Source organism: Rutidosis leptorrhynchoides, chromosome 1 (assembly GCF_046630445.1).
Source record: "Rutidosis leptorrhynchoides isolate AG116_Rl617_1_P2 chromosome 1, CSIRO_AGI_Rlap_v1, whole genome shotgun sequence".
Taxonomy (NCBI): Eukaryota; Viridiplantae; Streptophyta; class Magnoliopsida; order Asterales; family Asteraceae; genus Rutidosis; species Rutidosis leptorrhynchoides.
Genome location: NC_092333.1, coordinates 134023373 through 134095461, shown reverse-complemented (window position 1 = coordinate 134095461; position 72089 = coordinate 134023373). Strand labels below are relative to the sequence as shown.

At 34.8% G+C, this 72089-nt stretch overlaps 2 protein-coding genes and 2 long non-coding RNA genes across 9 annotated transcripts in view; 3 read left to right on the top strand and 1 right to left on the bottom strand.

Annotated features, from left to right (window-relative positions):
* Positions 1 to 17965: 17965 nt before the first annotated feature.
* On the top strand, positions 17966 to 22416 carry LOC139865351 (serine/threonine-protein kinase PCRK1-like). Its single transcript, XM_071853624.1, has 5 exons — positions 17966 to 18059; positions 18530 to 18964; positions 19819 to 20085; positions 20183 to 20305; positions 21850 to 22416. The coding sequence occupies exons 2-5, from the start codon at positions 18626 to 18628 to the stop codon at positions 22225 to 22227; spliced, it is 1107 nt and encodes a 368-aa protein (XP_071709725.1). The 5' UTR covers positions 17966 to 18059; positions 18530 to 18625; the 3' UTR covers positions 22228 to 22416.
* A 4865-nt stretch (positions 22417 to 27281) lies between these two features.
* On the top strand, positions 27282 to 30721 carry LOC139865324 (serine/threonine-protein kinase PCRK1-like). 2 transcript variants are annotated; one of them, XM_071853622.1, is made up of 6 exons: positions 27282 to 27304; positions 27451 to 27523; positions 27962 to 28359; positions 28818 to 29078; positions 29417 to 29539; positions 29789 to 30721. In XM_071853622.1, exons 3-6 carry the CDS (start codon positions 27982 to 27984, stop codon positions 30326 to 30328), a joined length of 1302 nt encoding a protein of 433 aa, XP_071709723.1. In that variant the 5' UTR covers positions 27282 to 27304; positions 27451 to 27523; positions 27962 to 27981; the 3' UTR covers positions 30329 to 30721. The 2 variants fall into 2 exon arrangements, with proteins under 2 accessions (XP_071709723.1, XP_071709724.1); XM_071853623.1 differs by lacking the exons at positions 27282 to 27304; positions 27451 to 27523 and having other exon boundaries at positions 27955 to 28359.
* A 7455-nt stretch (positions 30722 to 38176) lies between these two features.
* Positions 38177 to 40833, bottom strand: LOC139865313 (uncharacterized). The gene is made up of 5 exons (XR_011764845.1): positions 40068 to 40833; positions 39399 to 39467; positions 38853 to 38955; positions 38690 to 38757; positions 38177 to 38454 (listed from the first exon to the last, which is right to left on the bottom strand). It is a non-coding gene; the product is annotated as an uncharacterized lncRNA (long non-coding RNA).
* Positions 40834 to 67353: 26520 nt separating this feature from the next.
* The window catches only part of LOC139865282 (uncharacterized), a 5009-nt gene continuing 273 nt past the window's right edge, over positions 67354 to 72089 (top strand). The window contains exons 1-9 of one of the 5 annotated variants that reach the window (XR_011764822.1): positions 67354 to 67721; positions 67947 to 68022; positions 69401 to 69463; positions 69835 to 70210; positions 70761 to 70880; positions 70951 to 71004; positions 71084 to 71119; positions 71421 to 71496; positions 71583 to 72089. The exon at positions 71583 to 72089 is cut by the window's right edge and continues 273 nt beyond it. This is a non-coding gene — a long non-coding RNA (uncharacterized lncRNA). Of the gene's footprint in view, positions 67722 to 67946; positions 68023 to 68263; positions 69285 to 69400; positions 69464 to 69834; positions 70211 to 70760; positions 71005 to 71083; positions 71120 to 71420; positions 71497 to 71582 lie in introns of those variants that run through there. The other 4 variants (XR_011764828.1, XR_011764834.1, XR_011764810.1 and 1 more) reach the window with 4 other exon arrangements.

Genomic DNA, 72089 nt, shown 5'->3' with positions numbered 1-72089 from the left:
GAATTACTGAAATAACAGTTATATTAATAATAATACATAAATTATTCGACTTCAATTATATGTGTTAATATATACATAAATGATATAAGTTCGTGAATCCGAGGCCAACCTTGCATTGTTCAGTTCCGTCGTATGCATATTTTTACTACAAAATATCGTATTGTGAGTTTCATTTGCTCCCTTTTTAAATGCTTTTGCAATATATATTTTTGGGACTGAGAATACATGCGCTTTTATAAATATTTTACGAAATAGACACAAGTAATCGAAACTACATTATATGGTTGAATGGATCGAAGCAGAATATGCCCCTTTTAGCCTGGTAATCTAAGAATTAGGGAACTGGCCCCTAATTGACGCGAATCCTAAAGGTAGATCTACGGGAACTAACAACCCCCATTATGGAATTTGAAATGCTTTAGTACTTCGAAATTTATCATGTCCGATGGGTGTCCCGGAATGATGGGGATATTCTATATGCATCTTGTTAATGTCGATTATCAGGTGTTCAATCCATATGAATGATATTTTTGTCTCTATGCATGGGATGTATAATTATGAGAAATGGAAATGAAAATCTTGTGGTCTATTAAAATGATGAAAATGATCGATTATGATAAACTAATGAACTCACCAACCTTTTGGTTGACACTTTAAAGCATGTTTATTCTCAGAATTGAAAGAAATCTTCCGATGTGCATTTGCTCAATTTAAAGATATTACTTGGAGTCATTTATGGCATATTTCAAAAGACGTTGCATTCAAGTCGTTGAGTTCAGTAAAGATTATGATTAAGTAAATGATAGATTAGATCATTTATAGTTGGATATTATGAAATGGTATGCATGCCTGTTAACTTTCGATGAAATGGAAGTTTATCTTTTAAAACGAATGCAATGCTTGTAAAATGTATCATATAGAGGTCAAATACCTCGCGATGTAATCATATGTTATTGTATTCATTCTTATGGATTTGGACGGGTCTTTACAAATTGAATGGTAGGTTTTCATCATAATCGTGATAATTACATTGAGTGATCTTTGTAGTTAGGATTTTGAGTGATTTTAATTCGGATCAAATCTTATTAGCTGAATTAAATTAATTAATGATTTTGTGTTCAACCAAAAGATCCTTTATTGTGCAAATCGATTACTTTACTTTAATTACATAATTTGTTACCTAGTTTATGTGAATTTATTAGTGATAAAAGGATTATTCTTCAACTCTTGGGAGATTTAGACATTTACATGTGAGTGTGAATGGTGATTAATTGGTAACTTGATAGCACAGTCGTGTAGTTGCTCTGAGTGATCGGTGTAATTAAGGTTTTATGTGAATTTAACCTAGATTGAATCACAATAGTTTTATCATGTATGATTTGATTGTTTGAATGAGATTAATGTGAGTTAGTCAAGTTTGAATAATTGAATTATAACTTATCAGACATTTAATCGATTTTAACTGAAAGAACAATCCACGTTACTAGTGAATCATCTGAGTGAACACTTCTTCGTCCATCTGGTTATTCGTTTTATTTATTTTCGCGTTATTAGTTTATTCAAACCCCCGTTTTACAACATAAATCTTCAAATAATTATCAGTCTTAAAATCTTAAACGCTGCTCCATGTGAACGAATTCGTAACTATATTACAATAAGATTAGGTGCGGTTTTACCATATCACACTTCAAACATATCTTCGAGAAGACTGATATAGATAGACCTAGCTTGGAAGATTTATCCTATCCCTCACTATCATCCCACGAAGCAACTGAACTAGAAGCAGCATTTAGTGAAAAGGAAATCCATGATGCCATCTTAGATTGTGGAAGCACAAAAGCCCCGGGTCTCGACGGTTTTAACATGGAATTTCTTAAAAAGTATTGGAGTATTATTAAAGGCGAGCTCGTTAGTGTAATCACTTGGTTTTGAGATAAATCAGAATTTTCAAAGGGTTGTAACTCATCGTTTGTTACTTTAGTTCCTAAGAAAAGTGATCCATTAAGTCTTAAGGATATTCGACCCATTCGTCTAATTGGTAATTATTACAAAATAATTGCTAAAATACTATCCAACCGACTTAGAAATGTCATCCCAAATCTTTTTGGCCCTGAACAAAGTGCATGTTTAAAGGATCGATTAATTCTTGATGGTGCTTTAATTGTTAATTAATGTATTGACTTCTTAAAAAATAACAAACAAAAGGGCTTGCTTTTCAAAGTTGACTCGAAAAGGCATCGGATTGTCTAAATTGGGAATTTCTTATGGAAGAAATGAAGTGCACGAGGTTTGGCTCTAAATGGAGAAAGTGGATCTTCTCATGTCTTAGCTCGGCTTCCATTTCCATCCTTGTTAACGGGTCACCAACAAGTGAATTCACAGTGGGTCGCCTTAACCCCCCTTTCGCCATTCTTGTATATAATTGCGGCCGAAGGGTTAAACATACTTGCTAAAGCGGCCATTGATCTTGGAGTATTCAAAGGTGTAGAAATTGGTTGTGATATAATTCTTATATCTCATCTACAATATGCGGATGACACCATTTTCATTGGTGAATGGAGCCGGTTGAATATTTACTGTAGTGACCCGAACTTTTCCATGTTTATATATATTAATTGAGATTGATATTTACATGATTAAATGTTTCCAACATGTTAAGCAATCAAACTTGTTAAGACTTGATTAATTGAAATATGTTTCATATAGACAATTGACCACCCAAGTTGACCGGTGATTCACGAACGTTAAAACTTGTAAAAACTATATGATGACATATATATGGATATATATATAGTTAACATGATACTATGATAAGTAAACATATCATTAAGTATATTAACAATGAACTACATATGTAAAAACAAGACTACTAACTTAATGATTTTTAAACGAGACATATATGTAACGATTATCGTTGTAAAGACATTTAATGTATATATATCATATTAAGAGATATTCATACATGATAATATCATGATAATATAATAATTTAAAATCTCATTTGATATTATAAACATTGGGTTAACAACATTTAACAAGATCGTTAACCTAAAAGTTTCAAAACAACACTTACATGTAACGACTAACGATGACTTAACGACTCAGTTAAAATGTATATACATGTAGTGTTTTAATATGTATTTATACACTTTTGAAAGACTTCAATACACTTATCAAAATACTTCTACTTAACAAAAATGCTTACAATTACATCCTCGTTCAGTTTCATCAACAATTCTACTCGTATGCACCCGTATTCGTACTCGTACAATACACAGCTTTTAGATGTATGTACTATTGGTATATACACTCCAATGATCAGCTCTTAGCAGCCCATGTGAGTCACCTAACACATGTGGGAACCATCATTTGGCAACTAGCATGAAATATCTCATAAAATTACAAAAATATGAGTAATCATTCATGACTTATTTACATGAAAACAAAATTACATATCCTTTATATCTAATCCATACACCAACGACCAAAAACACCTACAAACACTTTCATTCTTCAATTTTCTTCATCTAATTGATCTCTCTCAAGTTCTATCTTCAAGTTCTAAGTGTTCTTCATAAATTCTACAAGTTCTAGTTACATAAAATCAAGAATACTTTCAAGTTTGCTAGCTCACTTCCAATCTTGTAAGGTGATCATCCAACCTCAAGAAATCTTTGTTTCTTACAGTAGGTTATCATTCTAATACAAGGTAATAATCATATTCAAACTTTGGTTCAATTTCTATAACTATAACAATCTTATTTCAAGTGATGATCTTACTTGAACTTGTTTTCGTGTCATGATTCTGCTTCAAGAACTTCGAGCCATCCAAGGATCCATTGAAGCTAGATCCATTTTCCTCTTTTCCAGTAGGTTTATCCAAGGAACTTAAGGTAGTAATGATGTTCATAACATCATTCGATTCATACATATAAAGCTATCTTATTCGAAGGTTTAAACTTGTAATCACTAGAACATAGTTTAGTTAATTCTAAACTTGTTCGCAAACAAAAGTTAATCCTTCTAACTTGACTTTTAAAATCAACTAAACACATGTTCTATATCTATATGATATGCTAACTTAATGATTTAAAACCTGGAAACACGAAAAACATCGTAAAACCGGATTTACGCCGTCGTAGTAACACCGCGGGCTGTTTTGGGTTAGTTAATTAAAAACTATGATAAACTTTGATTTAAAAGTTGTTATTCTGAGAAAATGATTTTTATTATGAACATGAAACTATATCCAAAAATTATGGTTAAACTCAAAGTGGAAGTATGTTTTCTAAAATGGTCATCTAGACGTCGTTCTTTCGACTGAAATGACTACCTTTACAAAAACGACTTGTAACTTATTTTTCCGACTATAAACCTATACTTTTTCTGTTTAGATTCATAAAATAGAGTTCAATATGAAACCATAGCAATTTGATTCACTCAAAACGGATTTAAAATGAAGAAGTTATGGGTAAAACAAGATTGGATAATTTTTCTCATTTTAGCTACGTGAAAATTGGTAACAAATCTATTCCAACCATAACTTAATCAACTTGTATTGTATATTATGTAATCTTGAGATACCATAGACACGTATACAATGTTTCGACCTATCATGTCGACACATCTATATATATTTCGGAACAACCATAGACACTCTATATGTGAATGTTGGAGTTAGCTATACAGGGTTGAGGTTGATTCCAAAATATATATAGTTTGAGTTGTGATCAATACTGAGATACGTATACACTGGGTCGTGGATTGATTCAAGATAATATTTATCGATTTATTTCTGTACATCTAACTGTGGACAACTAGTTGTAGGTTACTAACGAGGACAGCTGACTTAATAAACTTAAAACATCAAAATATAATAAAAGTGTTGTAAATATATTTTGAACATACTTTGATATATATGTATATATTGTTATAGGTTCGTGAATCAACCAGTGGCCAAGTCTTACTTCCCGATGAAGTAAAAATCTGTGAAAGTGAGTTATAGTCCCACTTTTAAAATCTAATATTTTTGGGATGAGAATACATGCAGGTTTTATAAATGATTTACAAAATAGACACAAGTACGTGAAACTACATTCTATGGTTGAATTATCGAAATCGAATATGCCCCTTTTTATTAAGTCTGGTAATCTAAGAATTAGGGAACAGACACCCTAATTGACGCGAATCCTAAAGATAGATCTATTGGGCCTAACAAACCCCATCCAAAGTACCGGATGCTTTAGTACTTCGAAATTTATATCATATCCGAAGGGTGTCCCGGAATGATGGGGATATTCTTATATATGCATCTTGTTAATGTCGGTTACCAGGTGTTCACCATATGAATGATTTTTATCTCTATGTATGGGATGTGTATTGAAATATGAAATCTTGTGGTCTATTATTATGATTTGATATATATAGGTTAAACCTATAACTCACCAACATTTTTGTTGACGTTTTAAGCATGTTTATTCTCAGGTGATTATTAAGAGCTTCCGCTGTCGCATACTTAAATAAGGACAAGATTTGGAGTCCATGCTTGTATGATATTGTGTAAAAACTGCATTCAAGAAACTTATTTTGTTGTAACATATTTGTATTGTAAACCATTATGTAATGGTCGTGTGTAAACAGGATATTTTAGATTATCATTATTTGATAATCTACGTAAAGCTTTTTAAACCTTTATTGATGAAATAAAGGTTATGGTTTGTTTAAAAATGAATGCAGTCTTTGAAAAACGTCTCATATAGAGGTCAAAACCTCGCAACGAAATCAATTAATATGGAACGTTTTTAATCAATAAGAACGGGACATTTCAGTTGGTATCCGAGCGTTGGTCTTAGAGAACCAGAAAATTTGCATTAGTGTGTCTTATCGAATTGTTAGGATGCATTAGTGATTCTGGACTTCGACCGTGTTTTCTTTAAAAATGATTGCTTAACATTTTTGTTGGAAACTATATATTTTTAACATATGAATATTATGTGATATATTAATCTCTTAACGTGTTTGATATTATGTGATAGATGTCTACCTCTAGAACAAGTCCCATTGACTCACCTAATAATAATGAAGAGTCAAATGTAAATTGGAATGATTCATGGACTGATTCACAAGTTCCCGAAGAGGAACCGGAAGAAGAGTCGGAACCGGAAGAAGAATCGGAACCGGAAGAAGAATCGGAACCGGTGGGGGAAATAATAAAACGGTTAAGTAAAAGAGAATCCTCAACCAACCGACCAAGGTTAATTATGGTCAATGGTGTTTCCGCCAAGGAAGCAAAATATTGGGAGGATTACCAATTCTCCGATGAATCGGATTCCGACGAGAATTCCAATGATGTTATAGAAATTACCCCAACTGAATTTAAAAAGGCAAAAGAAAATAATAAGGGAAAGGGCATAAAAATAGAGAAATCTAATTCCAACCCCGATGAACTTTATATGTATCGTCAACCCCCGAAGTTCTTAAGTTGTAACAATGACCCGGGAACCTCTAAACCACCAGGTTTTTCTAAACCAATGTGGACAACGACGGCTCGTATTAGGGGAACATCATATATCCCTAGAAACTTGGCAAAACGAACCAAAACCGAAGAAGAAGAAACGAGCGAGTCGGAATAAGATAGTTGTATTCGTGTGGTGTAATATATGTAATATAGCGTTCTTATGCTTTATGATATATGTAAAAATTGCTTGTATTAATAAGTATTTTTTTATGAATCTAACTCTTGTCTATTTTACAGTTTAAAAACACAAAATGGATAGACAACCCAATATTTTAAGAGACCTACCCGGAGACATGATTGATGAAATCTTGTCTAGAGTCGGCCAGAATTCCTCGGCACAACTATTTAAGGCGAGATCAGTTTGTAAGACATTCGAAGAACGTTCCAAGAATGTCTTGGTTTATAAGCGACTTTCGTTTGAAAGATGGGGGATATCACATTGGGAAACCCATAAGTTACGATGTGTTTACTTTGACGCATATATTGCGGGGAACCCAAATGCTATTTTACGCAACGGGTTAAGAAATTATTTTGACTCAATATATCCAAATATTGGACTTCGTGATTTAGAAAAAGCGGCTAACATGCAACATAAAGAAGCATGTTATGCTTACGGATTAGTAATGTTCGCTTCTCACCAAAGTGAGAACAAGAACATCGGGCTACAACTATTAAACAAAACATTTCCACAAGTGACGGAGTCGGTAATTGGGGTAAGAAATGAGGTTTTTAGATTGTTACGGGACTGTTGGACATTACGTAACCCTCGTCCCTTTGATGACGTTACAACACGCTGTCTTATCAACGGCCATAACGGTTATGTTGCACAAGACCAAGGATGGGAAGTAGTCCTAGTAAAACCAGAATGCATGACTTGTTTCTGGACGTATGAATTACGTGTCTTTATTGCCTTTGCTGAACGACTTGTGTATTAGCTAGAATTATCTTCACAACTATCTTGTATCAAAGTTATTGTGTGCTATATTTCATGCTTTATGTAAAATAAGCGGTATTGTAAGTTTGTAAAATATTGTATAAAAGTTTGAACGCGAAATATTATTATAATCAGTTTTTCATATAGAATTGTAGTAGTTGAATTGTATATTAGCTACTAAGTATGAACTTAACGGGTAGGTACTACCCGAATTTAAACTTATAAAACGCTAATATGAAGAAAAAGCTTTTATAAATGAGTTCATATTATGCTACGAAATACTATTAACTACTCTTAATATTCTGTATGATTAACTTGTTCCATTTAACTATTTTGAAGGAAATGGCACCGACTACTCGACACACCGTGAATATGAATGAAGAGGAATTCCGTACTTTTCTAGCTTCAAACATAGCCGCAGTACAGGCTGCGCTACATACCAACAATAACCTTGGATCTAGCAGTACAGGAAATCGTGTAGGATGCACCTACAAAGAATTCACTGCCTGCAAACCTTTGGAATTTGATGGAACCGAAGGACCGATCGAATTGAAACGGTGGACCGAGAAGGTCGAATCGGTGTTTGCCATAAGTAAGTGTACTGAAGAGGACAAAGTAAAGTACGCTACGCATACCTTCACAGGTTCTGCGTTAACATGGTGGAATACCTATCTAGAGCAAGTGGGACAAGACGATGCGTACGCACTACCGTGGTCAGCATTCAAGCACTTGATGAACGAGAAGTACCGTCCCAGAACCGAGGTCAATAAGCTCAAGACAGAACTTAGAGGGTTACAAACCCAAGGATTTGATATTACCACGTACGAAAGACGATTCACAGAATTGTGCCTATTGTGTCCGGGAGCATTCGAAGATGAGGAAGAGAAGATCTACGCGTTTGTGAAAGGATTACCGGAAAGAATCCAAGAAGATATAAGTTCACATGAGCCCGCCTCCATACAACAGGCATGTAGAATGGCTCACAAACTCGTGAACCAGATTGAAGAAAGAATTAAAGAACAGACTGCTGAAGAGGCCAATGTGAAGCAAGTCAAAAGAAAGTGGGAGGAAAACGGTGATAAGAATCACCAATACAACAATAACAGCAATTACAACAATAATCGCAACAATTATCCCAACAATCGCAACATCAATCGCAACTACAACAAACGGCCCAACAACAACAACAACAACAACAACAACAACAACAGCAACTACAACAATCATCCCAACAACAATAATAACCGCAACAACAACAACAATCAGAAGCAGCTATGCCAAAGGTGTGAAAAGAATCACTCGGGGTTCTGCACCAAATTTTGTAACAAGTGTAAAAGAAATGGTCATAGCGCGGCGAAGTGTGAGGTCTACGGACCAGGGGTTAATAGAACGAAAGGAACAAATGGTGTCGGAACGAGTAATGGCGGAGCAAGTAGTGTCGGAGCAAGTTATGCCAATGTAGTTTGTTATAAATGTGGAAAACCGGGCCACATTATTAGAAATTGCCCGAACCAGGAGAACACGAATGGACAAGGCCGTGGAAGAGTTTTCAATATTAATGCGGCAGAGGCACAGGAAGACCCGGAGCTTGTTACGGGTACGTTTCTTATTGACAATAAATCTGCTTACGTTTTATTTGATTCGGGTGCGGATAGAAGCTATATGAGTAGAGATTTTTGTGCTAAATTAAATTGTCCATTGACGCCTTTGGATAGTAAATTTTTACTCGAATTAGCAAATGGTAAATTAATTTCAGCAGATAATATATGTCGGAATCGAGAAATTAAACTGGTTAGCGAAACATTTAAGATTGATTTGATACCAGTAGAGTTAGGGAGTTTTGATGTGATAATCGGTATGGACTGGTTGAAAGAAGTGAAAGCGGAGATCGTTTGTTACAAAAATGCAATTCGCATTATACGAGAAAAAGGAAAACCCTTAATGGTGTACGGAGAAAAGGGCAACACGAAGCTACATCTTATTAGTAATTTGAAGGCACAAAAACTAATAAGAAAAGGTTGCTATGCTGTTCAAGCACACGTCGAGAAAGTACAAACTGAAGAAAAGAGCATCAATGATGTTCCCGTCGCAAAAGAATTTCCTGATGTATTTCCGAAAGAATTACCAGGATTACCCCCACATCGATCCGTTGAATTTCAAATAGATCTTGTACCAGGAGCTGCACCAATAGCTCGTGCTCCTTACAGACTCGCACCCAGCGAGATGAAAGAACTACAAAGCCAATTACAAGAACTTTTAGAGCGTGGTTTCATTCGACCAAGCACATCACCGTGGGGAGCTCCTGTTTTGTTTGTCAAGAAGAAAGATGGAACATTCAGGTTGTGTATCGACTACCGAGAGTTGAACAAACTTACCATCAAGAACCGCTACCCACTACCGAGAATCGATGACTTATTTGATCAACTACAAGGCTCGTCTGTTTATTCAAAGATTGACTTACGTTCCGGGTATCATCAAATGCGGGTGAAAGAAGATGATATTCCAAAGACTGCTTTCAGAACACGTTACGGTCATTACGAGTTTATGGTCATGCCGTTTGGTTTAACTAATGCACCAGCTGTGTTCATGGACCTTATGAACCGAGTGTGTGGACCATACCTTGACAAGTTTGTCATTGTTTTCATTGATGACATACTTATTTACTCAAAGAATGACCAAGAACACGGTGAACATTTGAGAAAGGTGTTAGAAGTATTGAGGAAAGAAGAATTGTACGCTAAGTTTTCAAAGTGTGCATTTTGGTTGGAAGAAGTTCAATTCCTCGGTCACATAGTGAACAAAGAAGGTATTAAGGTGGATCCGGCAAAGATAGAAACTGTTGAAAAGTGGGAAACCCCGAAAACTCCGAAACACATACGCCAGTTTTTAGGACTAGCTGGTTACTACAGAAGGTTCATCCAAGACTTTTCCAGAATAGCAAAACCCTTGACTGCATTAACGCATAAAGGGAAGAAATTTGAATGGAATGATGAACAAGAGAAAGCGTTTCAGTTATTGAAGAAAAAGCTAACTACGGCACCTATATTGTCATTGCCTGAAGGGAATGATGATTTTGTGATTTATTGTGATGCATCAAAGCAAAGTCTCGGTTGTGTATTAATGCAACGAACGAAGGTGATTGCTTATGCGTCTAGACAATTGAAGATTCACGAACAAAATTATACGACGCATGATTTGGAATTAGGCGCGGTTGTTTTTGCATTAAAGACTTGGAGGCACTACTTATATGGGGTCAAAAGTATTATATATACCGACCACAAAAGTCTTCAACACATATTTAATCAGAAACAACTGAATATGAGGCAGCGTAGGTGGATTGAATTATTGAATGATTACGACTTTGAGATTCGTTACCACCCGGGGAAGGCAAATGTGGTAGCCGATGCCTTGAGCAGGAAGGACAGAGAACCCATTCGAGTAAAATCTATGAATATAATGATTCATAATAACATTACTACTCAAATAAAGGAGGCGCAACAAGGAGTTTTAAAAGAGGGAAATTTAAAGGATGAAATACCCAAAGGATCGGAGAAGCATCTTAATATTCAGGAAGACGGAACCCGGTATAGGGCTGAAAGGATTTGGGTACCGAAATTTGGAGATATGAGAGAAATGGTACTTAGAGAAGCTCATAAAACCAGATACTCAATACATCCTGGAACGGGGAAGATGTACAAGGATCTCAAGAAACATTTTTGGTGGCCGGGTATGAAAGCCGATGTTGCTAAATACGTAGGAGAATGTTTGACGTGTTCTAAGGTCAAAGCTGAGCATCAGAAACCATCAGGTCTACTTCAACAACCCGAAATCCCGGAATGAAAATGGGAAAACATTACCATGGATTTCATCACTAAATTGCCAAGGACTGCAAGTGGTTTTGATACTATTTGGGTAATAGTTGATCGTCTCACCAAATCAGCACACTTCCTACCAATAAGAGAAGATGACAAGATGGAGAAGTTAGCACGACTGTATTTGAAGGAAGTCGTCTCCAGGCATGGAATACCAATCTCTATTATCTCTGATAGGGATGGCAGATTTATTTCAAGATTCTGGCAGACATTACAGCAAGCATTAGGAACTCGTCTAGACATGAGTACTGCCTATCATCCACAAACTGATGGGCAGAGCGAAAGGACGATACAAACGCTTGAAGACATGCTACGAGCATGTGTTATTGATTTCGGAAACAGTTGGGATCGACATCTACCGTTAGCAGAATTTTCCTGCAACAACAGCTACCATTCAAGCATTGAGATGGCGCCGTTTGAAGCACTTTATGGTAGAAAGTGCAGGTCTCCGATTTGTTGGAGTGAGGTGGGGGATAGACAGATTACGGGTCCGGAGATTATACAAGAAACTACCGAGAAGATCATCCAAATTCAACAACGGTTGAAAACTGCCCAAAGTCGACAAAAGAGCTACGCTGACATTAAAAGAAAAGATATAGAATTTGAAATTGGAGAGATGGTCATGCTTAAAGTTGCACCTTGGAAAGGCGTTGTTCGATTTGGTAAACGAGGGAAATTAAATCCAAGGTATAGTGGACCATTCAAGATTATTGATCGTGTCGGACCAGTAGCTTACCGACTTGAGTTACCTCAACAACTCGCGGCTGTACATAACACTTTCCACGTCTCGAATTTGAAGAAATGTTTTGCTAAAGAAGATCTCACTATTCCGTTAGATGAAATCCAAATCAACGAAAAACTTCAATTCATCGAAGAACCCGTCGAAATAATGGATCGTGAGGTTAAAAGACTTAAGCAAAACAAGATACCAATTGTTAAGGTTCGATGGAATGCTCGTAGAGGACCCGAGTTCACCTGGGAGCGTGAAGATCAGATGAAGAAGAAATACCCGCATCTATTTCCAGAAGATTCATCAACACCTTCAACAGCTTAAAATTTCGGGAAGAAATTTATTTAACGGGTAGGTACTGTAGTGACCCGAACTTTTCCATGTTTATATATATTAATTGAGATTGATATTTACATGATTAAATGTTTCCAACATGTTAAGCAATCAAACTTGTTAAGACTTGATTAATTGAAATATGTTTCATATAGACAATTGACCACCCAAGTTGACCGGTGATTCACGAACGTTAAAACTTGTAAAAACTATATGATGACATATATATGGATATATATATAGTTAACATGATACTCTGATAAGTAAACATATCATTAAGTATATTAACAATGAACTACATATGTAAAAACAAGACTACTAACTTAATGATTTTTAAACGAGACATATATGTAACGATTATCGTTGTAAAGACATTTAATGTATATATATCATATTAAGAGATATTCATACATGATAATATCATGATAATATAATAATTTAAAATCTCATTTGATATTATAAACATTGGGTTAACAACATTTAACAAGATCGTTAACCTAAAAGTTTCAAAACAACACTTACATGTAACGACTAACGATGACTTAACGACTCAGTTAAAATGTATATACATGTAGTGTTTTAATATGTATTTATACACTTTTGAAAGACTTCAATACACTTATCAAAATACTTCTAATTAACAAAAATGCTTACAATTACATCCTCGTTCAGTTTCATCAACAATTCTACTCGTATGCACCCGTATTCGTACTCGTACAATACACAGCTTTTAGATATATGTACTATTGGTATATACACTCCAATGATCAGCTCTTAGCAGCCCATGTGAGTCACCTAACACATGTGGGAACCATCATTTGGCAACTAGCATGAAATATCTCATAAAATTACAAAAATATGAGTAATCATTCATGACTTATTTACATGAAAACAAAATTACATATCCTTTATATCTAATCCATACACCAACGACCAAAAACACCTACAAACACTTTCATTCTTCAATTTTCTTCATCTAATTGATCTCTCTCAAGTTCTATCTTCAAGTTCTAAGTGTTCTTCATAAATTCTACAAGTTCTAGTTACATAAAATCAAGAATACTTTCAAGTTTGCTAGCTCACTTCCAATCTTGTAAGGTGATCATCCAACCTCAAGAAATCTTTGTTTCTTACAGTAGGTTATCATTCTAATACAAGGTAATAATCATATTCAAACTTTGGTTCAATTTCTATAACTATAACAATCTTATTTCAAGTGATGATCTTACTTGAACTTGTTTTCGTGTCATGATTCTGCTTCAAGAACTTCGAGCCATCCAAGGATCCATTGAAGCTAGATCCATTTTCCTCTTTTCCAGTAGGTTTATCCAAGGAACTTAAGGTAGTAATGATGTTCATAACATCATTCGATTCATACATATAAAGCTATCTTATTCGAAGGTTTAAACTTGTAATCACTAGAACATAGTTTAGTTAATTCTAAACTTGTTCGCAAACAAAAGTTAATCCTTCTAACTTGACTTTTAAAATCAACTAAACACATGTTCTATATCTATATGATATGCTAACTTAATGATTTAAAACCTGGAAACACGAAAAACATCGTAAAACCGGATTTACGCCGTCGTAGTAACACCGCGGGCTGTTTTGGGTTAGTTAATTAAAAACTATGATAAACTTTGATTTAAAAGTTGTTATTCTGAGAAAATGATTTTTATTATGAACATGAAACTATATCCAAAAATTATGGTTAAACTCAAAGTGGAAGTATGTTTTCTAAAATGGTCATCTAGACGTCGTTCTTTCGACTGAAATGACTACCTTTACAAAAATGACTTGTAACTTATTTTTCCGACTATAAACCTATACTTTTTCTGTTTAGATTCATAAAATAGAGTTCAATATGAAACCATAGCAATTTGATTCACTCAAAACGGATTTAAAATGAAGAAGTTATGGGTAAAACAAGATTGGATAATTTTTCTCATTTTAGCTACGTGAAAATTGGTAACAAATCTATTCCAACCATAACTTAATCAACTTGTATTGTATATTATGTAATCTTGAGATACCATAGACACGTATACAATGTTTCGACCTATCATGTCGACACATCTATATATATTTCGGAACAACCATAGACACTCTATATGTGAATGTTGGAGTTAGCTATACAGGGTTGAGGTTGATTCCAAAATATATATAGTTTGAGTTGTGATCAATACTGAGATACGTATACACTGGGTCGTGGATTGATTCAAGATAATATTTATCGATTTATTTCTGTACATCTAACTGTGGACAACTAGTTGTAGGTTACTAACGAGGACAGCTGACTTAATAAACTTAAAACATCAAAATATAATAAAAGTGTTGTAAATATATTTTGAACATACTTTGATTTATATGTATATATTGTTATAGGTTCGTGAATCAACCAGTGGCCAAGTCTTACTTCCCGACGAAGTAAAAATATGTGAAAGTGAGTTATAGTCCCACTTTTAAAATCTAATATTTTTGGGATGAGAATACATGCAGGTTTTATAAATGATTTACAAAATAGACACAAGTACGTGAAACTACATTCTATGGTTGAATTATCGAAATCGAATATGCCCCTTTTTATTAAGTCTGGTAATCTAAGAATTAGGGAACAGACACCCTAATTGACGCGAATCCTAAAGATAGATCTATTGGGCCTAACAAACCCCATCCAAAGTACCGGATGCTTTAGTACTTCGAAATTTATATCATATCCGAAGGGTGTCCCGGAATGATGGGGATATTCTTATATATGCATCTTGTTAATGTCGGTTACCAGGTGTTCACCATATGAATGATTTTTATCTCTATGTATGGGATGTGTATTGAAATATGAAATCTTGTGGTCTATTATTATGATTTGATATATATAGGTTAAACCTATAACTCACCAACATTTTTGTTGACGTTTTAAGCATGTTTATTCTCAGGTGATTATTAAGAGCTTCCGCTGTCGCATACTTAAATAAGGACAAGATTTGGAGTCCATGCTTGTATGATATTGTGTAAAAACTGCATTCAAGAAACTTATTTTGTTGTAACATATTTGTATTGTAAACCATTATGTAATGGTCGTGTGTAAACAGGATATTTTAGATTATCATTATTTGATAATCTACGTAAAGCTTTTTAAACCTTTATTGATGAAATAAAGGTTATGGTTTGTTTAAAAATGAATGCAGTCTTTGAAAAACGTCTCATATAGAGGTCAAAACCTCGCAACGAAATCAATTAATATGGAACGTTTTTAATCAATAAGAACGGGACATTTCATTTACAATCTTCAAATGCTCCTTAAATATTTTGAGTTGGTATCCGGGTTGAAGGTAAACTTTCAAAAAACTTGATTAAATGGAGGTGTCAATTTTGATGAAGTTAATTCGGTTGCATCACACATTGGGTGCCAACGTGGGAAATTCCCATTCACATATATTGGGTTGCCAATTGGTTCGAAGATGAGAAAACTTAAAGATTGGGATCCAGTAATTGAAAAGATAAAATATCGTCTTGCGAATTGGAAAATGAAAACGATGTCATTTGGAGGAATATTGGTGCTTATTAAGTCGGTCCTCACGAGTCTCCCATTGTACTACTTCTCGCTCTTTCGTGCCCCGTCATGTGTGCTAAAAATACTTGAGAGTGTGAGGCGTTCCTTTTTCTAGGGCGGGTCGGGTTCGGGTTCAAAAATTATTGGGTTAAATGGGATAATGTTATCACAAACTATGGGAATGAGGGGTTAAACATTGGGTCTTTTAAAAGTAAAAAATCTTGCACTTTTGAGGAAATGGTGGAGGTTTAAAACCGAAACCAACTCTCTTTGGGTCAAAATTATCCGTAGTATTTATGGGTCCGGTGGTGGCTTGGAGATGGAGGGTGAATTACTTCACTCTACATCGAAAAGCACTTGGTCTAACATTGCTTTGGCAGGAAATTATTTAGAGCAGCTTGGCATTTCTTTCAAGACATCCTTTGTTCGATCAGTCGGAGAGGAGTCAACGACATCATTCTGGAATGAACAATGGGTTGGAAATAGCACACTGGCTGCTACTTTCCCTCGTTTGTACAGGCTGAAATATGATAAAGATGCGATAATTAAAGACAGAATCAACAATGGAATCTCGGGCATAACGTTATCATGGAGCTGGTCGCGTGATCCATTCGGAAGAACAGAATCAGAACTCGATGCTTTAACTATGCTGCTCTCGGTTTCATCTTCAACAACAGCGGAGATGATTCTTAGAAGTGGTCCCTTGCGCATGATGGTCGATTTAATGTAAAGAAGCTTTCTCATTTAATCTACAATCAGGTTCTACAAATTGGTCACTCTGCAGAAGAAACAATGCGTAATAATCTTGTCCCTAAGATATTGGAAATCTTCGTATGGCGTGTTTTCAATAAAAGGTTGCCGGTAAGAATTGAGCTCGACAAAAGAGGAATCGATCTTCATACTACTCGTTGCCCGCTTTGTGATGACAACGTGGAAACTTTGGAACATGCTTTAATTTTTTGTAATCACTCAATGGAAGTATGGAATCGAGTATTTGCTTGGTGGGGTTTAGGTAATTTTTCTAATCTAAGTTTGAATGAAATCCTTCGTGGTAATGCTACAACTCAAACATCAAGTTTCGGTAAAAAGATTTGGCAATCAATTGAATGAGTTAGTGCGTATATGATTTGGAAAAACCGGAACAATATGGTGTTTTGTGGCAAAAAGTGGAATTCCCCAGTTGCCTTAAATGAGATACAACTCAAGTAATTTGAATGGATATCACAAAGACCGCGTGGAAAAAATATCGATTGGTTAACATGGTTGAATAATCCTAGCATATATCTCAAACTTTAGTTATGGAGTTAATATGTTTGCTCACTTTGCAAACTCTGTAAATTCATGTGTACTAGTTCATCTTTGGTACTTGATTACCAACTTATGTATCATGTATCATTTTTGAACTTTTGTGATTTATAAAACTATTCTTGCCTTTTAAAAAATAAAAATAAAAAAAATGTTCGCTTTAAATACATTAAAAAATGACAATTTTAAATCATATAAACTTCAATCTCTTTGAATTTCTTTGTACATGCCCATACTTCAGAAAACTCAATAAATTTTCATTGGCTTATTACGATTATGGAAGATGATAATTCTACAATCAATTTTATTTGTTCTAACATGATTTTATAGTTTTTTCTCAAAATGCCCTTTGAAAATGTTAACAAAAAACTTTAAGAATTTTTTGAAAACTTATCATTAAGGACATCTTAGTAAATTTTGGTTAAACAAGTAAAAGTGAAGTTGAAAATATCAATCTCCGTTATAAATTATTACTCGATAATAAATAGATATCCCACTATCAATGTCCGTAATAAATTATTACTCGGTATTAAATAGTAAATATAATAAAATATATTTAATTATACGGAGTAATAAAATTAAATAATACATTATAGATAATTTATTTATACAAATAAATTAAATAATAGATATAAATAAATAAATAAATAAATTAAATTTATTAAAACAGCGTTAAAATACATTATTGTCTTTTGTTTACTCGTTTTTGATATTTCAGGTTGACTTTCATTCCAACATTTGCAACGAGTATTTTGTTTTTTGCTCATCTTTTTCTCTGGCAGTGGGAGACTGCAGATCATTGTCTTTCTTGATTAAAGGTAAAAAAATTTATCACCTTTTTTGAGCTTCCTTCTTAAAATTAATATGGGTTTTTGTGGGTTTCTTGAATTTTATTATATATTCATTTCAGTTTGTGTTCATATTGAGTATCTTTTGACTTTATTCTGCTTCAACATGATACAGTATGATTGGGTTAGATCCTGTTTTAATGATTTGATCTAAGTAACAGTCTTAGGGCATGCTTGATTGCAAATTGTCGTTTTATATACCATTACTAGTTGAATTGCTTAGTTGACTTGTGAAATTTGTGAAGCCTAATTAGAAGGGATTTGAAAAGATTGTTGCTTTAGGAACTTTACAATTAAGTGCAAGCTGAGAAAATGTATAAATGAATGAAACTTAAGATAATTTGTATATGAAAACTAGCAATTTGGAATGTTTTCAATATTGTCATTAATGATAACATTATTGGTTATGAAATTGACAATTTGTAGTTCCTTTCTTACAGCCAAAATGTGTGATGCTGTTATGGATATGGATAGATAGTCAACAAGAGTCAAGGGAGGTTATTCATTTATCTCTAATGCTAGTGAAGAATTAAACAATGGTTTTCCATTTTCGATGTTTTTCAATTAACGAAAGGCAAGATGAAGTGCCTCGATCATTAGAAAACTATTATACCGCACAATCAGATTTTGACCTAAGATCAACAGGGTCCGGACCCACTTCTCGTGAAGGGCATATCCCAAATCTAAATGTAAAACCAGGCACTCTTAGAGTTTTCTCTCTTGATGACCTTAGCAAAGCCACTAAGAACTTTGGAGAGTCTTCGAAGATCGGCGAGGGTGGATTTGGGAGTGTTTATATGGGCACTATTAAAAGATTAGAACCCCCGTTTGATGATATCCGTGTGGCGGTGAAGCGGGGTAAACGGGGACAAAAGGTACAAGTCTTTCTCAAGCTGCACTTGGGTCGTTCAAACTTTTTTTAAGTCCCACGGTTAAATTTTGTTACCGTTGCCAACTTTTTATGAAAAATCGGCATTCAAAATGTATGGAGTGACCCTGGGAGGTTTTACCTTGTGTGTTGGATGAGGGTGGGAGGTCTCAAGTTCGAGTCCATCCCTTAAAACATTCCTGGGTATTTACCTGATTTATGGAGTGACCCCTTTACCGACCCGTATTCCAGGATTTCGGCGCGCTCCGCCTGCCCCTTGGGATGGTTTAAGGATCGGGTCCTTGTAATGCGGTTCGGGTTTCCGCCCAAAAGCGCGTGTGTGCGTGGGAAATGATCGGGTGGGTGGGTTATTCCCGCGTCGGTGATTCCAAATACTTGTCTTTAGAAAAAATATGTAATTATCGATATGTTTGGCATGTAGCTTAAGCTTATGTTTTTAGCATTTTTTGGTTGGCAATGACTTTACGAGCTTATAAAAAAATAACCTCTACATAAAACAAGCCACTTACATCATCTTTTATGAGCTTGAGCTTATGGAAGGTAAATTTACATGACTACCCATTTGTTTGTGCTATTTTATGTTTTATTTGTGTGTCCTTTTATGTCAGTTTACATTTTTCATATCTAGGTACTTTTCCAAGCACTTAAATAAAATTAAAGCTCCAGCTTCCAGCTATTTTGCCAAATATAAGATGCTGGACGTATAGTTGACCATTTAGACCACAGTATCATATTTTTGAGAATTGGTCTCACATAAGTGCCTGTAACCGGTAATACACGACACATTACAAGTCAAAATGAATTTGCAAAAATGAGGATCGATCGTTTTCTGGTTGACAGGGACACAGGCAGTGGGTGACGGAAGTGAATATGCTCGGGGAGATTAAGCATGAAAAACTTGTTAAACTAATTGGGTATTGTAGTGAAGATAATGGAAACGAAAGTAGCTGGCTCCTGGTGTATGAATATATGCCTAATAAAAGCTTAGATGATCATTTATCACCCAATTCAAACAATATTCTCTCATGGGACACGAGACTAAACATAGCACGAGATGCTGCAATTGGTTTAACATACCTGCACGAGGGGCTGGGAGGTACTCGACAGGTATTTTGATACAACTGTTACCAACTTTTTTCATGTGTTTTCTCTGTTTGATAGAAATATTTGTTAGTGAATAATGTAATATGAATTATTGTTGCAGATCATATTTAGGGATTTTAAACCTTCAAATATTCTTTTGGATGAAAATTGGAATGCCAAGCTTTCGGATTTTGGATTTGCTAGAGAAGGGCCGCAGGATGGAAGGACTCATGTCTCAACATCGGTATGATCATTTCAAGAAAGCTAATTTTGTTTTTTGTCTATCTGCTAATACATTTGTCTAACTTATATATAAATGATTTACAAAAAGTTTGTTAGAAAGTGTGTAAAAATCACGAAAAAGAGCAATAGGAGAAAAATAAAAGTGGTTAGTTTTATATAATATTTGTAGGTGTAACATTTCTGTTTGTATTAAAGTCACATGTACAAGAATAGATTTATTACCTTCATATCGTTAGCACTTTCCCCTTTTTAACGAGAGAAGCTATAAGTTTATAACTACAAGAATCTAGTTATGGTGGTATGTAGAGTTATGATTAAGATTAGTTAGGTTAACATAGTAACTTTAGTATTTTGCATATTTATTGTCCCGAAGTAATGGCCTAGTCGCCAATGCTTTGTGCTTTGTATCATTCGAGTGATATGTTTGGCATAACACTTAGAATATTTATTGTTCATGTAAGGAACCAATAGAGAATATATGTACCCGATTATAACCAACGTAGGTCTCGCAGATTGGTGAATGGATTCCACGGTTAGCTATATCATGTTATCTTGGTTGCTTGCGTTTTATGGATCTTTAGGTTGTATTTCCTATGGTTTGGGTAGTGATGTTGTGATGTGTAGACGTGTAGTTGTAGGGGAAGAAATTACTGATGTGACGTGATAGTGTTGTGGGACTGGAGATTGTTATAGTAATGTTGTGGGGGAGTGTTGCTTGCTGATGTGACATTTCTTTTTTAATTTTATATTCTTTAAAAATATAAAATAAGAGTAATATTTAACATAATAATTGTTTGTGTATTTCTTTTATAATAATCACATTCACATAATAAATTAAACAACACTCCATTTTCTTCTTTTCTTTTAATTTAAAAACCTCAATATTAAACTATAAATAAATTGAGTGACAACTCCACACGCCCAATCACAAACATCATGCTCCACCTACCACGTTTGTCGTATACCCCGTCACTGAGTGCCCTACACCTGCAAAAAGTTGAGCCCACAACGCCCGATAAGGGCGGGCGTTGTGGCTTGACACATTGTTTTTTTTCACCCTGTAGGAAGTAGTCTAATGGACCAAGTATATCACTTGTGCTTATATCTTAGGCTAACTGCATAAAAAGGTAAACATCTTTATAAAAGTTTCTATTTATTTTAGAGTTATGCAGTAGATTCCCATTCCTAAAAATAGTATAAAACTTTCAGAAGTTTTCTACTCATCATAGTCATTATAAGTAGCATGTTTTAATTGGATTTTTAGTCCGAAAATGAGCATTTTTGGCAACGCCCACCTACTCAATATAGAAACAATCGAAGGTTGGATACCTAACAGCAGTTAAAATTTGCTACCTTAAATTTGAACTTTTTTATAATTTGTTTCATGCAGGAGGGAAAAAATAATATTAACTTTTATGCAAAGTTGTTTCTCTTTTGATGCAATCATCCCATTTCTTTTTCCATAATTATTGTAATTTATTAACTCTATCTTGACATTTTTTGTGCATTTACGTTTCCCTGATATTATGAGCATAATATATTCAGGTGGTAGGAACGAAGGGATACACAGCTCCAGAATACGTCCACACTGGGCGTCTAACGTCCAAAATCGACGTATGGAGCTACGGTATCTTTCTTACGGAGCTGATCACAGGTCGACGTCCAGCTGCCCAAAAAAACTCCGAAAACAATTCTGAATGCATGAGGTGGGTATGCTGCTACGCAGGTGCGGGAAATTTAAAGCTGATAGCTGACCCAAGGCTCCAAGGCAAGTATTCGGAGAAATCAATGCTAAAACTATCTTCTATAGCCGATAAGTGCTTGCTTATGGACCCAAAATCGAGACCAACGATGAAGGAGGTTCTTGCAATGGTCAACGTGGCTCTAGTTTTGGAAAATCAACATGTGAACGGTGGCAATTAAATGCTTGTTTTATATAAGGAAATTGTAAGATTTTTGATATTTTTATTTCCATTGGAGTAGCTATACTTTATTGCATACCTGCATAATTGTGCTAAGGTTGTGTCGATTATTTTTTGACTTGTCGAAAACTACTGGGACTTGTACGGGTGTATATGATATCTATATATAGAAATTGAGCTTTTCAAACAAGCATGCTATGCTATTACTTAGACCTATTGTAGTGAAGCATGTTGGAGCCGATGCGCCTAGAACACGCTGGTAATTATGCGGCGTGTTGGTAGCACAAATTTTGGTTGTGGCATGGGAGAGTTCCAAGCGTGTGGTTGATGTGGCAATATCTCATTGGTTCATTTTTTGTTTTTATTTTTTTTTATTTTTTATGTTTTTTATACCCCTTTAATACCCAATTCCAATCATATTTTGACATATTATTCAAAATGGTAGTCAGCACGCCACCCACTACTCTCCATTTTTCCAACACATTTGTTATGTCACCGTTAACTACTCCACCCACCAACACACTAAAAAATTCCATTACCACTACAATTGGTCTTAAGTGAGATAAAGTTAACTTCAGTAATTTGTTGTGTTCTCATGCTATAAGGCATGCAGTACTAAAATGGCTGTCATGGGTTCATATAGTGACCTCGTGTCTTTTTAACTATGACTTTGTCGATGGGCTAAAGACCTTTTATTTGTGTGAAACTTTTTGTTCAAGATTTTGTTGTTAGCACGTTCTCACAATGTGAAGGAACCGGTTCGAACCTTTGCCTGTTCTGTGTTCTCGATGCAAGCCAAACACAAGGTGGGCCCAGCTCAGGGATCACAAGTACCGGGTAACACTGAGCTACAAGCTCATTGGTTAGATGCTCAATGTTGTAAATTGCAATATTGGATAACAAAGGGGGCTTAAACATTAAAATTATGCAACTTCCAGGAAAAGACCTTTTCATCTTTATAAAAAATTTATAATCTTAAGTTTAACTGATATTTGGTCTTAATAAGCGTTCACATTAAACTAATCGATACTTAAAAGATTCTTTCTCCGTTACTAAGTTGTGTGGGCTCATCACATAAATATTCGTTTACACTTACAATACACGCTTCAATTCTTTTTTATGAGACTAAATGTTTTGTTTTTCTCTTCATATTTTAAATTTAAAACAACGTCTTAAAAAATAAAGTCATATGATCACGGTTTCTGTACAATTCTTTCATTGAGTCAAAACCAGCGTTATATAGCACAACTATTGTTTTTGAGACATACATAGTACGAAGTAATAGATTAGATGTTAGTGATTTTAATGTCATCTAATAATCATTTTAGGTAATTGCGATTTACTATAAAACATGGGTAATCAAGTTATACTTAACAACGTGTTAGAAGAGTATAGAATACACACCCGTAAGAGTTGATCTGGTACTGTTACACAAATTGCATGGAGTAAAAGGGGCAGTACCCCCTTTGCGGGGTCAAAGGGGGGCCCCTTGCGGGGGTCCGCTCCCTGCTGAGCGGTTACATGGGGCAACACCTTGATCCAAACAAAATATTAGTGTACACGTTTAATGAAAAGTTGCTTCCAAACGATTTTTCCCGCTAAAAAGTGTGACTTTTTGTCAATTTAATTTTTTCGCCAAAACGAAGGGTTGTACCCCTTTCGTTTTCAACCAAATTATATTGTTTTCTTTCCCAGGAAAACACAACATGCTTTCACAACAACACATATAAAAAAATATCACATTCTCAATAATATTATAATTTAATTTGTTCTTGCCTACAGTCAAATTGATTTCTTGTCTTATCCCAACTAAGATTTTGTGCAACCCAAGACTTGTAAATGTCGAAATACTTAATTAGAAAACTGTTTCACGATTTAAGAAATAATTCGGAATTATCAAATTTATACCCATTTAGACCAACCCAACTTATCGGTTATAAACATTTTGTGATTTAGTCTTAGGTTGCACAAAATCTTAGTCGGTTATAAACATTTTCTAACAACGTATAAACTTTTTGGTTCAAAAGGTCGATAACTTGTAACCCATACCAACCGATATCGACTGCTTATCCATAATCTAAAGGCATACACGACTCACTTAGCAATTGTGACTATGCGTTATTAGGTCTTGAAGCTAATATGAGACACCTACAACTTACAAAACGCAATGACTAGCTAACACATGATTAGACATATAATTATGTCCATTTTGTCTATTAATTATTCTTGTGACAAAGCATTTATTAAAAACAAAATACTATACTACTGTATAGTATAATAATACAAAACAATCAAAATCAAGTTGAGTAATTTCTTACAAAAAGTCAAGAAGGAGAGGAGGGACAAGGTGCCCCATCAATGTCAATATGTTCATGCCGAATAACGGTCAGAATAAGCAAGACCCAACGTAAAAACAACAAGCAAGACCTAACACAAAAAACACAAGGGTCGTAATCATATACATAGCTAGGCTCCGCATCTCTAATCTTATGCGCATATATCACTTATGCCCAGTGGTGATTCTAGGATTAAAACTCAATGAGGTCCCAAAAATTCTTTCCATTGAATTATGTTTTAAGGGTATTTTAGTGGTCATTTACCTTTAAAAATCTATAAATTCTGAATATATATGGGGTCCTATACTTAAATTTAGTGGTGTACTATACATTTTGAACACTAGATTATTAAAAAAAATTTCCCACATGTGGGGTCATAGGACCCCATTGCTCTTCATGTAGGATCACCACTGCTTATGCCGCACATAATATCGATCATATTACGTTGTGTTTGCATGATCCATGCGCCATGTACTAGCACACTACGCGTTAGGGCACGACTATATCTTTGAATAAGATCCTTGACTAGGTATTATCTATATTTAAAATCGGCTAAAATTTATCCCGATGTCACTGCCATAATGCCATATATAAAGGAAGTTAGTTATCGAAAGGCAACTGTGAATAGGGATGGCAGTGGATGTTCCATCCATGGACATTCACCCGATCCGATCCATTTACAATGGATATAGATGATGTAATGGACGATTAACGGATATGGATATGGATAATCTAAATATTTCGTGGATCGGATATGGATGACAATTTATCATCCACGGATATATCCATTATCACCCAAAATACGTCTTCTTCGTACTAAAATATATGCATATACATCTACATATCGATATACATATACATATAACATATAAATATTTGATTTATTAAAGAAAATAAGGGTTTTAATAGTCACAATTATTAAATCGTTACTAACAATATTCGAAGTTACATATTTAGATTAGTTTAAAGGTATATTTACTTATATTAAAACATATTTTGCTACAACTAAAGTCACAATCGGCGATAAATTATAATCAAAACATGTGTTATGAATAAAAAACATAAAGATTAAATATTTGCATTTGTTATAATCTATATTAAATTGATAAAATCGTCATTAGATTAACATTTCCTTAATATTCAGCGGATATCCATTAACCCGCCTAATTCATCGGATATGGATATGGACGGATGAACTGAAATAAAATGGATATGTATATGGATATGGATGAGGAAAAATTAAATGGATATAGATGTGGATATGGCATCACCCGATCCATATCCGATCCATTGTCATCCGTAACTGTGAATCTAGTATCCATGTATTTTTTGGACATCAGTTAGTTGGGGATCACCCAGGGGACTTAACCACCTACGCGATCATCTCTCGCAGTTGCTATACCCGCCCCCAACTGCGTGCCCAGGAGGAAACCCGCATCAATCTCATACGGGGCATGGACGGTAAAACCCCCTTCCCCTTTACCCCTCCAACGCGATGTGAGAAAGGTGTCATGGGTGGTACCTCATGACAGGGATGAAATTATGGGTTAATATGTAACCAACGTGGGTCGAACTCCTGACCTCCCCTAAAGGAGGCATGCAATTAACCGCTGGACCACATCACAACATCCAATCTAGTATCCATGTTGATTTACAACTTCAGGGTTTGCCTCTACGACCTCATTATTATTGTTAATGTTTTACGTATTACAACATACAGGGGTGTTTTTTAGAAGGGACAAGCGGGGGCAGTCGCCCCCAGTGGATTTTCAATTTTCAGTGTAAAAATTTTGGATTTTTCGACTTTGCCTTCAGTGGATTTTTTTTTGCTCCAAAACCTACATATTTTGTCCCAAAACCTTCAAATTTTGCCCAAAAATCTCCAAATTTTGCCCATAAACCTTCAAATTTTGCCCCAAAACCTCTATAATTTGCCTCAAAACCTTCATTTTTAGCCCCAAAACCTCCATATTTTGCCCAAAAAATTGCTACGGTTTTATTTTTTTTTTATCCCGGTGAAAAAAAATCCTGGTACCGCCACTGACAACATACATAACACTCGAGCGAGTTCTATCTCACAGTCTTATCATTCATAGGTTTTTCATGTATGTTCCTTAAACTCTAAACCATACAAACATATGGCCACTAGTATGCTTGATTGATGGTGGACACAACATTTAACCACCCTCTTGAAATTTTCAAAATTCCGGCTAGGATTATCTACGGTGTACATACCACCGAAGAGTTAAATTTTGCCGTCCTTAAATCTTGATTATTGTTCTCAAGTATGTCTTTCCCTTGACCTCTAAAAATATGTTTCATCAGATCGTTTTTGCTTGTTGCGTGTGAAGTCTCATTACTCGAGTCACAATTAAAAGTTAACGAGACCGAACTAACGCTTAGTGTAACACGCAACATGCAAACGACCTTTACGTATTGCGAACAATGTGAGTAAATTTGGTAACTTAAAAAAAAAAAAAAAAAAAAAAAAAAAAAGACAAGACTTCTTGTATTTTTCATTTGTATTTTTGCTTCCCTCTAAAATTAGTGGTTGAGCTTTTATTAAATTCTAGCTGCTGTAAAAGAAAAGAAGTGTTCAAATTTTCATTCATATTGGTGAGCAAGTACTTCTTGTCCCAGCTGTCCTTTGCTTAATACTCTCTCTTTCCACTTTTATCTCTCATTTTCATCATCTCCTTTTTGTCTTTTGACAAACCATATCAAATTTTGTGTCTGATTTAGGTGTGTTTTTAAATTCATTTTTTCAACTTCAATAACATAATTTATGGCTTTTTCAATCTGGGTGTTCCATTATGCATGTAAATTCTGAATCTTTTGTTAGTTTCCCATGCTAATTTCTTGCTTAATTATGCCATTTTATTTTGCAGAATTTAGATAAAGATCAAGGTTTGAAAGAGCTGATCTTTTTTGAAACCAGATTTAATTTATAGCTGATTCAAGGTGATGCATTGCTTCTTCTTTTTTTCCCCTTCTTGTAACATGGTATTTTTTCTTCATATTTGTACAAAGTTTGAGCTTTGGTGATAATAATGTTATTGTTCACCATATTCATTTATTACTATGTTCATATTTGTACAAAAGGTTTGAGCTTTTTGGCAATTAGATTCAATTATCATGTTATTGTTCACAATTAATTAGCATATGTACCTTTCAAGTCAATAAATTAGGTAACTTTTGTGTAATTAAGCTATTGTCATTATTATCACATACATGTTACAAGGTCAAATAAGTCATTTTGTAGCTAAAATTTTTCATATGCATATGTGGAATGTTTCTTGTATATATGTATAATAATGTATGTATATATGGATATGATATCATATCTTGTGAATGTGAACATAATATTTGACTAAAATTCTATAAACCAATTTTCTACAGACAATTAGTTTTGTGAAGCAATGAAGTGCTTCAATTTTTCTATCTGTGAAGAAAAGGATGAAGCACCAAAAACACCGACAAAATCGATATCAGTTCGGCCTTTCACTTCTTCATATACAGGAAGATCATCATGGACTGGATTAAATTCTGGATGTGTGTCTGATATTAGCACAGAGTCTATAAGAAGGCATAATGTTCCTAGTTTTTCACAGAGGCCAAGTAATCTTAAAGTGTTCTCTTTTGGCGAGCTTAAGTCGGCTACAAATGGCTTTAGCCGGTCTGCAAAGATTGGCGAGGGTGGGTTCGGGTGTGTCTACATCGGCTCTATCAAGTCCCCCCAAGACCCGACTAGAAAGGTTCAAGTGGCTGTCAAGCAGCTAAATAGACAAGGTTTACAGGCAAGCTTTTTTATCTACTTCTGATTGACCAATTATTATTTGTCTCAAAAACTTGTTTCAATAATATACAAAAGATCGCTAGCCTAGTTAAATTTATTCCCACCTTCTTGGTGGTTAGGTTAGTTTTGTTTGTTGTTTTACTGTATGTTGCGGTTGTTGATTAGGGCTAGATTTTGTCTCCTGATGTATCGGTTTGTACTATGTTGATCTTCGGAACCGTTTTAATACTTCATTATATTAGTTTCGCCAAATCTTTTTTTAGCAAAAGATAGATATATTTTTTTTAGGTTCCGTGCACCAAAATGATTTTCATTGTGTGTATTGAACTAATTGGGTTTCCAATGTGTGTAGTGAACTTGTTATTTAGTTCTATTATATGTATTTTGTCGATGTTACAACTTTCTTCTAGTCAAACCACCTTTGACCCTTTTTCGAAATGTGAATGTTTGGTACGATAGGGGCACAAGGAGTGGGTGACAGAGGTGAATGTTCTTGGGGTAGTTGAACACCCAAATCTGGTTAAGCTAGTCGGGTATTGTGCAGAAGATGACGAAAGGGGTATTCAACGGCTTCTTGTTTACGAATATATGCCTAATAGAAGTGTTGAAGATCGTTTATATGCTAGGAATGAAAAACCTCTTTCATGGGCCATGAGACTAAAAGTAGCTCAAGACGCTGCTCGTGGTTTGGCATACCTACACGAGGAAATGGACTTTCAGGTTATAATACTGTTCCCATTTGTTTCAACTTTTCTTGTGCAAGTTAAAAGAGTTCGTGTACAATAACGGGGCAGTTTATTTTGTGCTACAAAACTAAAATTCTAACTAATCACTTTTCTATAGCCAGTGGCTAATTTACGATCAATAGTTGATTTTAGTGGCGTCCTGTACAGAGTTTGAAGAGTATTTTGTAAACTTTAATTCCAAACTAGTGGTGTCACGGACCCGCAGCTCATTCCTTAGATGCGCCCATATTACTATAATTTGATTATGATGAGGCCAATTATACGCTCACTTCAAAACGCTCATTGTCACTAACACAATTGCCATATTTGTAGATTATCTTCCGAGATTTCAAATCGTCAAACATTCTACTTGATGATGAATGGAATGCCAAGCTTTCAGATTTCGGTTTGGCTCGACTAGGTCCCGAAGAAGGACTTACTCATGTCTCCACAGCTGTACGTTCTTACAATTATTCTTTCGTACTTTTTTTTTTTTTTTTCTTTCTAATTATCCATCACCCTAATGACAGATGTGTTTAATCTAAGGCCAATGATATTTTCACTCACTATTTTGATAGATGGCACTTATCATGTACAAATATTTATGCACACAGTACAAGTAGTTATTTCATGATATGAGTGAATCTTTCAAAATAATGTGTGAAATCATTAGCCTAAATCTAACCATCATTTTCATGTGATCAGATTGTAGGAACCATGGGATATGCGGCTCCAGAATACATTCAAACAGGACGCCTCAGATCCCAAAGCGATGTGTGGAGTTACGGGGTTTTTCTCTATGAACTAATCACGGGTAGGCGTCCATTGGACCGAAACCGGCCCAAAAATGAGCAGAAGCTACTAGAATGGGTGAAACCATATCTTGACTCTAGAAAGTTTCGACAAATTGTCGACACCAGGCTACAAGGCGAATACTCGTTGACAACAACACAATTGTTGTCTGGTATAGCCAACAAATGTTTGGCTAGGAACCCGAAAGCAAGACCAAAGATGAGTGAGGTCTTGGAAATGGTTAACCAGCTCGTTGCGGCTACATCAGAAGAAACCAGCCCAAGAACACCTCTAAAGAGTCTGGTCCATGTGGCTCCTTCTGTTGAACCCACTGAGGCTGATAAGACAAATAAAGACATACCAAGTAAAGGTAAGAAAAAGTTCACTGATATTATATTTGGAGACTCTATTTGGATTTCAAGAATATGGCCCTCAAAACACTTGAAAAGTTGAATAGATAATACAAGTATATATATAAATCTTAAAAGTTTTGAAGAAAAAGGGGTTACAAAACATGTTAGTAGATGTCATTAATTCTTACCCCTTATGTTGTATCTATAGAAGACTATAGTTTGGTGGTCGCTTTGTCAAGGCGGTTAGAGGTGAGGGGCAATTTAGTATCTTTCCTGACAAAGAAGCAAGTAAGATGTATGAAATGTTTTGTATCTTTTAGCGTAACGCCTGGAAACTTTGTAGCAATTGTTGAAAGATTTATGTTTCGTATGTTTTACCATAACCACTAAATTTGATCCTTTTTTTTAGAAAATCTCTTGTATTTAGATGTTTGTCCGAGTAGATATAACTATGATGCACACCAAGTAATTAAAAGTAAATGGTTTAGAAAAATGAAGCTTCTTCGTATATTTATGTTTGATTCATCTATTTTACGTTTTTTATGGTTAATATAATGTCATTTGAAATTTGCCGCCGAGGTTGAGTATTATTCTAGGCCGATCAATAGTATGAGCAACCTTCTTCTTTTAGTAAGACAAAATTATGCAGATAGTCCTGTGGTTTATTCAAAAACTTGCCGATTATAGTCCTTAAACTTTTTTTGCACAAGTAGTTCTCGTGGTTTGCAACTTTTGCATGAATAGTCCCTCGAGCTAACAATTGTTAAATAATCCCTTGAGCTAACATGGTGTTTAGGGATGGCAATGGATACCCGATCCAGTGGATATCCATCCGATCCACCCGATTATTCGTGGATATGGACGATCTAAATGGATATGGATATGGATGTGGATGAAAAAATTTCATCCATGGATGAAACCGCTTTCACCCGAAATAATTAAATATATAAATTTATCACTCAAATTAGTATCATTTATGTAGTGATATTTCATTAATTATATTCATATTCATCTTTCTTTATAATTTTTCTAAAAATATAACTTTTTTCTTATATTTTGTTATGTTTAAATAATCAAATGTATTTATCGTACTTTGATGGTTCAAATGTGATTCCATGTAACTAAAAGTAAGCAACTTACATGTCGATATCTTTACACGTTTAATAGGTTATCTATTGAATATTTGTTATATAGATTAGTAAAATGTGACTTTTGGTCGCATAAACTATTAAAAATATTACTTTTGATCGTATATAGTGAACCACCGCTTATAATTGTTAAAAATAAAATAAATTTAAACGGATATGGATAATTATCCATTAACCCGCTTCACCCGATGGATATGGATATGGATGGATGAAAAGTAAAAAAAAATAAATGGATATGGATATGGATACGACCTCACCCGATCCATATCCGATCCATTGTCATCCCTAATGGTGTTTATACTAGTATAAATACACACCTTTTCGATTCATTCTAAGAGTTGGTCATTCTTAGCAACACACACCTCACCAATTCGCTCTCCCTTATAACTAACCTGTGAATTTGAGCAATGAGATGATATATAGATCTACCGCTATTGTTTCAATAACATTCATATTATCATCTTAGTTGTTTATCATCATCATCATCATAATCATCATCTTAATGTCTTCATTACAACCTACTGTACCTAATTGTATTAAGCAATTGATTACGAATTCAATATGATTTAATTGATATCAGAGCTAAAGTAGCTCTTCTATATCGACCTAAGCCTCGACTACATATCAAAAATCTGTTCCAAATCGAATTCAGTTCATAGTTTTGTCTTAGTCAAGCGTAGTCAAAATTTTGATCAAATTGATAGTTTTGAAGCTTAAAGGGTGAAATTGAACGTATAAATGTGTTCTAGATCACTCACTTGAGCTTCGTCGATCATTTAGTCCCATTTACATTAACAATCAAACGTGAATTTTACAATCAAAGCTTAGAAATGTCAAAAAGATTTTGAGAAGGAATCAGTTTTTGAGATTGTTTATCACATTTGTGTTGACATATAACACTCTCATAATCTCGTGATCGTTTCTGTAAAGTTTCATGAATTGAAACACTCGTTTAATACGTCTTTGAATCAGTCATGTACAACGAAGTTTTCCAGAAAAAAAGATGAATCAAATCAATCAATCAATCATAATAATAATAATAATAATAATAATAATAATAATAATAATAATAATAATAATAATAACAACAACAACAACCACCACAATGACGACGACGCCGTCGCTGACGTCGACAACCGACACCGACAACGACAAGATGAATAATAATAATAATAATAATAATAATAATAATAATAATAATAATAATAATAATAATCTCTTTATATTATAATAACAAAACTAAAAATAGGTCATCTAATATTCTAATCACTAATCGTAACCATCCATTTTAAAGTAATTCCTTAATCTAGACCCTATAAATCTCCATATCATAATTATGACCTCATAATCAAGAGGTTTAACATTAATATGACTAAATTAACATTCTAATTGCAAAAATTGAGCGGCATCATAATAAAAAATAGAGGTCCAGTACGTTCTAAACCATTCACTAAACAACTGGAAAGAAAAAACCCTAATTTTCTCTGAAAAACACACACAATCATCAACATCAAAAAACCCTTTTTAATAGCAATACTCTTAATCGATATGACCCTAATTCCATTTGCATCGCCATTTTCTGCTTCAACGATTTAGCTTTTGCATCCTTCCCAAACCATCGCTGACAAACAAGAAACCCTAATGCACTAATTGTTGGTTTTATTTTTTGGCTAGTAGAAGAAATGTTTTTTTGCTTAGTCCCACATCGGTGGATGGAAAGAGTGAGAAGTAATCTCTTTGATTATAAAAGGAGCTTATGGGATTACTTCCAAATTGCACCAATCAATACACTTTAAGTATTTGATTATTTCTTTCTTTCTTACCCTTGTTTGAGACTTGTATTAGTTAAATATTTTGGAGAGTGTAGTTGGCTTAAGAGAGTCGTCTATATCATTGTAACAATTTGTGATATAGTGTATTTCTCTCTTTGGGGGCCGGTGGTTTTTCTCCTGTTTTGGAGTTTTCACGTTAAATCTTGTGTTGTGTATTGTTCTTATTTCTTTACTATTATTGTTGGGCTGGATGGTGGAAATTAGTGAGACCGTAATTTCCCAACAACTGGTATCAGAGCGTCAGGTTTGACGGGGGTCTCGGTTATAGGAGTCGGAGTATGCTCTGTGGTTGCCACGGGAGTGGATCGTCCACATCAGAAACGAGTTCTATTGATCGTATTGGTTATCTGGTTAGACAATATTTTTTCTGATTCGTAGTAATAGTTGGATTTGTTAGTGGCGAGTTGTGGATTTCCGATTTAAAGGGTCCTGGCTACCTGCTACATCTTTTGGCTATTCGAAACGTGAGAAAAATCAGAGAAAGTATTGTTCATAGGATACGGATACGATGTCGAAGTTCAGTCCAATGAGGTTTGATGTAGAGAAATTTGATGGGAAGATCAATTTTGGCTTATGGCAGGTTCAAGTTAAGGATGTGTTGATTCAGTCCGGGTTACACAAGGCATTAAAAGGTAAACCCACCTTTGTTCCCGGCAGTGATTCTAGCAGTAAGTTCGATGAAGAAGAATGGGATGATATGGATTTGAGGGCAGCAAGTGCGATTCGTTTGTGTCTTGCAAAGAACGTGCTTGCAAATGTGCACGGGTTATCAACGGCAAAGGAGCTTTGGGTTAAACTAGAGCAGTTGTACCAGGGCAAGGGCATCTCAAATCGGTTGTGTCTTAAAGAACAATTTCATACTCTGCGTATGGATGGGGGTTCAAAGATTTCAGATCATCTAAGTATTCTTAACGGTATTGTTTCAGAACTGGAGGCTATTGGAGTTAAAACGGATGATGAAGATAAAGCTTTGAGGTTGATATTATCTTTATCATCGTCTTATGAACACATGAAACCTATTTTGATGTATGGGAAGAAAACTCTGAAGTTTGAAGACGTTACTAGCAAGCTCCTATCCGAGGAGAAAAGACTAGAAGGTAACGGGGTCTCGTCATCAGGTGATACGATAGTGTTGTGTTTGGATAGGCGAAAGAGAAACTCTGGGAAGAATCTGGTATGCTGGAGGTGCGGGAAGACTGGGCATGTAAGGGTTAATTGTCCAGGTGGAGCTAATCCGGCAAATGGCTCCAAAGACGCTAACATTGTCTCCGTTGTTACGGAGAGTGATGAATTCCTCTGAAGTCACACCATCCTCATGGTGTGTCCGCGCCACCATGGAAAGGGATGTTCGTTAGCGGTTCCACAATTGCACATGGGCATTGGTTTGGCATTGATGCAGGTTGTATGGTGGAAACTGGTATTGTAGCTGATGAAACTTCCAGGGAAAGCGAAACAGGAAGTTGCACCATAAAGTTTCAGCTGGTTGTTCAACAACATGTGCTGAGGTGAAATGCTTGGAATGTGATATTCTAAGTGCTATACTCTTAATGGTGGAGTATGATAATTCTTGTTAAGAGTTATGATTGTCTGTGATGACAATGATTGTCGGTTTAGACAATGTTCGATGAAGATGCAAGTTTTGTCTCTTGGGAGATAATGTCAACGACATGAAGATAAGGATCTTGAAGTTGTCGTCGAGGAAGCGTCTACATCGGTTATCCTTGCAATGTGGAAGCATGGTTATCTTCTTCTATCCAAAAGGTGGAGATTTGTTGGTTTGATTTTTTGGCTAATAGAAGAAGAAATGTTTTTTGCTTAGTCCCACATCGGTGGATGGAAAGAGTGGGAAGTAATCTCTTTGGTTATAAAAGGAGCTTATGGGATTACTTCCAAATTGCACCATCAATACACTTTAAGTATTTGATTATTTCTTTCCTTCTTACCCTTGTTTGAGAGTTGTATTAGTTAAATATTTTGGAGAGTGTAGTTGGCTTAAGAGAGTCGTCTATATCATTGTAACAATTTGTGATATAGTGTATTTCTCTCCTTGGGGGCCGTTGGTTTTTCTCCTGTTTTGGAGTTTCCACGTTAAATCTTGTGTTGTGTATTGTTCTTATTTCTTTACTATTATTGTTGGGCTGGGTGGTGGGAATGAGTGAGACCGTAATTTCCCAACACTAATCGGATATGTAATAACGGATTCTATTTCTTGATTGTTTGCCTGCTTTGACTGATTTACAGCTTTGCTACTTGGCTGATTTGTATCTGCATTTAGGTATTCTTCTGGATTTCCTATGTTTCATATTTTTTGTTCGTTTTACTTTTGGTTTGTTTCATAGGTTGAATGTCGCTTGCTATTTTTTTATTCCTGATTGTTAGCTGTATAATGGTATGCGCATTGATGGTTATTGTTACGATTTGGTTGTTCAGGTTTATACTTTGTTTTTTTAAAAGCACCCAATATGGGTTTCCAGCAATTATGTGTAATCACCTCGGCTTTTGTTATATGTTTTCCATCATTACTCATAAGTGCATTACATGTGTCATTACTCATAATCACCCCGGCTTTTGGTCATTGTGTATTTGTGTTTCTATTTTATTGATTCGTTTCATATTTAGTTAAATTATATTTGACTAAAATCACTTTAAGACATGCCTAATGTTAATTAATCTTTAGGGTTGAATCATATTGGGTTATGGTAATAGGTTAAAATGGGTGGGTTTGTGACAGGTTATGGTTATACATTAAATGGGTGGGTTTCTGAAAGGAGTTTAGAAGTTTCAGGTGATGTACTTTTGTCGAAGAGATAATTGAACACAACCATCAAAATACGCAAATAACATCAGGTAAAGGTGCCCTATTCTCTACAGATGCTTATTCTTATCCAAGTGTGTTGTTTGCTGATTTCGAACGAAGTTCAGGTTGCGTAGGGTTCAAGGAGCATGAGATTTTATTTGGGTTTCACTAAGAACCATGGTTGTGACTAAAAATTGTGTCATCGTTGATGAACACATCAAATATGAATTGGGTAACCTTATGTGTTTTTCCCTTTACAAGATCGCCAATGTAAACTTCTTGGGTAAGCATCAAGTCAAGGTTATGGTAAGTCGCTATAGGTTGTATTACCAGATAGGAAGGTATCACTTTTCTTTGATGTTTGTACCTTGACCGATGTGTATTGCAGGAACTTATTGAGAAGGGAGAAAAGCAACCAAACCTTATTATTGGTGTCAAAATGGGTGATTGTTATCGTCAACATGTTCATTCTATCGAGTAATGTAAGTTTGCAAGTTTTGGTGTTATATAAATGAGTGTTTATTGTTTTGGTTAAGAATGAGACTTTTTGACCCATTTGGGTTATGAAGGGCAATGTTTAGTGAATGGGTGTTCTTGACCCATATAGAAATTTACAGTGCGCGGTTAATATCCAACGAATGGCAGGCACTTTTCTTTGTAGCAAACACTTGTCTTTGTACGGATGTTATTTGAATGGGAATTAATTTAATCAATTGACTATTATTTTGTAGATCAATTATTTGTATGTAAACGTACAAATGTTATTTTAAGTATACTGATAACTATTTTTCGTTTTGTATTATTATAGGTGTGACTAACTTTTATCGGGATTTGGGAGATAGCGATCGTGTTTGTAAGTATTGTTCAACAACGTTTTGGTTTGATGAGCGGGTCAAAGCTTATTCTTCTAGTATGAAGGTAAATCACTACAGTTTCGTTTCACATAATTCATAAATAGCATGTCTAATGAATCAAACTTTGTATACTAACTTTGATTAAATAGACATGTTCAATATAAAAAATTGGGCCAGAATAAGCTGACATCAGAACCTGGCCCGTTTGACAGAGATCATTTTGAGTAGGTTATGTAAGGAGTAATATCTATGACTATAGAGTAGGTTATGTAGTTTTGCGCAGTAATATACCAGACTTTAGAATGAATATATGTATTTTTATACTCGATTTACTCGATGAATATCGAGTCTAGCATACTGATTCTTAGTTACTCAAGCTGGTGGTGTTGATTGCATTTCTGGTAGTTTTATCAGTATTGTCACGGACTCGCTTGCCTTGCTTTTTTAACTTGATGATTACTCTCTACTCACAGGTATGAAGTTATTCAATGTTTTGCAAGTTATAAGTAATCTATTGCCAAAAATGTGATTTCACTATATTAAATTGTATTCATCTTTTCTTAATCATTCGTGTAGACCAATGAACTGTATCAGTTGGCATATGTTGCATTTGTCTGTTAGTGGCTTGGGTTTGTGTTTCCACAAAATGCTTGATGTTTTTTTATTCAACTTTTCAATTGGGTTGCGAGTATTTTGTATCTTACCGTATTATCTTTATATTTTCCGTCAAGTGATAAGCTCGGTCTAAGTTTAGAATTGGGTTCGTTTGCTGCCGGAGTTATGATATCAACAACTAATCTTGCCCAGCATACACCTAAACAAGTAAGGTTTGCATTAAAAAAAATTAAATCAAAATTTGCATATGTTGTTTGCCTTTTTGTTTGTTTAGTCTTTTACTACTGCTTATTTTACTTTAACAAAGAAGAGTATTATCATATATTTTGCTTATAAGTCTGCTATCTCAGAGTGTTTCAAAGTCTGCTCTATAAGTCTGCTCTATAAGTCTGCTATTGAGTAAATAGGGCAAATTGCCCGAAAAGGTAACATAAAAGCCAAATTTTCCCAATAAAGGGTATATCCGTTTTTTTCTTGCCGTATGATTTCAATTTAGTGCGTAAAAGGGTGTCTGATTGAAAAATGGTTGCAATTGAGGTAATGTGTGACATGTGGCATTATATTATATTACTAGATTTAAGAGCCCGTGCGTTGCACGGGTACCCTTCAGCAAACAAATTTGAATCGTAAAATATTATATCAATTAACGATATGATAAAGACATAATTTTTTCACAACCAAATATACATTTAAGAGCCCGTACGTTGTGCGGTAGCTTGAAAAATAGTATTTGAATGCGTTACTATTGGCACCGATAACATGTATTACATAATTACAATGACGAAACTAATCACTAATGAAATTGAACTGATCTGATCAAATCATTATATTTATTGAACTGTTTTGTGACAACCGGAACCTTGTAATTTGGACGGAAGGTTGGTGTGGCGAAAACAAAGTGGCATTTGACAAACATGACCTCTTCCAATAGTCCTCCAAGTGAACCACATAACTTGAATATCATGTTTAAGTTGTTCAACCTAACATAAATTCATCATACAAACCTATTAGATTATGCATTAATCAATTTGTTGTTCAAGATATATGCAAGTATACTAATACATTAATGTTGTTAAATATTGTATGCTTTATACATTAAGTACCCAACTGAACGTCTTTTGTTACTTGTGTAATATATGGATATACCATAAAGTGTGTTAGTGTGTAGACATAACTGAGAAAATAGTGAAAAGGTGAAGTATTGGTAACAATCACCTGTTGATGATCTGAAACTTACACCTTGCCAATTTCCCCCTCAATTAAATCTTGCCAACATTTTTCTCCTGAATATATGACAATTAAAAACCGTAACCATTCAACGCCAACATTAGGGAATCTTAATACATAGAAAATTGTTGCAATCTTGAAACTAACAAACCTTCTTCTTGATTAACTCGGGAGCAAATTTCATAGCTTCCTTCTGTAGACTTCCACCGGGAAGACGATGTCTTCTGACTACCAAATCATAGAAGGGCCCGTCTCTACAAATACACAATATGGAAAACAGTAAATGGATCCGAAATTACTTCTCATTGCTATGTTACTTGTAAAAAATTACATAAACACAATATGCACAAAAAGTAAGTGGGCCAAGGTTGTATCCCATTTAGATACTTCATGTCAAAGTAGTACAAATGCAAAATGATGTAAGTATGTAACTATATACTGCAAAAATCAACAAAAGATAAAAAAGAACTTATGAACACTAAGAAACAAAGAATAATATATACCATATTTTCATCATCAACACTTCCAGTAAATTATTGAATTAGCCATACATTTTTTCCAAATAATACAACAAAACTGTAAAATTATACTCATCATACAGTAGATGCCTATTAAGAAACACAATACAATATGCTTACTAATTACTATACAAAATAATACCTTCTGTATAGATATACTAATTAGCACATTCACATACCTTTACTGTTGTTGTACAGCAGCAACTCAGCAGCAGCTGTAATCCTCTGTTTTGACGTCCATTTAAAATCTATTTACACTCGACAATACCAAACATATCATACACCATTTTAAAGCTTGTCGCGAATACTTATGTTTCAATCATTATTTTTCGTCCAAAATTATCCATTTTCAACTTACGGGTCCACAAAGTAGGCTCGAGAGTGATTTTAACACTTTTACCCGTAATGACACCAAAATTAGTTAACGACCAAAAATCTTATCCATGCTACCCGAGTGACCCAAAATCATTTCACAACTCTAAAATGACATTATAAACTTTTTAGAAACTTCAGATTTCCATGATATTATACTCGAGTAAAACGAACTTACACATGTTTTAAACCTCTATCTTGAGTAAATATATAATACAGTAATTTAACAGGGTACAATATTAAAAGTATCATAATCATTTATGTCGCGTCAAAGGTCAATTGCTTAAAACTCCTTTTTGAACTCATAAGTGTACTTCTCCCTCTTGAAACCTTTGCAAGTCTGATGTGAAGGTAAAAAACATACAAAAGTATTATTTACTTCTAAATATAAGTAGCAAAGTTGACCCATTTGTTTATGGATTGATCTTTTTTCCTAACTGATTAATGAGTTAGAATAAATTGGCTATAAAACATACCAACCATTACTTAGTAATTACAACATCCGTCCCACTTCAAATGTGTGTGGTCATTCTTCAACCACATAAAAATAGACATGCCTGCATCTGTTATTTGTTCACCAAAAACAATATTATTACAACGATAATTTAAGTATTACACTAAAGTGGTTCCGTAAGCTATAAGGCATGAAAAATAAAAGCAACTTTTTTTTAACCGAATGCCACACAAATGCCAACTCAACATCAGTTAGTATCAAGTCCCTGGACGCCAGATGAGCTGCACGGTGTGGCTATCAAGTCCGAAGACGTCTGCAAACCAAAGTCAGTCAATAGAACCACCAAACCAAATATGATAAAAACTCCACCACAACCATATCCCGCCGCAAGAGCCCAAATATGATACAAAACCCACGACAGTCGTCACCCACAATCACCGCAACGAAATCCCACCAAATATGATAAAAATGCTATCTAGTAAAACTTGGTTGGATGTATTTTTAAAGGGAAAATTCAAATAACGAAACCTGCGATCGAATAGAATTACCTTATAATTATTAGCATAAAAAATCTTACAACAGTCGTAGCGAAAAGGCCACGACTATGATTTCTGCATTGGTCTCGGGTAGAGTTATAGCTGTAAGGAGAGACATGTAGTAACACATAAAGCAATAGTAGTAACATAATAACATTATAATAGTGTTTGTTTGAATATGAAGTATGTACTTGTAGGAAATCTGTGTGTAGATTAGTATTCATAACACCAACACACATACAGAAACAACATAAAGAGTGCAAAGGGAAGGACATCGATGGTGAAGGTAGTAATAAGACATATTCCAAAGATAGAATTGAAACAAACAATCCTTTTTATGTACTAGTAGATGATGAGGGTAATGGTGATTGATGTTAAGTTTGGTAATACTGCTCCGAAATCAGGGTATTCTACATCTTGTTAGTCTCTTACTTTATATCTAGTATAGGTCCTCGAGTTTCGCTCATATTAGTGTTACTCATGTTGTAATCCTCGTTGTATCATTTCCTTATCAATAAAATTATATTGCTTTTCAAAAAAAAAAAAAAAAAAAAACATAAAGAGTGCAAAAATAGGAAAAAACCTTCGATTACAACTGGAGCAGTAACTCAATCACTTGTGAAAAGATTTCAGGAATCTTCAAAAACAAAGCCCTTAACACGACCCTGTAAAAACACATAGACCTCAGGAAAACCCATATTTAGTGATCATAAAGAACAAAAGACATGAGAACAGCAGATTCACAATAAGCTAAACACCAAAATGCAAAAACAAATTCTTAAATAACCGCAAAACAGAGGAAGAGGAAGGACAGGCGGAACTTTGAACAACAAAGCCGCAATCAGTCACCACATAAAAAATAGTAACAGATACGCAATAAGCCAAGCACAAAAAACGCAACAACAGATTGTTACATACTTACATTATCTCGAAACATATGAAAGTAGAGAAGCCCGAAAGCCTTGAACAATAACCTACACACTAAACAAAACTCAATTTTTGCAATATGACAAAATATAATCAAAAAAAAACCTTGTCTTGGTACTAAAATATAAACATATCATAAAAATACAACCATCAGTCATAAATATAAACATATCATAGATATACAACCTTTGAGTTTAAAAGTCAGATTCATAATATACAACCCATTTGAGAGAACCAAAAAAAAAAAAAAAAAAAAAAAAAAACAGATTAAGTATAACAGTTGAGAGAATATAGAGAGAATGTGTATTTGATATTTTCAATCGTGGGTACAGTTATTTAAGGGTAAAACTGAAGCAGTTATTTAAGGATATTTTAAATATGATTGAAAATCAGCGGGAATACAGTTGTGAATGAGCTACATTTTAGGATAGAACTGATGTACACACGTTTTAATTGAACGTGATTATGGATTCAGCGATTTAGCCTTGTGTTTGTTTTGTTCACCGATTGAATCATTGAGATTTAGGGTTTGTATTCGATTGGTTGTAGAGACGAAGAACGATGGGAGTTATTAGGGTTTGTATCGGGTGGGTTGAAGAGACGAAGATGGGAGTTATTAGGGTTTGTATCGGGTGGGTTGAAGAGACCAGGAAGGAGAAGATTGAATGAGATTAGATTTTTTTTTTTAAATATTGCCGGCATGAAATGCTTAGGTGTTAAATGTAATTAGGAGAGTGATTAACATGTCAGCATTTGTGATTAGGAAATACTAATTGTGTATATTCCATGATATGTGAGGGTAAATATGTCAATTTAAACATCTTCCTCTTCAACAATACTTTCACCATTCACCCTTACCTGCACCTTATTTTTTTCCAATTTCAAGCTCAGTACCAATTTAAAGATTCAATAAACATAAACAAAAATCCAAACGCTAAAAGATTTAATCTAAAACTAAATCAACATAAAACACAAGTATTTGAAACTGATGAACTCAAGTTTGACTATTTTGCGGAAATCGGCATTAAGATCCTCCCCACTACCACTTTTGGCTACTGTTATGAAACTGTCACAAGATTGCACATCATATGTTTGTGGGTCAGTTGCATATAATGTGATGACGTAGGGTTTAGCCCAATTAGGGTCTACACAATTAACTTGGGCCCCAAGTCAATTAACCCTAATTCCCATCTATAAATATGGGGCAAAACCTACATCAAGTTCACAATCTCCCAATCGCATACAACTCTTACTCTCTCAATGAAAGCACCACCTCATACGATCATTCGATCACACCGCAACGTCGCCACCGCAAGTCCGCAACGCACACGGCAGTTATCGCCGGATCTTCTCCACGATCGTCTTCACGATCGCAACTCTAGGGTTTTTACCTACGGGTCTTGTAGGGTTTTTTCTCCCTTTGCCGTCGATAGGGTCCGACTATCGACCGGCGGGCAATTCGTTGGCCACCCTCCCGAGATCATCATCTCGGGTACGGGTTATTCACGGTAACCGGACCGGAGATCAACGACGTTGACGCCTAAAAAAAACCCTTTCGCATTGATGTCCGTGTGTAGGTTTTCCCTTGGAAAAAATATGCATGAACATTTGGCTCCATCCGTGGGACCCGATGCATTATGTCTCGTGTTTCTACCGTCTATCGTTCGGTTTGAGAAGGTTTGTCTTTTCTTATTGAGCTTTTAATTCGTTATATGCGGTTTAAGTACATGAATGCGCGGATGTTCGCGCACTTGCGCAACTGTCCACACGCTTTTGTCCAGGTTACGCACACTTTACGCACAGTTGTCCGCGACTTTAGACGCAATTTTCATGCGGTTTTACGCATGGTAGTTCACGCGGTTTCCCTGCGCACTCTGCATGCTGTTCTTTGCGCATCTGTTCGCGGGTTTACGCACAGTTGTTTGCGCAGGCTCATGTGAACTTATTTTCCGCAGCATAATGAGAAGTTCGATACGATACTTGACAAAAATATCATACCGAACTTGGGGGACTTGATGACGTAGGGTTTAGCCCAATTAGGGTCTACACAATTAACTTGGGCCCCAAGTCAATTAACCCTAATTCCCATCTATAAATATGGGGCAAAACCTACATCAAGTTCACAATCTCCCAATCGCATACAACTCTTACTCTCTCAATGAAAGCACCACCTCATACGATCATTCGATCACACCGCAACGTCGCCACCGCAAGTCCGCAACGCACACGGCAGTTATCGCCGGATCTTCTCCATGATCGTCTTCACGATCGCAACTCTAGGGTTTTTACCTACGGGTCTTGTAGGGTTTTTTCTCCCTTTGCCGTCGATAGGGTCCGACTATCGACCGGCGGGCAATTCGTTGGCCACCCTCCCGAGATCATCATCTCGGGTACGGGTTATTCACGGTAACCGGACCGGAGATCAACGACGTTGACGCCTAAAAAAAACCCTTTCGCATTGATGTCCGTGTGTAGGTTTTCCCTTGGAAAAAATATGCATGAACATAATGCAAACTTTAACAAAAAAAATACCCCAATTATTTCAAGCTCCAACCTTAATATTAATATCAACAATACTGTAACTGATAATGTCTTTAAAATACCATTAATTAGAATTTTCTTGTATGTAAAATGCGAAAATCAAAAAGTAAATCATCAGATTATAATTGATTTCGTTATAGAACTAACATCGAATTAAACCGTATATGACAAAACGGAGGTGCATAAGATGTCGTTCAGGACCGTGAGGGATTCAAACCCGTTCGGATTCGAGTTGCAGATCTTCATATGTTCCAGATCTTCAGATCTTTAAACCCGTTTCACATGTTCAAACCCGTTTCAGATGATTTAACGATGGTGATATGTGGATCTGTGTAACATTTGACGGAGATAGCGGCGACGGCAAGATGCCGACGATAGTTAATCAAAGAATTAATCAAAGAATTATTACTAGTATAAATTTGTTAATTTTCTTGTTGATGTGATGATACACAATACACATACACATAGGCAATAAAAAAAAATTGACATGGAATATAGATGTAATTGTTATAATTCAGTAGGCTTATAACTACCTTTAATGGTTATAAGAACAAAGAGAAAAAAAGAGAGAAGAAGGAGAGAAGAAATATTGATATTGATATTTCAAGAGAAATGGTGCACCTTAAATGGTTACCATACATGTCTATTTATAGTATAAAATATTACTATGCAAGAAATATAATAATAATAAAATTAACATCCAATCTAGATATTTTATAACACAATCTAGATATTTTATAACACTCCCCCTTAGATGACAATTTTATTAGAGAATAACTAGTACTGCCTCGTTAAAAACCTTGCTAAAGAAAACTCATTGGGATAAAACTTTAGCTAAGGGAAAAAGAGTGCAGCATAAAGTTGACTCCCCCTCAAGTAGGCAACGCCTGAGTTGTTACATCTTCTGAACATGCCTCATGCCAATATTATGAACGTGTGTTCTGAAAATAGCAGTTAGCAGTGCTTTGGTATAAAGATCAGCAGAGTTGTTGATTGAACGTATCTCATTTTAATCTGGTTGTCTTTTACGATATCTTGAGTATATGAGAAAAATCTGAGGTTTTCATCTGAAACTGTATCATCTAAATCTTTTATGTACAAGTTTGGCCCTCGTGATTTGTCTACAGTCTCCTTCATGGTTTGTTCAAACCGTTGTTTCAGTTCCTATTCTCTTTCAGTCTTTTTCTGAGCCTTACCAATATACCATTCTTTTCCATCAAACTTATGACCGTTAAGACCGTTTATAGCTTTAGCGCCTCGTCAGCATTTATGTTTTGTTCTGTCATTTTTGATACTCTTCTTTCATTTGTATTATGTAAGCTGTATTATCTTCATAGATAGTTGTTACGCTTTTATAGCGTTCTAGTCCACAAGAATCAATAATGATTTGTATCATTGATCTTAACTAAAATCATTCCCGAGTAGCTTCATGTAATGCAATCACTTCGGCATGATTTGATGATGTTGCAACAAGTGTTTGTTTTGAGAACGTCATGATATTGCGGTGCCTCCATTTAGGAATACATATCCAGTTTGAGATTTAGCTTTATGTAGATCGGATAAATAATCTGCATCTGTATAACCAAACAAATCTTGTTTCGAGTTGTTAGAATAAAATAATTATAAATCAGTAGTTCCCCGAAGGTATCAAACTATTTGTTTGATCCCATTCCAATGTCTTTTGGTAGGGGCTGAGCTGAACCTTGTCAACAAATTAACTGCAAAAGAAATGTCATATCTTGTATAATCTATAAGATACATAAGAACCTCAATTGCACTAAAATATAGAACTTCCGATCTGTTAAAATTTTCATGATCTTCGCAGGGATGAAATAGATCAGTGTCAATATTGAGTGATCTAACAACAATGAGTTTGTCTTTAAAAAAAATGTTTTAAAATCTTTTCGGTATAAGTTGTTTGATGTACAAGTAAACCATTAGGCATATGCTCAATTTGCAATCCAAGGTAATACTTGGTTTTTTCAAGATCTTTCATTTCAAAATAATTCTTTAGAAGTTGAATGATTTCATAGATCTCTTTATTTGTTCATATGATGTTAAGAACATTGACATATACAACTACGATCTCATATCCGAACGTTGTTTTTATAAAACATACGTGCAAAATAAGTTTATATTTATACCCTTTTTTTTTATCAAGTAGTCATTTAATCGGTTATACCACATACGTCCCGTTTGTATAAACCCACTTAGAAATCTTTGTGATTTAATGGAATATATTCCCTTGGGTTTTACATTAGATGCTTATGATACCTTAACCCTTTAGGTATATTCATATATATCACTATTAAGTGATCCATACAGATAAGTAGTAACAACATTCATGAGATGCATTTAAATAACTACCAGGTTGATTAAGTATCTAATAAGTAATTGTATCCATTACAGGAGGATAATTTTTCCTCCTAATTCATTTCTGGTCTTTGTGGGAAATATTGAGTTACAAGTCTAGTTTTGCCTTGTAACTTCATTTGCACATTTCTTTTCGGATAAAAATTCATTTGTATCCCATACGTTTCACATCTTTAAAAGTGATAACGATTGTTCCGAAAACTTTTCTTTTATCGAGCGATTCTAATTCAGCTCTTATTGCTCCTTTCCATTGAGCTCAATCATGTCCATTTTGTATATTCAATGACAGATTTTAGTTCCAGATCATCATCTTTATTCATGATGTCATTGTAACATTATATGAAAATATCTCATAGAGATTTTAGTTTCATTTCGGTTCCATAATATTGCATAATTTATCGCAATTTCAGTATTTACATTTATCAATATCCTCTGCAGAAGGAATATTGATTTGTGGTTCTTCTTGAACACTTTCTCTTACCTCATTATCAGATGATTTTCTTTTTCGAGGATTTTTATCTTCGGAACCAATTGATCTTCCACGTTTGATGCGTGGCAAAGACTCAACAGTGACATTATTGCCAGCTTTTGGAATTTCAGTTCGAGCTGGAGCATTTATCGCTGGTATATATGATTTAGTCACTTTTTTATATCTGTAAATGCATAAAGTAATTAATTTGCAAGTTCTTGCATATGCATTATTTTTTGAACTTTCGTTTCACATTCTTTTGTGCGAGTTCAATATACCTTAATTGATGTTCACATCATGAAGCATCATTTTATTTTTTATTTTTATTTCTCCCCCTAATCTAGGGAACAATGTTTTATTAAAATGACAATCAGCAAAACGTGCTGTAAAAACATCACCCATCATGGGTTCAATATATCTTATGATTGAAGATGTTTTATATCCAAAATATATTATCATCTTTCTTTGAAGAACCATTTTATTGTGTTGTGGTGATACAATTGGAACATACACTGCACAACCAATGTTTTAAGGTAGAAAATATTTGGCTCTTGGCCAAAATCAAGTATTAAGTGAAAATATTTACGACTTCCACATGGTATAATGCGAATTAATGTCGCAGCATGTAAATTTACATGTCCACATATAAATATTGAGAGATTTGTACTCATTATCAATTGTCTAGTTATTAGCAGTAAGCGTTTATCTATTGATTCAGCTAAACCAATTTTGTGTATGCACATGAGCAACTGGATGTTCAACAACAATCCCTGTAGATATATAATGATCATTAAATGCTTGAGATGTTAACTCACCAGCATTATCAAGTCTCATCCTTTTAATGGTGTAATCAGAATAATGTGTTCTCAATTTAATAATTTGTGCAAGAAGCTTTGCAAATGTCATATTACGGCTTGATAACATACAAATATGAGACCATCCGCTAGATGCGTCTATTAGAACCATGAAATATCAAAATGGTTCACATGATGGATGAATTGGTTCATATATCTTACCTTGAATTCTTTCAAGAAACATTTGTGATTTTTTTTCACAATATACTTTTCATTAATCACCATATGTGCTTTCCATTAATCACCATATGTGTTTTTTTTTTTTTTTAAATCACCATATGTGTTTTTTTTATCATATATCCTTTTCACCATATACGCTTTTAATCATATGCGCTGTGTTTTTCACCATATGCGCTTTTAATCATATGCGATTTTCATCATATGCGTTGTGCTTTTCATCATATTCGCTTTTTATCATATGCGCTTATCATATGCGATGCGCTTTTTATCATATGCGCTTTTTTATGTAAATAGTAAATTAATTAATTTCGTTTTACTATTCATATGAATTAATTTAGATTTACTATTTTGTTAATTGAGTAATATATATATACATCATATACTTGTGACTCCGAAGGCTCAAATGAATTTGACCATATAGTTATACGTTGTACCTTGCACATTAATTTTCAGTAGAAGCTTTAGATGCATATTATTTTCAGTAGAAGCTTTAGATGCACTTTTTTTTTAATCACCAAATACCACAAACACTTTGTTTGCGTTTGTTCATAGTCATCAATGAAAACCATTTTCTTTAATTTTATTTTATACAATAAAATTAACGCATCATTATTCTTTTCAAAAACAATAATCTATTGTTATTGTTCACTTGTGCCATGTTTAACAACAAAAGTCAACAACCTCTGTCTTGTTTGTTGTGGCAACCAAAAACAACCTTTGCTTTTGTTACCGAGAATCCAAGACCAAAAAACTGTAGCGACCCCGACAAATCGTCAAGTGACGGCGTCGACTACGTAGGTCCCATTACCTGGTCATAAGTCTTTAAAACAGACGTTTGACCCAAAATATGTCGCATCCATTCAAGTGTAAAGATTGTTTCAAAGTTTACAAAGATAATTGACCACAAGTTAAGTTACAACGTTATAAGTACAAATGAGAACTATGCGACACAGTTTAAAATAAGTTCAAAAGATGCTCCAAAATGCATGTATACTCGACATCCAAGCAAGTATCAAAAGAGTGCGGAAGCATGTATCACTTAAGCATTCAAAAACCTGAGAAAAACATAGAAGAATCTGTCAACGAAAACGTTGGTGAAATCATAGGTTTAGTAAGTAAATTGTATTGAACCACAAGGTTCTTTATGAATTGCTTAACCAGAATCGTTCACATTCCAAAATAGTATTTGTATCACGAGCACCCAATTATCAAGGCTTAACCGAATCTTCCCTCTGAATTTTGAATTTAGTGTTAGAACTTACACTATACATTGTTGAAATTATATTTCATTCACTAACGGTAGCGAACCGTCTGAATGAGGGTTTGTTAAACCCGTATGGCCACACAACATAATTACACGCTTACACTTACACCCTGCAAGTGGAACTAATGATAATTGGATTGAGGACTTTTGTTCAAACTCGTATGCATCTTTGTATTCGTATTTGTTCACAATGTAAAAGCATGAAAAGTAAATAAGTATGAAATGTATGTGTTTCTCAGCCCACGATGTAAAGAATAAAAGTGATTAAAAAGTGGGACTATGATCTCACCTTTGATTGCAAGAGTAAATAAGTACTTCAACAAGTAATGTGCGCAAAGGACAACGCTAGTCTCGACCTAAACAAATAGGTTGTATCAATAACGATAGTCACGAAGGGTCAAAGTTGCTCAATTAGTCCTATGGCTCGTTACGACTCGATTATGTAGCATGTGAATCAATTTGTCAAGTTTCATGCACGATACAAGTAGTTAAGTATGTTAGAACGATTGTATAATCGTTTGGTTAAGTTTGACTAAAAGTCAAACTTGGTCAAAGTCAAAGTCAACGGGGTCGGGTCGGGTATCCGACAATTTTCCCAAGACGAGAAGTCATATAAGAGCCTAATAGTCAAGTTTCATGTTAAACGGAGTTTTAGTTAAGCGGAAACATTTTTGTGACATTTAAAAACAAAAGAGAGTGGCCTGGGGCTTTTGCGCGGCGCGCACCCAAGTGCAATTTCTGGTCAGAACTCAACCAAGAAGGCAAACATCTGGGATCTCTGATTCTGCGCGGCGCGCGGGTAAATGCGCGGCGCGCAATACCTGGGAATCATGGAGTTTGCAGAAAAAAAAATGGTCCAAGTCACGAACCAAAATACAATATAACACATTTCATGCACCGAAAACACTTAAAACGCATAACCTATATCATTAGAAAGGTAATTTGACAAGGAAAACAACTAAGCACATTTCATCAAGCAATTCATCACTAACAACAACCAAAAACCGCATTAAACGTTCATATTCAAAGTTTCAAGTTCTAAAACGCATTTTATGATTCGGGCAACCAATTTACATGTATGATATGCCGTTTCGAAGGTAATCATACACACATTGCAACAAAATTCTTATCTACAATATTTCATAGCATTTGGTGCATCAAAAGTTCATCTAAAGCTTATCAAACCCTAATCCAAGTTCACAAAATCACTAATCATGTTCTTGGAGTTTTCTTAATCAACCTATACATCAAAACGAAGCTAATGATACTAGTAACACTTTTAAACATGCACTTTAACAATCTAACAACATTTGATCATTCAAAATCAAAGATTTAGCAAGCAAATTTTCATAATGAACTAGTTACACCAAAAACAACGAATCGAGCATACAATTTACATACACGACATCACGATGAGCCATAGACACTAATTGACACACTTTTAAGTCAAGAACATGAATTTAAAGAAATCTAGTGATTTTAGAAAGTTACCCAAATTTGATGAAATCGGTATGGAATCGAAGAGGAAGATGCAAGGATTCCAAATATGTAATTTGTTTGGATTGAAGCTTGATCGATTTGAAATGGATGATGATTTCCTTTTTGAAGGATTGAGAGAAAATGGAGAAGTATGAAAAGAAATTGGAAAAGAAATGAAAAAGAAAGATGGGGAGGAGGTTGACTAGTCAAAGTGCTAGTCACCTCTTTGTCTTTTTGGCAAAACTAGTCCCTCTAGTTTGTAGTCGGGTGCGGGAATTTACCGAACGAATATTTTGAATTATACGGGAGTACGGGAGACGTTATAATCCAATAACAAAAATATTTTAAGAATGTAGCTAATGGAGGATACGAATCGAGATACTGAGGATATTAAATAATAAAATAAATAAATAAAAAGACGGCGTTAAAAATAATTTAACGGAAAAATGCGGGATGTTACATTATCCACACCTCAAAAGAAATTTCGTCCCGAAATTTAGTTGGAAGTAACAGTCGATGTCTCTTACTCGAGACATAGTGTTGTTCAATCTACGGAGAAGTGAAGATACATCCTTAGGCATTTCCACGAATCTGAATAATCGGGGTGTTACGTAGTAGTAAGGTTTGGTTCTACGATCCACATGTTCAGCCGGTTTTCCTATGAAGCGGAGTTTGTCATCAATAGTTGGTGCATTTAGAATGATTGCACGTTCCTGTTCCGCATGACACGTTTCTAAGTTTGTTACACAAAATGTAAGGTAAACGGAAACTTAATTGAGTCGGCAGTTCTAAACGGTAGGGAGCGGTTCCAATACGCCCCAAAGTTTCAAAAGGTTAAATATTGCGAATATAACCCTCCTCGATTTCCCAAAATGGATTACACCTTTCCAAGGTGCGGTTTCTCAATATTTCGCGGTTACACACTGGGATTTTGTGAGGTTTTCATCTAAGTTTGGTATAACTCTTTTGGCGACTACGGGTCGTCTCGAGCCCTTCTCGGACTTGAATGATCTCAATTGTTGTTTCCTGATGTAGTTCAGATTTCGGTGTTTGTTTGCCACATGCGTTGGTCCAACGAATAGGGGTATGACATTTGCGGTCATATAGGGTTTCGGAAGTGCGGCGTTAGTACAAGAACGGTAACTATCGTAGTATGAGGGATCAACTAAAAGCGATAATGCGAGTTTGAAACATGTCCTTCCAGGATGTAAATCGTTCATTTGCTCGGTTCGTCGGTTTGTGAGAGATACGCGGTACTCATGTCTAAGCGGGTTCCCAAGGTTTCTTGCAAAACTAGAAGCGATACGAGTATTTTGATCCGAGGTAATTGGCATTGGCAATGGTACACCATATTAGAAAAAGAATTCCTTAAGATATGTTTGAACAAGTTAGTTAGGGCTCAAAAATGTTCGTTAGGACTATTCACCCTCGTGGCGAATACTAATGTAATATGAAGAGTTTCTCTATCCATTGAGAAATGTTACAAAAGTTTCCTTATACGGAAGTGCGAGCGATAAAGATAGGAGCGAAATGAGAACTTTGAATAGGATGAGCTTACATCTCGAGGTTGCCATAACGTGCCTCTAGTTGTCAAAAGTTGAAGTCTGAAAGAGAAACGAGATAGTACACGTAGTTGTATAGTTCGGGGTTGAATAATAGTTGGCCGATTATCAGAAACACAAGGGCGTTAAGTCAAAGAAGAGTGAAGTATCGTTGGATTGTGTGTTATCTTAAATTCCAGTAATATCAGACGGTAACGGTGAAATATCAGAGGTGTGTAGTGTGGTACGTGATGACGAGAAAATTGATCGGATCCACAATTTAGTATTCGACTTCTTCGTGCAAAATAACGAATTTAACTAGAAATGTTGGTGTGAAGAATCACGCTCAAGGCTCGAACACGGAGAGGTTTATAGTTTTTCCTTAGTGAGTTAACGAGTTTAAAAGTCGTGTAACACGAGAAAAGTCAGAAATGAATCTTCGGTAGTAACAGACGAGATCTAAGATTTTACGAATACAAGTCTGAGTGGGGAGAGTTTCCTGATTACATGTGGCTTGATTTCGAGATTGATTGTAATGCCTTGACCATTAACATTATGGTCTAGAAAATTGGACTTCGTTCAACAGAAATTCTCACTTGGAGAATTTGGTATAGAGTTGCTCTTTTCTCAAAAGTTCGAGCGTAAGATGGTGATGTTGTTCGTTTTCCTTCTTTACTTGAATAAGTTAAGATGTCATCTATAAATACGATAACAGATTTGTCTAGATAAGTTTGCATACGTGGTTTAGGAGGTTTTATGGATACGGACGAGCCTTGGATAAATCGAATGGTACTAAGAGAGATTTACAACTAACGTTGCGAGTTCGGAAAAGACTCAGGAGACATTGTCTCCCTTAACCCCCAATTGATGATAACCGGAACGGAGGTCGTTTTGGAATACACACGGGATTCATGCAAGAAATCATGAGGTCATGGATGCGAGGGAGAGGGTATCGGTTTCCAACCGAAAATTACTCAGTTCACAATAATCTATACAAGATGATGGGGAAACATTTTTTTTTTATTTATTTTTTTTTTAACGAATAGGTTCCGAGCTCCCTAGTTCTATAGGTATCAAGTCAAAAGTCTTAACGTATATCCTCCAATAAAATTTATAGGCACACAATATTTTCCGTTGGTCACTTAAATTGCCTAAGTAGTGTCTAGGGGAAAAAGGTGGAGTGCAAAGGGTACGAGTCAAAGTCTTGGTTATAAAACGTCTAGCTGTAACCGAATTGAATAAGTATGAAATATACGGTTGGTTGTGAAGAAACGTACCCGTGACTAGTCCATCGTCGTCTCGGGCATCCTAGGTGTCGATGTTGGAGGTTCAACGGCGGGTGTTGGGGTTGATTTTCTTATTTGGGCATGCACTCCTAAAATGACCCGGTTGGCCACATTCAAAACAAACACCCGTCTTGGGTGCATTGTGCTCCTTTTGAGCGACGGGAGCGGTATTCCTACAATCGTGGGCTACATGGCCACTTCTTTGACACTTCAAGCAAAATGGTTTGCCACATTCACCTAAATGATGTTTGTAGCACTCGTTACAATACGGTAGGTGTCCGGTATAACCTTTCTTGCCGTTGGGGATGAAGGGCTTCTTGGCGGGGTTGTTGTAATTGCTTGATTGGGGGGCTTCCCATTTTCTTTTGTTGTCACCCGACTTATCCTCGGCTTTAGGTGCCGGCACTTCAATCTCGTCCACTGTTTCAATCAATTGGCGGGCCATATTCAAAGCCTCTTGGTGGTTAGCGGGTTTGGATGACATTACTCCTTGTTTGATGCTCTTGGGGAGACCATCCATGTAAAGTTCAACCCTTAAAGATTCGGGGTTCACAAGATTTGGGCACATCAAAGCAAGTTCGGAGAATCGTTGATTATAGGCCTTAAGGTCGTTCCCGACCGCTTTCAGAGCTCTTAGTTCTTGTTCGAGCCTTCGGGTTTCTTCGCGAGGAAAATATTCGGTGATCATCTTTCCTCTTAAGTCGGCCCAAGAGAGAGCGTGGGCTTCGTGGATACCCACCGATTGTACATACGAATTCCACCATGTGAGAGCGATACCGGCGAAGGTGTGAGTGGAATATCTAACCTTGTCTTGGTCTCGACAACCGATTATGCTAAAGACGGCTTCCGTTTGCTCAAACCATCGGGTGAGCACAACCGGTCCCCCGGTTCCATCAAAAGTGTGAGGTTTGCACCCCATGAAATTCTTATAGGAGCATCCTTCGTTGGAATTTCCGGCTCCATTGCTGTTGTTGTGATGATTGTTGTTATTGTTGTTGTTGGAGGAGTGACCGGCCATGGCCGCATCCACGGCAGTGGCTATCATACGTTGGAGGGCTTGTTCGGGAGTTTCGGGAGGAGCGCGTCGACGAGCCATTGTTCCTTCATGACACAAGAATATCGTTGGTTAGTATTTTCAACAATACTAACCGGAGTATGGAATAAGGATAGAGAGAAAATTTTCCTTGACTCGCCCTAAATTCTTTATGTCATAATGTCGGAACGTCCATGTGAATCACCGTAACATAATCCCGGAAATTATATTACCCTGATTCTAATGTGCATTTAACATTACTTCATAAAGTCAAGGTGGCGCATCAACAAAATTTATCAACGTAAGATCAAGATCGAATACGAGTTAGATATGATAGAAGAGTTCGAGTATAAATGCACAAATAGTCAAGTAATTCCTACTTCAGTCTATATGCCGGTTGTAGTCTAGATTCACCTATGTACCTTATGACTCGGGGTGGACACAAATGAACTCTAAATCCCTACAACCAAGGCTCTGATACCACTTGTAGCGACCCCGACAAATCGTCAAGTGACGGCGTCGACTACGTAGGTCCCATTACCTGGTCATAAGTCTTTAAAACAGACGTTTGACCCAAAATATGTCGCATCCATTCAAGTGTAAAGATTGTTTCAAAGTTTACAAAGATAATTGACCACAAGTTAAGTTACAACGTTATAAGTACAAATGAGAACTATGCGACACAGTTTAAAATAAGTTCAAAAGATGCTCCAAAATGCATGTATACTCGACATCCAAGCAAGTATCAAAAGAGTGCGGAAGCATGTATCACTTAAGCATTCAAAAACCTGAGAAAAACATAGAAGAATCTGTCAACGAAAACGTTGGTGAAATCATAGGTTTAGTAAGTAAATTGTATTGAACCACAAGGTTCTTTATGAATTGCTTAACCAGAATCGTTCACATTCCAAAATAGTATTTGTATCACGAGCACCCAATTATCAAGGCTTAACCGAATCTTCCCTCTGAATTTTGAATTTAGTGTTAGAACTTACACTATACATTGTTGAAATTATATTTCATTCACTAACGGTAGCGAACCGTCTGAATGAGGGTTTGTTAAACCCGTATGGCCACACAACATAATTACACGCTTACACTTACACCCTGCAAGTGGAACTAATGATAATTGGATTGAGGACTTTTGTTCAAACTCGTATGCATCTTTGTATTCGTATTTGTTCACAATGTAAAAGCATGAAAAGTAAATAAGTATGAAATGTATGTGTTTCTCAGCCCACGATGTAAAGAATAAAAGTGATTAAAAAGTGGGACTATGATCTCACCTTTGATTGCAAGAGTAAATAAGTACTTCAACAAGTAATGTGCGCAAAGGACAACGCTAGTCTCGACCTAAACAAATAGGTTGTATCAATAACGATAGTCACGAAGGGTCAAAGTTGCTCAATTAGTCCTATGGCTCGTTACGACTCGATTATGTAGCATGTGAATCAATTTGTCAAGTTTCATGCACGATACAAGTAGTTAAGTATGTTAGAACGATTGTATAATCGTTTGGTTAAGTTTGACTAAAAGTCAAACTTGGTCAAAGTCAAAGTCAACGGGGTCTGGTCGGGTATCCGACAATTTTCCCAAGACGAGAAGTCATATAAGAGCCTAATAGTCAAGTTTCATGTTAAACGGAGTTTTAGTTAAGCGGAAACATTTTTGTGACATTTAAAAACAAAAGAGAGTGGCCTGGGGCTTTTGCGCGGCGCGCACCCAAGTGCAATTTCTGGTCAGAACTCAACCAAGAAGGCAAACATCTGGGATCTCTGATTCTGCGCGGCGCGCGGGTAAATGCGCGGCGCGCAATACCTGGGAATCATGCAGTTTGCAGAAAAAAAATGGTCCAAGTCACGAACCAAAATACAATATAACACATTTCATGCACCGAAAACACTTAAAACGCATAACCTATATCATTAGAAAGGTAATTTGACAAGGAAAACAACTAAGCACATTTCATCAAGCAATTCATCACTAACAACAACCAAAAACCGCATTAAACGTTCATAATCAAAGTTTCAAGTTCTAAAACGCATTTTATGATTCGGGCAACCAATTTACATGTATGATATGCCGTTTCGAAGGTAATCATACACACATTGCAACAAAATTCTTATCTACAATATTTCATAGCATTTGGTGCATCAAAAGTTCATCTAAAGCTTATCAAACCCTAATCCAAGTTCACAAAATCACTAATCATGTTCTTGGAGTTTTCTTAATCAACCTATACATCAAAACGAAGCTAATGATACTAGTAACACTTTTAAAACATGCACTTTAACAATCTAACAACATTTGATCATTCAAAATCAAAGATTTAGCAAGCAAATTTTCATAATGAACTAGTTACACCAAAAACAACGAATCGAGCATACAATTTACATACACGACATCACGATGAGCCATAGACACTAATTGACACACTTTTAAGTCAAGAACATGAATTTAAAGAAATCTAGTGATTTTAGAAAGTTACCCAAATTTGATGAAATCGGTATGGAATCGAAGAGGAAGATGCAAGGATTCCAAATATGTAATTTGTTTGGATTGAAGCTTGATCGATTTGAAATGGATGATGATTTCCTTTTTGAAGGATTGAGAGAAAATGGAGAAGTATGAAAAGAAATTGGAAAAGAAATGAAAAAGAAAGATGGGGAGGAGGTTGACTAGTCAAAGTGCTAGTCACCTCTTTGTCTTTTTGGCAAAACTAGTCCCTCTAGTTTGTAGTCGGGTGCGGGAATTTACCGAACGAATATTTTGAATTATACGGGAGTACGGGAGACGTTATAATCCAATAACGAAAATATTTTAAGAATGTAGCTAATGGAGGATACGAATCGAGATACTGAGGATATTAAATAATAAAATAAATAAAAAAAAGACGGCGTTAAAAATAATTTAACGGAAAAATGCGGGATGTTACAAAAACAATTAATTTTTAATTAATCTTTTATCAAAACCATAAATAATTTTATTGATCTACGTTGATATGGCCATAAAGAATTGACGGCTGACCTACTTTTGTAAGTGTATTTCGGCTATCATCCCGAAAACGCACAACGACCTTTTTTTTTTTTTATGAACTATTTGTTTCATATCTAGCTTAGGCAATTATTGTGAACATTTGGTCCCTATAAGAGCATTTATTTTTTAGACTTTTAGTTGATTTGTACTTGTCACAATTAGGGATAGCACATGCGGGTCGTGGATGCGGATCCATTGGATCCATCACCCGTACCCGCGGATTTTTTTTTAAGAGACATCCAATTGAACCCTTGTTCGTTGAAACAATTTGACTATATTTTTACTCCCCATTATTAAACGGGCCATTTTGATGCACACTCTTAAAAAGATAATTTATTTTTTAAGTTTTATTATTCAACCTCCTTTTTTCAACGATCACGTTTTTAACAAAACATTTGACAAGTTTGGAAAAAAGTTTTTTATTGATTATCATCAAAAGTTTTCTATTGTCACTCTACTGGATGGAATTATGGCATACAACCAAAATTGCAACCCAACACTACATAAGAACAAAAAGGTTGTTTTTAATTAACATATGTATATGTGTTAAACTCGGAATAATAATAACTTATTTTAGAAAATTAACATAAGACATGTTGAAACATTTTTGTCACATTTAGCTCATCAAATCTAATACTTATCATTGATAGATTTTATCACGTCTAGGAGATGTTTACTTTTTTCTTGTATTAAGTCCTACTTTCATTTACCTTTGTTTTGAAAAAAGTTTTTTTTTTTACTTTGCTTTCTCCCTTTCTGTAAAACTCATTTAAACACTTTCTTTGTTTTTTTTAAAAAAAAAACTTCCTTTTTTTTACGTTACCCGTAAATTATAAATATATAAAAAAAAACTTTTTGTTTAAATTTTTTTTTAGTTTTTAAAAGGCCACTTGACCAATTTTTTAATTCTTTCACAACACCTGATATCGTGATCGTGACCTTTCACCAAAGCAAGAGATATTCTTGATAAACTAAACACGGACTCGTGTTTGAAATTGTCGGCCACAAAAAATTCATTTGATAAAAGTATATATTTTTTTTTTAGTTATAGAAGGAGACCACTTCATTTTCAATACTTCATTTTTGACAAAAAACTATTCCATTTTACCATCCCCTTTTTTTTCTTACTTTAACTTTTAAGATATACTTTTAATAAAAATACAAACTACTTTTTCTTATTTTAACTTTTAAGATTTACTTTTAATAAAAATACAAACTACTTTTTGTATTTTAACTTTTAAGATTTACTTTTAATAAAAGTACAAACTACTTTTTCTTATTTTAACTTTTAAGATTTACTTTTAATAAAAATACAAACTATTTTTTTATTTTAACTTTTAAAATTATAAATTTAAGAATAAACATTAGTATGCATGAAATAAATAATGATTAATTGCATAAGTAATCATAAATGTTAGATAACATATAAAGACCCCGTCGTATTCGTATTGATCGGAATTAATCTCGACCCATGGTACCGTGTTGTCAAATGACGTGTTGCGTACATAAAGTACCGTGTTGTCAAATGACGTGTTGCGTACAATCATGAGGTCTTATTAACATAAATATAAATGTTAGTGAAGTTAATAAGAGTTAGATTACAGAAAATATAATTCAGGTGGTATAACCGACCATATATAACTTAAATAGCATAAATATAAATGTTTGTGAAGTTAGTAAAAGTTAGATTACAGAAATATAATTCAGGTGGTATAATCGACCATATATAACTTAAATAACATAAATATAAATGTTAGTAGTCCAAAATTTGATATATTCGAGTCTGAAAATTATTAATAATTTCATACCTTGATTAGTGATTCGTGATCGTTTGAGATATCTTTTAATTACACTAAGCTTTTCGTGCTGATAACGTGTTATAATTCAGTAGGCTTATAACTACCTTTAATGGTTATAAGAACAAAGAGAGAAAAAGAGAGAAGAAGGAGAGAAGAAATATTGATATTGATATTTCAAGAGAAATGGTGCACCTTAAATGGTTACCATACATGTCTATTTATAGTATAAAATATTACTATGCAAGAAATATAATAATAATAAAATTAACATCCAATCTAGATATTTTATAACACAATCTAGATATTTTATAACAGTAATCAAAAAATAATAAAATATAATGCCACGTGTCACACATTACCTCAATTGCAACCATTTTTCAATCAGACACCCTTTTACGCATTAAATTTAAATCATACTCCTTTGTGGGCAAGAAAAAAACGGATATACCCTTTATTGGAAAAAATGGCTTTTATGTTACCTTTCTGGGCAATTTGCCCGAGTATATAAGTCTGCTATGATCAAATATATATAAGTCTGCCATTGAGTCTGTAAATCTGCCATAAGTCTCCTATGTAAGTCTACTATTAACAAAGTACGATATTGATTATGTAAGCTGCTATAATCAAAGTCCGTTATTGAGTATGTAAAATATACTATGAAGAATATGCACAATGATGAAAAGTCGAACACACACACCAGTGCTATTTTTAATAAAACATTTTCTCAAATGAATCAATAGTTAACAAAATGAGTTGTATATAAACAAAAATATTCTAACTTTTGAGCAGTGGTGGCAGTCTATTAGGCATATCTGCTTGGAAGCTAATACATTTTTGCAAATCGTTTGACTATTGGTTCGGCTTGACATGCCGACCCATATGACCCGTTTGACATGATCGCCCCATTGTGCTCATTTGGTTAAAATTTTGACTTGCAATTTCTTATAGGTTAAATCTTATTATGCAAGTGTGCACAAGTCTCCTTTGTTAGTTATATTTTGGCTAGAAGGAAATATGGAGTTTTTTGTCCCACATTGGTAGAAGAATGAAGTTGGAGGTGAACTCCTTGGCTATAAAAGGAGGTCGTGGGCTTCATTCCAAATCACACCAAATCAATACACTTTAAGTATTTGATTATTTCTTTCTTTCTTACCATTGTTTGAGAGTTGTATTAGTTAAATACTTTGGAGAGTGTAGTTGGCTTAAGAGAGCCGTCTATATCATTGTAACAATTTGTGATATAGTGTATTTCTCTCTTTGGGGGCCGGTGGTTTTTTTCTTATGTTTTGGAGTTTTCACGTTAAATCTTGTGTTGTGGATTGTCTTTATTTGTTTACTGTTATTGTTGGGCTGGGTGGTGGAAATTAGTGAGACCGTAATTTTCCGAACATCCTTGACTTTGACTGCAAGTTCTGAATCTTGACTGTGGGTCAGAGGTTACGTGTTGGCAGGTATATGCATTAGCAGATTTATATGGAGATTATAGTAACATAAGATTTTAACAGGGAAATTAAGCTTGATGAAGCCAGTTGGTCATGATTTTTATTTTTAATCCTTGTGATGACATTTTCAGTTCCAAAAGTGATAATCCAATCCATTTTATGTAAGTTTCTAAATTTAGTGCCAAGAAAGATGGTTCCAATTCAGTTAGGAAGTGTGTAGATTTTAACTACATTTATTATTTGTTAGCTAATGAAAGTGTATATTCAACTATAGCACCGAACCAATTGAAGCGTTAGGCCAATCTGAACATTGCTAAATGTTATCATAAACTCTCAATGAGGTTGACAAGAGCACCAAATCCAACTTTTTCTTTTTATCAGATCACATGTAATCCCTTATTTTTGCAACTTGAAACATACTACTCCATATGACAACAATAAATGACATTTACCATCATATCATATTATAGTTAATTTTATCTCACATATTACGTGGTACTATACGACTAATCGACGAATAAACCCAAACGATAACCTACCCAAACGATAACCTCCTGAAAATAAAAAGATATCTCACATGAAACACTTAACCTAGGCAACACTTTTGTTTCGATCAAACGGAGCTATCCATGAAAAGCTAATAGACACGACCTCGAGAACAAAACTATTACCCACGATTTACTATCAAATCATTTGAAGATAATAAATGGAGATTGACTAATAACATAGTATTACAAATTTGATCCTACTACAAAATTACAAATAATTTTAACAGCTAATTAAATTACGTGTACCATATTTAAATTGACTACTATAACAAGTCCTGTTTCTACTTTTACTACTATAAAAAGACAAATGTGTGCTTCATGTTAATTATTTTCAGAAGAGCTATGTTAAAATATTAGTGCAATCTAATTAAATGGATTCTATTATCACAAGATATATCTTACATTTAATATAGAGATTTTACATATCTCTAAGATATCTTGCATTTAATATAGAGATTATAGGATATCTCTTTTATATCTAGTATTTAATGTTTCTTAGGTATAGTTGGTTTGCATTTATTATGCATTTAATATTTCTCTTGTATTTAAAGAGGTAGTATGTAACATTTGAAAATAAGGAAAACCATTTACAATACACTTCAAGTTTGTACATTCTTTGTTCATATTTTGTTTACTAAACTTCTATTCTAGCAAGTTATTAATTATTTTATGGTATCAAGAGCTTGGTTATAAACTTGATTATAAGTTTAGTCCTAAGTTAAACTTTGTGTGCAATTACTCAAAGTGTAAACTAGTTTCTTGCTAATCATAAATGGAAGTCTCAAATATAAACAATGGAGGTATGTTCAATGGTATGGAAAGACTTGTAGGCAACAACTACAAGTATTGGAAGATGTGTATGGAAGCTTATCTCCAAGGTCAAGACCTATGGAAACTTGTGGCCGGAAGCGATGCCATAATTCCCGTAGAAACTCTTGAGCAAGGCAAGTCACGAAGAAAATGGAAGATTAAGTGTGGGAAGGCTCTCTTTGCGTTGAGGACATCAATTAGCAAAGAGTTCATAGAACACGTTCGTGATCTTAACTCGCTAAAGGAGGTTTGGGATACTCTTGAGAAACTCTTTACCAAGAAGAATACCACACGGTTGCAATTCCTGGAAAATGAGTTAGCAATCTCAAGACAAGAAGGTATGTCAGTTTCTGAATATTTCTTACGGGTGAAAACTCTTTGTTCTGAAATTTCAGAGATTGATACAAACGAGAAAATTAGTGAATCTCGGTTGCGAATATATTTAATTCGTGGTTTGAAGAAAGAGTATGTTCCATTCATAACCTCTATACAGGGGTGGTCTACTCAACCTTCGGTTGAAGAATTAGAGAATTTGCTCTCTAATCAAGAAGCTTTGGCCAAGCAAATGGCTAAAGGACTTGAAAATGATGCGGTATTGTTTTCAAAATGGAAGAACTTCAAGAAAGGTTCTTCTAGCAAAGAAAAAGAAGAAGAGCAAACTAGTTACAAAAGTAACTATGAAAAGAAACCTCCCACATGTTACAAGTGCGGGAAGGTTGGTCACATCAAGAAATATTGTCGTTCTAAAGTCACAAAGCAAACGTGGCTTGTTCAAGCAACGATGATGATGAAGTCAAATGGGAGCAATGTTTTACCGTTGATACGGTTGTTAAGAAGAATCAATGGATTATTGATTTGGGTTGCTCTCATCATGTGACCGGTGATGGAACTCTTCTTCATGACGTTAGAGATCACAATCAAAATCGAGTTGTAATCACGGCCGATAACTCAACTCATCCGGTTAAAAAGGAAGGTAATGCTATTATTGATGTTAATAATAATACTTTTACTTTGGAAGATGTTTATCTTGTTCCTGAATTGACCAAGAATCTAGTTTCGGTACCTCAGATTACCGAATCTGGAAAATATGTTCTTTTTGGTCAAACGGATGTGAAGGTCCTTGAGAATGTCAAGGAGATTGTGGGTGATGTTCTTTTCACGGGAGAAAAGAAAGGTTCTTTGTTTGTGTTGTCCGCAGGTGAGGATTATGTGAAGAAAACAAGTCAAACCGACAACGGAGCTATTTGGCATGCTAGACTAGGCCATGTGGGATATCAAATGTTGCAAAAGATATTCTCACATAAACTAGTTGATGGAATTCCTCAATTAAAGAATGTTCGTGAGGAAGTAATATGCCAAGGATGTCAATATGGAAAGTCACACCGACTTCCATATAAGAAGTCAACAAATCGAAAACAAGGTTTACTTGACTTGATTCATACGGACTTGATGGGGCCAACAAAAACACCAAGTTATGGCGGTCATTGCTATGTCATGGTGTTAATTGATGACTATTCTCGGTTTACTTGGGTGAAATTTCTAAAGGAGAAAAGTGAAGCCTTATCAAAGTTCATAGAGTTCAAAGAAGCGGTAGAATCAGAATTTGGGAGAAAGGTAAAAGCTCTTAGGAGTGATAATGGTGGAGAATTCATGTCAAATGATTTCTTTACTTATTGTAAAACAAATGGTATTTCTCGCCAAATGACTTGTCCGGATACTCCACAACAAAATGGGGTTTCAGAAAGAAAGATTGCTTACCTTGTTTCAATATGCTTATCTTGGTTACATGACAAGGGGCTGCCTAGGGAGCTATGGGCGAAAGCACTTCAATGTGCTTGTCATGTGTCTAATCGGTTACCATCTTGGCCAGGTACACAAAAATCATCTTTTGAGCTAGTTTATGGTGAAAAGCCTAATGTAAGCTATTTTAGGGTGTTTGGTTCTATTTGTTATGTTCATGTTCCAAAATCTAACCGAACCAAACTTGACCCAAAAGCTCGAAAGTGTATTTTTGTTGGTTATGATTCTCACAGGAAATGTTGGAGGTGTATGGATCAAGAAACAAAGAAGTTTACCACTTCAAGAGATGTGGTATTTGATGAAGTGTCTTCTTAATTTTCTGAATCAAGCAAAAATGGTGAAGAAAATAGAGATTACAAATTTATGTTTCCTAGCTTCGACACTCAAGAAGAAAGTGAGAATGATGGTGTTTCTCATAATCAAGAAGAGACGCCTATTGAAGAAGTACCAACTCAAGTTAGAAGGTCAACAAGAGAAAAAAGACAACCAAAACATCTAAGTGACTATGAGGTGAACACAGTCACAACTTGTTTCTTTTCAGGTGGCTTAACTGAAGAACCAACATGTTATGAAGAAGCTAAAGATTATCCGGATTGGAGAAAAGCAATGCAAGAGGAGATTGATGCATTGGAAAAGAATGAAACTTGGGAGCTTGTCAAGAAACCGGAAGCATGTAAACCAGTAACTTGCAAATGGGTCTACCGTTTGAAGAAGAACTCGGGTGGAACCATTAATAGGTTCAAGGCTCGGTTGGTGGCTCGTGGCTTTTGTCAAAGTTATGGGCTTGATTATGAGGAAACTTTTAGCCCCGTGGCTAAAATGGTAACGGTGAGAACAATAATCTCATTAGCGGCTTACAAAGGGTGGAAATTGTGGCAACTTGATGTGAAGAATGCTTTTCTATATGGAGAGCTTGATCGTGAGGTGTTCATGGAACAACCTATTGGGTTCATTTCAAATCAATTTTCAGAATATGTGTGCCGGTTGAAGAAAGCTCTTTATGGCTTGAAACAAGCTCCGAGAGCTTGGTACGGTAAGGTTGCACAATACCTTGTCTTTTGTGGTTTTAAGATTTCTGATGCGGATTCTAGTTTGTTTGTAAAGAAAGAACCAGGTTTCCATGTTTTGGTATTATTATATGTTGATGACATGATTATCACCGGAGGAAACGAGTCAGAAATCTCTCGTTTAAGTGATGATCTTTCGGTTCGTTTTGAAATGAAGAATCTGGGGGAGATTGGATGTTTTCTTGGCTTGGAAGTCGATAAATTAGAAAACGGGTAGTTTATCTCTCAAAGGGGTTATGCAAGAAGTCTCTTGGAACGTTTCAACATGGGGGAGTCAAAGCCTATGACTACTCCAATGGAACCAAACCTCAAAATGAAGAAAGATCAAGGAAAAGAGCTCAAGGATGTGAAGTTGTTCCGACAAATGGTTGGGAGTTTGATCTATCTAACCATTACAAGGCCGGAAATTTCTTACTCGGTTGGCATTGTTTCTCAATTTATGCAATGTCCAACTAATGTTCATCTTGATGCAGCAAAAAGGATCAATGGGTCACGGTTTGTGGTACAAGAAGTGTGATGATGTTTTGTTAAATGGTTTCGTGGATGCAGATTGGATGGGAGACGCAAATGATCGCCATTCAACTTCGGGTTACTGTTTTAACATGAGTTCCGCGGTTATTTTATGGTGTAGCAAGAAGCAAGATGTTGTTGCTTTGTCTAGCACGGAAGCAGAATACATAGCTGCAACAATGGCGGCTCAAGAATGTATTTGGTTAAGAAGATTGATTGGTGACATACTTGAAAAAGTAGATTATGTTGTCAAATTGAAATGTGACAACGAAAGTGCAATCAAGCTAACGAAAGTGCAATCAAGCTTGCTTTGAATCCCGTGTTTCATGCCCGTACTAAGCATATAGAAATGAGATATCATTTTATTCGTGAAAAGGTTCTTAGCGGGGAAATCGAGCTAGCAAACGTAAGGACAAATGCTCAAGTAGCCGACATCTTTACTAAAGCTCTAATGAAAATCAAGTTCATGGAATTTCGAGAAACGTTGGGATTATTGATCGAGAGTTTGCACTAAGGGGGAGTGTTAAAATATTAGTGCAATCTAATTAAATGGATTCTATTGTCACAAGATATATCTTGCATTTAATATAGAGATTTTGCATATCTCTAAGATATCTTGCATTTAATATAGAGATTATAGGATATCTCTTTTATATCTAGCATTTAATGTTTCTTAGGTATAGTTGATTTGCATTTATTATGCATTTAATATTTCTCTTGTATTTAAAGAGGTAGTATGTAACATTTGAAAATAAGGAAAACCATTTACAATACACTTCAAGTTTGTACATTCTTTGTTCATATTTTGTTTACTAAACTTTTATTCTAGCAATTTATTAATTATTTTAAGATAATGGTCTTTGTGATGATTATCAATTAAAATTAAATGTTTATTTATAGGTAAAGCGGCTTTACTGGAACTATCACAATTTCGATAACGTCCATACAAAAGTGCCTGCGAAATCGCGGGCCTTAAGCTAGTAGTAATAATAATAATAATAATAATAATAATAATAATAATAATAATAATAATAATCTCTTTTATATATAACTAGAAAAAATTCGACCGCGCGTTGCTGCAGTTGTGTTCAACGCGCGGTCATATTTGTATATACGTTGTTTGGTACTTAATATATCTAGTAGGTTGGGTTGTTTGTTGGACGTGTACGTATATGTATGAAATATAGCTCGAAATATTTAGTGTTTTTTTGACGATGTCCATTTCGCGTATAGTTAGTCGCGTTGTGTTCGTAAAATAATATCGAGTTGAACGGTGGTCTCGGAAAAATTTAGCTCGCACCGAGCGAGAATATAGGGCCCGTTATTTAGTGTTTTTTTAACGATATCCGTTTCGCGCATAATTAGTCCCGTTGTGTCCGTCTGATTTTTTCGAGTTGAACGGTGGTCTCGAAAAAATTTAACTCGGACCGAGCGAGAAGATAAGGCCCGTTAAAAATACGGGTGGAATCATTTTCTTTTGTTTTTTTTTAAAATTATATATTTACGTTTTTTACCCCTAAAAAAGTAGAAAGTTGGGGGGTCGTTTTGTATATGAAACCGAATTTGAGGGGTCGGGTGTAGTGTGAACGCAAACTCAAAACGACATTCGAATAAAACTGAAACTACGATTTTGCCCATGCATATTAGTATGTAGGGGAGTATGTAGGGGTAATAACAAAAGATAAAATAGGTCATTTTAAAGTCCAAACAAAATGTTAGCCATCCATTAAATTAATCATTTAACCCCTTAATTTTTCCTAATTTTACTTATCACCTCATTTGTTTGATTACAAAAATACCTTACACACAAAAAGTGGCGGCCTCTTTTCTAATTTTAGGGGTTTCGGGTTCATCATCTTCATTCGCATTCACAACATCCATATGGTAAAAAACCCTAGCTCTATCCCTAAGATTGTCAAAAACAAATTCAAACTAATTCAGATCTATCGTTTCAAGCTACCTTCAGCATCGGTAAAACCCTAATTCTCCCCCAAATCATCGACTATGATCATATTCAAATCTAAAGGTTTCGTCTACAAATCCAATCCGTTTCAACATTGGAAGATTAATAAGTTTCAAATTCAACGCTATTGAAACAGGTCACCCAATTCGATCTAGCACTCACTGTTTCTTCATTCATCTTCATCGTTAAGCCGTCGCTGATATATATTGCTTGAAGATGTAAGAAATTAAACACGTTGACTTGGCATTTGTGATCGTATCAATAACCCTATCCTCATCCTCTCAATTCAAAATAACCATATTTGCTTAAATTTATGGTCATCCGTCTTCAGTTCAACATCTCGATTGCATCAGATTTTATATCATGTGCCTGCCTCATTTAAATCGGATTATATTAATTCGGCTTTTGAGACTGATTAACAAGTATGGGTGCTTAATTTGTAGGTTGATTAACAAGTATAGGTGTTTGCATACAGGGATTATGATTTAAAATCTTACAGAAATCATGTTCATAATGAAGGTATGTACTTTTTTGTTTAAGTTTATAGTACGATACATCTACAATTCAACCCAATAAGGTTATTTGGAAACTAAACCTTGATATGTAACACACTACCATTCAATTAACAATAGGCAATATGTAAGTACTTCCCTGGTTTATTATTCATGTTTACTACAATCGTGTTTAGTATTGAGAAATGACCAAGTATCAAATTAAAGTTTAGAGAAGGATGCATCCATCTCTAAAGTATCTAATATTGTCTAATGGGTATCACGATATGCAGGCGTTACCATTATAAGAACATAACCTAACCAAGGATAAGTTGTGAAGGTTTTAATAAATTTTCAAATAGTAGTTTTACAACCTTTAGATTCCTTCCATTTACGTTAAAGATGGCAATTTAGGCAGATTGCGTAAAGGGTCAAAACGGGTTTCGTCTCAGGCCACAAAACCTTGTTTGCCTCTAATTTGAGGTGTTATATATTAACTTATGTTTTGTATGTGGCTTAAATATTATTTTGAAAAAATACTTTATAGGAGGTCTATATATGATGTAGTTACAAAAGTTGCTATAGACTAAAGAGGACTGTAACTCCTAGCACAATAAACATCAAAATTTGTGGGAGAAGAAGACATTGACCATATATGTAGACAACTAAATCATAAAAGCTCAATGAGGTTCAAATACACCTAAAATTTGAATTCTACACTTTACAACCAAATTTGCATTTGAATTCTAAACGTTTACTACTAATAAAATCATCTTTTTCTGCATCTATCATTTTTATTTGTGGATTGTTAGACTGTAAATTTGGTTTGAAGTTTCTTTGTGGAGCCTATTTATAGTTAACCTTTATATAAATTATTACTATTACTATTTCTTCAAGTTATGAGGTTAAGACCAAAAGTTTGACAACTTGATGACTTCTCATGAATTCAGTATGAGTATGGTTACCACCTGGCTATCTATAATGTTATGTTTCAAGGGCATCAAATCTTTTGTGTTAGTCTTATGCAAGTATTCTACGACAAATTCCTTCGATTACAAGTTTATATATATATTATAATTTGTGTAAGTCAACATCAATATGGTTGGCCCATTTGGGCAGCAATCACTGTAGAAACCAGTTGAAGATCGTACCCGACGCATTTACTATTTCTTTAAGGGACTAAGAGCCTTAAACATTAGGGTTTTTAGACCCTAAACTGTTTCTTCCTCTTACGAATCTCGATTTCCCGGTAGTGGATAGTGTTGATTCGCTGCCGCGATTCCTTCTTCAGTAATTATCTACACTCTTTAGTTGCTTACTGCTGTCAATTTCTTTCCCTTATTTTCTTTCCAATTGTAACTGATTTTATTATTTATTGTTAAGTGCATGTTTTTGGTTGCTTGCAGATTTAGGATTTCAAAGACGTTGCTATCGCTTGCATATCGTTACTATTCGTCTGACGTTTGAAGGTGATTTTTAAATTTAATTGTTGGAAACTAATGTGTGTGTGTGTGTGTTTTATTTTCAAAATATTAGTTGCTGTTTCTTTGTTGTAAACATTCTTTCTTATTTTTGTATTATGTGATTTGTTGTTTGTTTATTTGTATGTCTTTTTATCTTAAAAAATACATGATAATTTTTTTTATGTCATTGTGCAATTTATGATCTTTTAAGCGTTTTCATTGGATTTTTATATTTAATGGGGAGTTGTTGGTTAGTTTTAAATAGCATAATGCCAACTAAGAATAAGCAAAAGAAATCTGTTAATAATGAACATGGACCTTCCATGGTTCCTGGTAATGGTGATGTTGATTCTTTTGCCAACATCTATATCGTCCAGACAGGTTGCTGCCCCAAGCGTATTACAGCACGTTAATCGTCTCAATAGTGTTTTTTATGGTACTTCAACTCAATCTGTGATAAGTCCACCCTCTGATCGTTGGGTCTTCAACATCAATATCTTGTTCTTTAGTAAGTAGTACTAAATCCCTGTACTACATTAAAGCCATGAATATGCTGTTAAAATGAGAGCCCCGTTATTTGGTTTGGTTTGTTCTTTTCTACACATGATGGAATGACAACCACTATCAATAAGCTGGTTTAAAAGTAAATGATAAAAACAAAGTACTTGAGGCAAAAGTCTATCAAACTTGGATCGCTCTCAATATGAGGATGAATGTACTTACAGCATACTGCTGTATTCTCCATATCCCTATGTAAGTATTACAATGCTATAACTAAAATTAAATATCTAATGATTTTACGTTCATAAAATTTTAAGGCATGTTACATTTAAAATTATAACATTTGGGTCATGTATGAATAAATATTAAACTATATAACTGTTTTGTTGATCTGTAAGAGTTATGTAATTGGATTCATAATAAATTTGCAACAAAAATAATAAAAAATCATGATTCTAACTATTTGGCCATTTGACCCATTTGGACCTAAAACTCTAAAAGTGTTAAAATGGGTAGGAGTCAACATGGACACGTCTTATGTTTTGATTTAAATAAGTTTGAACTTTTTGTTAACTTGAAAATAATTTTTAGGTGCATTTAAGTTGAAGTGCGAATTTATGACCCATATGGGTCATAAAAATATATTTTAACCCGTATGTAGATTTTTAAGAAACAGAAGTTATAAACACGTTAAAATGGCATTTTTAAGTTATGAAATTAATTTATTTAATCCAGCTGGATTGATGTTTGAATCATGAATAGAAGATTATAAATAAATAGCTAACAAAATCCATTTGGACAGAAAGCTTACCAGGTGATTTCTTATTTTGAGTAGACTTTGAGCATACCGAAAGCTTATCAGGTGATCCATTTTGATCGAATCAACCTAAAGTTGCGTCAATGTGTGTTCCCTCACACACACGTATACGTACATGTTAGATCTTTTTTGTATTTCTTTATCGATTGTATATAAATCAAGGGTTTTATGGCAGTTTGTGAAGCTCTTGAATCTACGTACTGATTTGAAAAAGAAGAAAAAGAAGCAGGTTGGTAATGAAGTGTTAAGAATGTTTACATTGTAACTTATTGTCGATGGCTTATTTTAGACTTTTATATCTGTTATAGGTGGAAATAGATCCATCGGAGGCGAAGATCTTGATAGTAAGAATCATTATAGTTAGGTTATTGTATGTTATTCTATTTTCATCTAGATGATTATGATTTTGTGTATGCGTATGAAAAAAGATGAAACTGCAAACCAAAAAAATTGAGGGAGGTGAACTGGGAGTATGCCTATGTGTTATTCTATGCTTAATTTCATATAATGTAATTATTTAGTCATTGTTATTGTTAATTTGATGATGTTTTTTTGTATATGAAGCGTACAAGCATGCCATCCATCTATGCTTAATTTCCTGATGTTCTTTGTAAACTAGAAAATTTCATGATGTTCTTTGTCCAGAATTCTTCAGCTAATAGTTCCGAATTTGCATTCGAAATCATTAAGTTTGTTACAGCAGCTGGTGTTTAATGCATTGGTATATTATTCATCTCTTATCTATTATTAGTCGTCTTTAATATTTTATTTGCTCAATGCTATATAATAATTGTTTGAAAACGTTAGTCACAAGGTGTGGCAGGCAATAAAGTGGGTATGCTGGTATATGATTTGAAAAAAACCGCAATCAACGGGTATTTCAAAACAAAAGTAGATTGAGCCCGGAGTTAATTACTGAGATTCAAGCTAAAAGTTTCGAGTGGCTATCCAAAAGAGCGAAGAAGATCCAGATCGAATAGCACCAAAGACTCATAAACCGAGTTATTATGGTGATATGAACTGACGTAGGACGGTTGTGGGTTAGCTACAAATTATATCTTTATGTTTAGCTCCATTGCAACTGCTGTCTGTGTACATATATTTATTTTCCGTCGCTGCTGCTTCATGTAAATAGGGTGTGGGGCATGGGTTAAAATTTGTCATGCATAATACAAACTAATAAAAGGGTCTAAAGGTCAATACCATTACTAGCAGTAATGTATTTAGACTGTGGAGCATGGAATAGCTATATATAGTTCATGTAAATAGGCTGTAATCTTTATTTAACTTTTTGTGTGTGACAGGCAGATACAT

Coding starts and splice junctions, on each gene's coding strand:
- LOC139865351 (XM_071853624.1), top strand. CDS start 18,626: ATGGTTTTCCATTTTCGATGTTTTTCAATTAACGAAAGGCAAGATGAA. Junction 18,965..19,818: donor GGGGTAAACGGGGACAAAAG/GTACAAGTCTTT, acceptor TCTGGTTGACAG/GGACACAGGCAGTGGGTGAC. Junction 20,086..20,182: donor GGCTGGGAGGTACTCGACAG/GTATTTTGATAC, acceptor TTATTGTTGCAG/ATCATATTTAGGGATTTTAA.
- LOC139865324 (XM_071853622.1), top strand. CDS start 27,982: ATGAAGTGCTTCAATTTTTCTATCTGTGAAGAAAAGGATGAAGCACCA. Junction 28,360..28,817: donor TAAATAGACAAGGTTTACAG/GCAAGCTTTTTT, acceptor TTGGTACGATAG/GGGCACAAGGAGTGGGTGAC. Junction 29,079..29,416: donor ACGAGGAAATGGACTTTCAG/GTTATAATACTG, acceptor CCATATTTGTAG/ATTATCTTCCGAGATTTCAA.